General features: G+C 58.5%; 3 protein-coding genes across 6 annotated transcripts; 2 read left to right on the top strand and 1 right to left on the bottom strand.

Moving 5' to 3' along the window:
- Positions 1–3942: 3942 nt before the first annotated feature.
- On the top strand, positions 3943–20127 carry PPP1R9B (protein phosphatase 1 regulatory subunit 9B). 2 transcript variants are annotated; one of them, XM_004764810.3, is made up of 10 exons: positions 3945–5951; positions 9802–9934; positions 11165–11285; positions 13086–13190; positions 14263–14398; positions 15005–15157; positions 15245–15298; positions 17645–17874; positions 18213–18309; positions 18511–20127. In XM_004764810.3, exons 1-10 carry the CDS (start codon positions 4569–4571, stop codon positions 18562–18564), a joined length of 2466 nt encoding a protein of 821 aa, XP_004764867.2. In that variant the 5' UTR covers positions 3945–4568; the 3' UTR covers positions 18565–20127. The 2 variants fall into 2 exon arrangements, with proteins under 2 accessions (XP_044926242.1, XP_004764867.2); XM_045070307.1 differs by lacking the exons at positions 17645–17874; positions 18213–18309; positions 18511–20127 and adding an exon at positions 16598–17638 and having other exon boundaries at positions 3943–5951.
- A 3118-nt stretch (positions 20128–23245) lies between these two features.
- SAMD14 (sterile alpha motif domain containing 14) lies at positions 23246–39648 on the top strand. 2 transcript variants are annotated; one of them, XM_004764807.3, is made up of 10 exons: positions 23246–23877; positions 27183–27237; positions 33387–33553; positions 33945–34233; positions 34999–35086; positions 35186–35260; positions 35340–35499; positions 36704–36823; positions 36907–37062; positions 37930–39648. In XM_004764807.3, exons 1-10 carry the CDS (start codon positions 23869–23871, stop codon positions 38083–38085), a joined length of 1275 nt encoding a protein of 424 aa, XP_004764864.1. In that variant the 5' UTR covers positions 23246–23868; the 3' UTR covers positions 38086–39648. The 2 variants fall into 2 exon arrangements, with proteins under 2 accessions (XP_004764864.1, XP_004764865.1); XM_004764808.3 differs by lacking the exon at positions 23246–23877 and adding an exon at positions 26168–27077.
- Positions 39649–39933: 285 nt separating this feature from the next.
- On the bottom strand, positions 39934–55496 carry PDK2 (pyruvate dehydrogenase kinase 2). 2 transcript variants are annotated; one of them, XM_004764804.2, is made up of 11 exons: positions 55243–55496; positions 53216–53357; positions 46015–46086; positions 45449–45633; positions 45241–45330; positions 44953–45030; positions 42710–42789; positions 42522–42620; positions 42254–42361; positions 41587–41700; positions 39934–41023 (listed from the first exon to the last, which is right to left on the bottom strand). In XM_004764804.2, exons 1-11 carry the CDS (start codon positions 55358–55360, stop codon positions 40883–40885), a joined length of 1227 nt encoding a protein of 408 aa, XP_004764861.1. In that variant the 5' UTR covers positions 55361–55496; the 3' UTR covers positions 39934–40882. The 2 variants fall into 2 exon arrangements, with proteins under 2 accessions (XP_004764861.1, XP_004764862.1); XM_004764805.2 differs by having other exon boundaries at positions 42710–42786.
- Between the last annotated feature and the right edge of the window lie 4464 nt (positions 55497–59960).

Below are 59960 nucleotides of genomic sequence, written 5' to 3'. Positions count from 1 at the left end.
TGTTTCCATACACTTGCTATCAGTAACAGCAGACTCACTGAGCTCATGCTTTGTGCCAAGAGCTGTTCTGAATGCATAAGGCCCTCACAGAGCTCATTTAATCATCAACTCTGTTGTCTCTGTTTTACAGATGAAGAAATTTGTTGCAGTCCCTTCACTGGGGAGTGGCAGGTTGGGAACAAAAACAGTCTGGCTCCAGAGCCCCTATTCTGCTCTGTCCCACATAGAGCAGGCGAGACCTGGGGTCTCTGAGCTCAGGAGAAACACTCAAACTTTCAAATTGAGCTTTTTGAGGAAATTAGGCTTGGGGAGGGGAAATGACCAACCCCGGGTCACCTGGCAACCGGGTGAAGCTATGATTCAGTTCAGACCTTGTGAACCACAGCCTGGTCTTTCCTCTAAAACTGGATAAGTCACTTCCCTCTGCATGTCTCAGCCCTCCTCATTCCCCTTGGGAACGGGTCAACTAAGGGCCATGGAAGGCCCCTCCAGCACTTATATCCTGGACTTAAGTTTTCCTCTTGCAGTCATGTAACAACACATATGCCTTTCCAGCATGTTCTTATCTGCCCAAGTCCCAGGCAGAGGAGGACAGATGAAGGGGAGAGACTGGGGCAGGGACCACTGGCTCCCCACAAAACGGTCGAAGGGAAGGGTCCAGGCCAGCCTCTGCTCAGATGATTGTGGCCACAGAAACACAATGTTCAGAGGCCAAGTCTCAAGGCCCCAGGGCTGGGAAGAGAAGCCAGCCTGGCACCCAGCCCAGGCCGAGCCCAGGGCACTGAGAGCTTGGGACTTATCACAGATCTCCCTGCCTTCATCACCCGTTACACCTGGTGTTTAAAACTGGCAAGCCTTGAGAAACAGTGTCAGAGGGCCCTCATCAGATCCGGGGGTAGAAGGGAAAATAGGGAGGGGCTCTATCAGGAGAAGAGTCAAGGGCAGATTATCTCTCCCTGTAGAAGCCTCCAGCATTTTTAGCAGGGACTGGGGAAGGCATCTCCTTCCCCACACCCCCTACCTTCTGTGTTCCAGCCACTTTCCTCAGTTTATCCTTTCAGGGGCAGAGACACCAAATGACTTTTCCAAGGTCACACAGCTAGCACGTGGTAGAACCAGGACTTGAACTCCGGCAGCCTAGCTCCTGGGTCAGCTTTGGGAACCTTGCCCTCTCTTCCAGGCTGGGTGCGGAAGGACCACCATTTTTTTCAAAACTTTTTTTTTTTCTTTCTTAAGATTGTATTTATTTGTCAGAAAGAGAGAGCAGGAGCAAGCAGGGGAAGAGGCAGGCAGAGCAGGCAGAAGGAGAAGCAGGCTCCTGGCTGAGCAATGAGCCTGATGGATGCTGGAGTCAACCCCAGGACCCTAGGATCATGACCTGAGCCGAAGGCAGACATTTAACTGATTGAGCCACCCAGGTGCCCCAAGAACCACCATTTAAAGACCAACAGGCTACTTGGCCATCAAGGCCTTCTCCATGAAGGACAATAGAAAGGATGGTTAAGTCAGCGCGGGTTGCTGAACAGGAGAGGTGTGGATCACAGCCGGAGGAATGAAAATTAGGTTTAAACCTTTCCAGTTGGATGATGCCCCCCCCCCCAGTCTGCTCTCCTCACCCTCCTGACAGATGGGATTTCTGCTCCAGGCAGGCAGGGAGGGCATGGAGGAGATAATACTCCATTCCCCACCCTAGTCTCTTGCAGGCCAGCCAGCTTGGTGCCTGACCCCAGTAAAGCACTTATTGCTCCATAAAAGCTTCTTTGGGAATTCTGGCTGGGGGTGTCACTGAGCTAACCAGGAGCCCATGAAATAATAATCCCGCTCATTAGCTTCAGCCATCCAAGCTCAGGCAGACTCCACCCTCTGGCATCCCAAAGCACTTAAAAGGGTTTCTCCCTTGGAAGTCTCAGGACAAGGGAGATCTAAGCATCCCAGAAATTCCAGTTCACCCCAAGCTGCTGCTGGAGGTGTTTGGGATCCCAGGGTCACTGGGCCTGACTGCTGGTTCTCAGCTCCTCCCCCTGCACTTAGGAGCTGGCTTTCCCACCTGGCCAGAAGCGTGGGCCCAGACCCCTTGGGCTGGGACCAGTTAAGATGACTCACTAAAGGGTGTGGGAGATTCTGGGCAGAACACCCAGGGGCCTGCACTCTCCTCCAGTCCACACAAGAACTTCTGGGGACAAAGCCCAAACTCCCATCCCTCAACTAAGTGAGGTTTCTGTCTCCCCCAGCGTCCACAGTGAGGTTGGGGGGCCTGCGGATGAGCAGGTTTCAAGCCTCAGACTTTGAACTTGGAAACCCAAGTCCCAAAGCTTTTTCCTGAAAGGTCTTCTATAAAGGGTTAGGAGGGAGGGGAAGGTTGAGGCTGGTTTCTTCAGTCTGTCCCATCCCAAAGTATAAAATCGGGGAGGGTGAAAGGTTCTGGGAAGCTAGGCAAAGAGGCAGGTGGCACTGGAAAGCCTGAAGTCTGGGTTCATTTCCGGTCTCTGCTCAGAGCCCAGATCTTCCCTCTCCCTTAGCCTCAGGATCCAATCCTGTGGTTCCAGGCCCCTCCCCATCCCAATATTCAGGATTCCCAGGCAGCTTCCCACACCCCATCCCCCACACTCTTTTGCACGTGCTAACCGGCTTATATCCCGCAAAACCCACAGACACCCCTACAGTGGAGGGGTGGGAGGATTCCCTACAACAGCCCTTCTAGGCTGGGGAGAGAGTGGGAGATTGGGATGAAGAGGAAGAGGATGGAAGAGAAGAGGGCGGGGGAGGAGGCAGAGACCGCAGGAAGGCCCGAGTTGCAGGAAGCAGCTGGGAGTGGGGGGGGGAGGCTTTGTGCCTGAGTTGTTCTCTGGGTCCTAGGGTCCACACTGTTCGTCATTTCCTGGGATCTGTGGCGTGAAGTAGTGCATCTGGACCGACGCGGTCTAGGGGGTGGACATTAACTCCTGGCCCTGGCAGCTGGGGACAGGTTGGAGGCTGCCCCAGACTCCTTTCTGTGTATCATATGGGGGTTGGAGAGAGCATCACAGCAGCTTTCTGGGTTGCCAGGACAGGAAATGGGTAGTCACTACCATCTTTCTCCCTGCCTCCCTAACACACACTTGCACACAGTGGCCAGGAGCCTTTAGATCAGAGACCCAAGCCAGAGCTCTCACTGGTGAAACTTTGACCCCAGGTCTCCAGAACCCTCCTCCCAAACGCCATCTTCCTGTTTAAGAGGCAAGGGTGCACGGGCAGGGGCTTGAGGACAGGGGTTCCGCACCCCCAGCCCTGCAGCCTGGGCACAAAGTAGACTGGTGATAGGACATCCCTTTTCAAATTGCCAAAGGGCAAAGGCCAGCTCCGGGTTGCCACCTGGGGGATGAGGACCATTTCCTTTCTCTATTCTTCCCCCTCAACCACAAGGCCAGCAAACCTGGGCTAAACTTTCACACCTTAGAAGATTGCAAAAGGTTCTCCGGGAGAAATTGTTAAAATGCAGATTCCTGGGCCGGCCTCTGAGCTTCTGCTTTCCAAAGTTTGGAGGAGGGCCCAGAAATCTGGATTTTAAAAATTTTCAAGTGCCCAGCGATTTAGATGCTGCCAGTCTTGAACCACACTGGGGAACTCCGAGGGCCTTGAAGGCAACCATCCTTTGCCCCGCCCCACTAATCTCCCTTCCCATTTGGGTAGGAGAGGGGCCCACACTGAGACCACTGGGGCTGGCTTGCCTCCCCCAATATTTGGTGGGGCTGTGCTTTTGTGGGTTGTGATGAGCCGCAGTCAGAGGATGGGATGGAAGGGCTGAAGAGGACAGTCCAGGACCGGGGGGGTGGTGATGGTGGGGGTAAGCGTCAGGCAGTCGGAGAGGGACGGGCAGCGGAGGGGATCCATTCGGGAGGAGGGGAAGGGGAGGGCTCACAGACTCCGGCCCCGGAAATCCGATCCCTTTAGGACCCAGAGGTGCCAGTCCCCCAGCGGCGGCGGCGAGAAGGGCAGCCGCTCGGTGTCGGGCAGCCGCCGCTCCGGCAGAGCCAGAGAAAGACCGAGGCTCGGGGCGCGGGGGGGAGGGAGGGAGGGAGGGTGGCGCGGCGGCAGAGCGGCCCGGGCCGGCCGAGCAGCCATGGGCGCCGGGGTGCCGGGCCCCCCGAGAGCCGAGGCCCCCGGCCGGGGTGGGGGACGACCGGGCTGCCAGCCCCGCTGACACCGCCTCGGACGATGTGAGCCGGCGCCTCCGCCGCTGCTTCACGGGCAGGGCGCGCGGTCCCACCGGCCCCGGCCGCCGCTTCTCTAATTTGGGTGGGGGCGACCGTAGCAGGCCGCTCGGGCTCTGAAAGAGGGGCTGTCTGTGGCAGCTGGATTGGGGGAGGCGACCCACACAGGGCGCTCGGAGATTTTTTTTTTCCTTTTTTTTTTTTTTTTTTAAGCGGGGTTAACTGTTTTTGGCAGCTTGGTTTTGGTTTGGGGGAGCCTAAAAAAGGCCTTCCGGGGTTTCTTTTCGGGGGGGAGGGGGCGGTGGTCCCGACTTGGCCAGCCGCCTGTTGGAGGGGGGGAGCGGGAAGCGAGGGGATGCGCCCCCGTCTCCCCCCACCATGATGAAGACGGAGCCGCGGGGGCCCGGGGGTCCCCTCCGGAGCGCCTCCCCGCACCGCAGCGCCTACGAGGCGGGCATCCAGGCACTGAAGCCGCCCGAAGCGCCCGGGCCCGACGAGGCGCCCAAGGCGGCCCACCACAAGAAATATGGCTCCAACGTCCACCGCATCAAAAGTATGTTCCTGCAGATGGGCACGACGGCGGGGCCGCCGGGCGAGGCGGGCGGCGGCGCGGGCCCCACGGAGGCCCTGCGGGCGCCCGAGCGCGGCGTGCGCCTGTCGCTGCCGCGGGCCAGCAGCCTGAACGAGAACGTGGACCACAGCGCCCTGCTCAAGCTGGGCACCAGCGTGTCGGAGCGCGTGAGCCGCTTCGACTCCAAGCCCGCGCCCTCGGCGCAGCCCGCGCCGCCGCCGCACCCGCCGTCCCGGCTGCAGGAGACGCGGAAGCTGTTCGAACGGAGCGTCCCAGCGACCGCGGGCAGCGACAAGGAGGCCGCGGCGCGGCGGCTGCTGAGGCAGGAGCGCGCCGGCCTGCAGGACCGGAAGCTGGACGTCGTGGTGCGCTTCAACGGCAGCACCGAGGCGCTGGACAAGCTGGACGCTGACGCCGTGTCGCCGACGGTCAGCCAGCTCAGCGCAGTCTTTGAGAAGGCCGACTCGAGGACCGGCCTCCACCGTGGACCCGGGCTCCCCAGGGCCGCGGCCGCCGGGGCTCCCCAGGTCAACTCGAAGCTGGTCAGTAAGCGGTCCCGGGTGTTCCAGCCGCCGCCGCCGCCGCCGCCGCCGCCCGCGCCGTCGGGGGATGCGCCGGGCGAGAAGGAACGCGGCCCCGCAGGGCAGCAGCCTCCGCAGCACCGAGTGGCTCCTGCCCGGCCGCCCCCCAAGCCCCGGGAGGTGCGCAAGATTAAGCCCGTGGAGGTGGAGGAGAGCGGGGAGTCGGAGGCCGAGGCGGCGCCCGGGGAGGTGATTCAGGCGGAGGTGACGGTCCACGCGGCCCTGGAGAATGGCAGCGCCTTGGCAACCACTGCCAGCCCCGCGCGCGAGGAGCAGAAGGCCCAGGCGGCCCCCGAGGAGGCCACAGCGACCGTGGCGGCGCCTGAGAGAGGGGTGGGCAATGGCCGGGCCCCGGACGTGGCCCCGGAGGAGGCGGATGAGTCCAAGAAGGAGGACTTTTCGGAGGCGGACTTGGTGGACGTGAGCGCCTACAGTGGGCTGGGGGAGGACTCTGGGGGCAGTGCCCTGGAGGAGGACGACGAAGAAGACGAGGAGGATGGGGAGCCCCCCTATGAGCCCGAGTCGGGGTGCGTGGAGATCCCGGGGCTCTCGGAAGAAGAGGACCCGGCCCCGAGCCGGAAGATCCATTTCAGCACGGCGCCCATCCAAGTAAGTGAGCCCCCCTCCCCGCCCCCGCGCCGCCCCTGCCACGTGCACGTCCTCGCCCCCGCCTCACCAGCCGGGTTTGGCAGGCTGAGTCAGCCCCTGCCACCCAGCCCCCTTCCCAGAAGTTACCACCCGGAGGGGGCGTGGGGGAGTTCCAGCTGTTTGTCAGAGGGGGACGCTTTTCAGGCCCGAGATGAGGGCGGCCTGCCCTGACCTGTCCTCAGGTTCCTCCGTCTGATGCCTCGCCCTGGCTCTGCGGCACCCACATCCCCGGACACCTGCTTCCCCTTCCTCTCCCAGGCGCTCTTCCTGCGGAGGCAGGGGATTGGGTGGTGGGAAGGGGGTGTGTGTGTGTGTGTGTGTGTGTCCTCAGGAGACCCTCCCCACATTGGTCCTTACTCCAATGGTGGGGAGAGGTGGGGGGAGCTTAGGAACACTCCTTGCGTTTCCCCTATAGAGGAGGGAGGAGCCAAGAACTTCCTAAAACGAAGGTGTAGGGGACCGCAACCCTCCTCCGTCCTGTCTATAGCCCCCACCCCAAGTTTGCAGAAGTGAAAGAGGGAAGCAGATCTTTGAGGGTGAGCTGAGCTGGGGCCATGTGACTGGGGGTGGGGGAAAGGCCTGGCACTGGGGCCCTGTTCCCTGGGGTCTGTGCTGGGCCAGCTGGGGAGGTGGAGGTGTTGGGTTCAGCAGGCAGCAGGCCCCTGGCCTGGCTCATGAAGGGGCTGGGCCTCGGGCAGGGGCAGGGCACCAGAGAGAGGGGTGGGGCTGGGAAAGCCCCCAGGATGCCTGGCAGCAGCCCACATGCCTTTGCTCTTGGCTGCTGGGTAGGGCAGACCTCCCATGGCCTTGGCGAACTCCAAGTGCTCATGCCACATTCTCTGGGCGCCCTGAAAGATGAATGGGAGCTGCTCCCTTTGGGGGTCTCAGTGCCCCCAACCCCACCAGCAGTCTTAGCAGTTGGTCTGTGGCTCGTGCCAGTGCCCCGAGATCCTCACAACAGTGCCGATGGGGGGGGGATCCCCGGGAAGAATTAAGAGCCCTAGGTCACCCCTGCTTCCCACCATCCTCCAGTCTTGGCTGGCACATCTAGCCTAGATAGCCCTTTCTCAGTGCCCCAGGCTGCCCAGCACCAGCTTGGCTGCATGGGGTTGTCCAGGCCCTAGACTCTCCTAGGCCTGGACCTTGCCTTTATCCCTCCCCAGCCAAGACCTTGTCTGTTTGCTCAAAGTTTCCATAACTGCTTCTGGACACCAAGGCTGCCCACGATTCCTCCCAGCCCTCCTAGAACATCAGCGGCTGCCGGCTGCCCGGCTCCCCGCCCCCGCCCCAGCAGATGCCTGAAAAGGTGCTACTCCCTCTAGGCCAGCACTCCCCCTTCTGGGGCTGCGACCTTACAAGTCCTTTCTCTGCCCTCCCTGTCCTGACAGCTAAGGAACCCTGGATGGAATTGAGGATGAGGGTGTTTCTTCGGACCTGAGGAGGAGGTGGGGACCACTGAAGGAATCAGGACCCCCCATCCCCAATCCTAACCAGCACCACCATGACCAGTTCTCTGAGCAGCCTGATCAGAGACGGAGTTTGGTCTTTCAGTCCTGGGCCTCTGACTGTCTATATTTGACACCTTACCCTGATTTTTGGGTAAAAATAGCACATGATTCGGAGCAGTGCTCCCCAACTCCCTGGTGACTGCTACTCACAGGAGTGTGGGAGCCAGTGGTCTGTGGTGCCTCCTTGGTGTGTCTGACTTTTGACTTTGCTGGGGATTTCCTTCTCCCCACCCTGGACAGTGGGTCCCCGTTTTTCCCCCTTCCAGCCCCCACCCTGCATTGATGCTGATTCCTGGGTCTGGTGCCCTGCGGATGACCCAGTTGTTGCCTTTATGGTGTCTTCTGCGGAGGATAGAGATCCCAATTCCATGTTGTCACTTGGGGCAGGGGACTGGGCCCAAGCCACTGATAGGCTGGCACATCATGGTGGGCAACATGAGGGGCTGTCTGGGGCCTCAGAGCCAGAGTCCTGCAGGGGGCAGGGTTTGATCAGCTGAGAAGAGAGGGGCGGGCAAAGCACAGGGCAGGCTGGGAGGGCATTTTGGAGGTCACAGTGTGTCCTCTGGCGCATTGGGGAGGAGTTTGGTTGACCCAGACCACCAGATGCAAAAGCGGGCCAAAGCTGGTTTGCCAGGCCCAGGACCTGAGTGCAAGGGGAACGGAGTCACAGGTGACCCAGCTACCAGGGCTCAGCTGGGTGCAGTCTCACCCTGCCCCACCACTGGCTGAGCCAGGTGACCTTGGCAGCATACCTGGCATCTTCTACCGTGTGCAGACTGGGTGGCCCCTCCTGCCATGGGGTGTGGAGGCCAGATGCCCCGGATGTCAGGAGGGCAGTCCGACCCCTGCCCAGCAGGCGAGGAGCTCTAAGGGCCTGAGCTTGGATTTCTCTGCTGTCTTGAAATCGAGGGCAGTGAGTGAAGTGACCACACAGGCCCCTCCCAGTCGCACTTCTCATCTCGTGAAAGCCCACCGGCGAGTGAGGCTTGGTTGAGGGGGACTGGGGGTTGACACCGGCTGAGCCCAGACAAAGGCTGGAACACAAGTCTGCTGCCTGCGACGGTGCCCATGGACCTGCTCCTGGAGGATAGGGAGCCCTGGCAGGGGCCTTGGGGACACGGTGCTCCACTCCAGCTGCTCAGGCCTCAGGCCTGGCTGTTTGACAGAGCTGCCCACCCCCCTTCCTCGCCCCCGCTTGGCTCCAAGTGGTGCCAACCTGTCGCTGCAGGCAGCGAAGCATGAACATGTCATGGTACCCCAAATGGCACTCATTAACCTCCCACCGGGGGTATCCCGTCTGGACCCAGAATTAGGCACTCCCCGAGAGCCCTTGCCCTAATCTCTCTGTTCTGGAGGAGGGTTGGAATTCCTTATCTCGCTTAGAGACCCAGGAAGGAGACAGCAGAGGGGCACAGGGGACAACAAGGTAGGGCTGGCCTTGGGACACCCAGGCAGGCTGGGTTCACTGGGGACAAAGTCAGAAAGGCTGCCTGCTCCCCCAGCTCCTCCCTTTCACCTGGGTCCTGGGCCTCTGGGCACTGGGGATAGGGGGCACACCTTGGAGCTGCTTCTCTGGAGGGAAGCTGAGGTCTGGCAAGGTCATGTGGGTCTGGCGTTCTGCCCCATTCATGTCTTGCACCTCAAGGGGAGGGCTGCCCCTTTCTTGGTGGGGGGGTGGAGGTGACCATTCCTGCTTCCCTCCCCCACCCCAGCCTCAACTTTAGAGGTTCAGGTCAGGTGGGTCCTGGGTGCCCCTCCATCTTCCTCTGTTTCTCTCTCTCCTCCTCCCTCCGCTGTCCCCGCGTCTCACACCCCCTCCCTCTCCTCTCCCCATCTGGCCTCCTCCAGGATCTTCTCCCTTCTTACTCCCCTCCTCCTCTGCCCCCTGCTCCTGCTCAGCCTGTTCTTTGCACTCTCCAACCGGCTGTGTCTGCCTCTGTCTGGCTCTCTGGGTCCCCATGTTTCCTTCTGCCCCCGTCTCTTGGTCTGCCTCAGACCTGGGGATCTGGCCTCCTGAGTCGGCTCGTTTCTCGAGGATTGCCCTTGCTTTCTTTCTACAGCAGCCGCGCTCACACCAGTTGCGGCTGTGGGAGAGAATAATGGTGTGGATGTGGCTAATGTGTCCCTTTCTCCATTGCCCCATGGGCTGGAGAACCAGAAGGGCCTGCCGTCAGAGCTGGGGTCACGTCGGGGCAGGGGGAGGCCTGCAGCAGGACAGGAATGCCGAGGAGTGCCAGGCACCTGCTGTGGCGGCCCCTGGACCCCAGCTCTGCTCCTGCCTCTGATGAGCGGCCCCCCTGCAGGTGTTCAGCACCTACTCCAACGAGGACTACGACCGGCGCAACGAGGACGTGGACCCCATGGCCGCCTCGGCTGAGTATGAGCTGGAGAAGCGGGTAGAGAGGCTGGAGCTGTTCCCCGTGGAGCTGGAGAAGGGTGAGAGGCAGGGGGAGGCGCAGGGGTCTCCTCTCTGGTGCCAGCCCTGCCCTGGGCCCCTGTCAGCGCCACCAGCCACGCAGACTCCAGCAGCCAGAGCTGCCGCCACCCCCCCCTACCCCCCCCCCCCCCAACCCCCGCCTCACCCTGCACTCCTGCGAGTGCCAGGTCCCCAGGGCCAGGCAGTGAGGGAGCAGCGGTCACGGCTCAGTATGTCCTTATACACCGCAGTAGGTGCTAGGCAGGGGCAGGGGGGGCACTACGATAGTACATGGACTCGCGTCACTGGGGTCCCCAAGCAAGTTATGCTTGCATTGAGCTCTGAAGATGGGAATTGAGGAGAGTGTGCGGGAAAGAGAGGAGGGTCTTGGTGAGATGTTGATCACTGGGGCAAGAAGGACACGCAGGGTCTCACAGACCACGTGGAGGACACTGTCTGTTCTCTCACATGGACGGGAAACTGTGGCAAGGTGTCGGCAAGGGATTTGAGAAAGACCACGTCAGGTTGTGCTATGGGGAGAAAGGTCCCAAGTGGATGGAGAGAGCCCACGGTGGTGTGGACAAGTTGCTGGCTGTGTGGGGACTGGGTGTGCTCAAGAGATCCTTGGGAGGTAGAATCTGCAGGAGCTGGTGGTTTTTGGGCTCTGGCCGAGACAGTGAGGGGGAGGAGGAATCCAGGTGACTCGGAGGCCCCAGGAGGGAGTGGCCGGCAGGAAGAGCCTGTTGGTGGGGGAAGATAAGAGTTTGGATGTCAGAGCCCATGAGACAGGAGGGGACAGCTCTGGAGAAAAGAGCAGGAGGTCTTGGGTCATGGAGACTCCACGGATGAGTCTGCATAGAGAAGAACCCCATTGTTGCTACCCCCGTGCCATTCTACCTGATACTGTGTATACAGTTATCTCTGGCACCCTGCCACTGCCCCCCCACTCTGCCCGGGGGCCACTTGCCACACCCCCTGCTGCTCATGTGTTCTTGCAAGGGGCAAAGGGCAGGGGGCGAACCAGGAGCTTCCCAGTTGGTTTGGCAAAGATGGGGTGGACAGGACGGTGTCCCTCCCCAGTTGTGGACCTCCCCTAAGTGTGGGGACCGCTGCTTGAGGTCGGGCCGTGCCCTGGGGTGAGGTGCGGGATGGGGGGGGGCTCTCACTCTGTCCCCTGCAAGCCCTGGCTGGGACACCTAACCTCACCCTCACCCCCCAACACCCATCTGTCCTGCCTTTCTGCTCCACAGACTCCGAGGGCCTGGGCATCAGCATCATTGGCATGGGGGCCGGGGCGGACATGGGCCTGGAGAAGCTGGGCATCTTCGTGAAGACGGTGACCGAGGGTGGTGCGGCCCACCGGGACGGCAGGTACCCCCTCCCCCACTCCTGTCTGCTGCAGGCCGCCCATAGAGCTGGGTGGGTCCCCTATCTCTTTGGGGCTCAGGTGTGGGTGGAGCCTTCCAGAGTCCCCTGCGGGTCCAGGGGTTGAGGCAGCCAACAAACCCAGTGGGACCCCTGCCCTCGTGGAGCTTAAAATTCTTTGGAGGGTGGGGAGGGGGCTGTGCAGAGGCGTCGTATGCCCTGGTTTGGGGCTTGTGTGGGAGGGAGAGCATGGCTCCGGGTGTGGCTTCCTGGTGGATACATCTGAACTTTTTTCTTTTTAAAGTTTATTTTCACTCAGCAAATACTGAGTCGCTGGCTCTGGGGTGGGGCTGGAGGCAGGCCTGGGGGAGTCAGTGAAGACTTCCCTGGCCCTCAGGAAGTATGTGCTGTGGTGAGGCAGACACACATCCAAATGGACACACAGAAAATGTGGGAAAAGTTTGGTGGCGGGGGGGGGGGGACGTGAATGCATAAAAAGAAGGACTTGCTCTCTCTGGATAGCAGGGAAGGCTTCCTGGAGGAAGTGACGTTGGCCCTAAGGCCTGAGGATGAGCAGGACGCAGTTAGGTTGAGGGAGTAGAATGTGTGAAAGGTTCCAGGAAGGGGACTGAGAGCAGGCAGGCATGGCCGGAGCCTCGAGAGCAAAGGGGGGTCCATGTGTGGCCTGCCCACAGGGGAGGCTGCTCCTTGTGTGTGCACATATTTGAGCACGCAGGTCTGTGTTTGGCCTCTGAGGCTGGAGGGGCCAGAAGATTCCGGGAGGGCCTCCTGGAGCCCTAAATAGCCCAGTGACCCCTCCGTGGGCCACTCCACTGCGTATGTGGGAAGGGGGAAGGGCTTTGGGGCATCCCCAGGGTTGGTATAAATTGGCAGTTGGTATCAGAGGTGCCTTGTGGGGGCACTTTCAAACCCAGACCCCCTCCGTATGACAAAGACAATTGGGTGTCCCTGTGGGGCTGGGTGACTTTGGGGTCGTGTTGCTAGAGCTTCTGCCTGCTGTGGTCCAGGTGGCATGAGGGGTGGACAAAAGGATGGTGACAGCCAGTGCTCTTTCACTTACCCCCCTCCCCCCAGTTTGGACTCCCAGAGCCGTTCCTGTGGTCACCTGTTGGCTGTTGGCTGTTGGCTTCGTGGGGAGTGTGTGCACATGGGAGAGAGGGCCTGCGTGCGGGGCGCGATGGGGAGAGCCACTCACAATAGGCTGTTTCCTCCGCTTCTGCAGAGGAGCCCTGAGGGAAGGCCTGGAGTTTTCAGGGGGTGGTAGTGGAGGAAGGAGATAGCCAGGGGTCCTGCCGCCCCCCACCTCTTTCCTTCTGGGGTGGAGAACCAGGGCTTCTGCTGCTACACCAAGCACGTGGTGGGGGCTGTCTCTGGGTGTGGCGAGCACAAGAGTGTGCCATGGGGCTCTCAGGCATCTGGGAGAAAATCTGCAGACCCGTAAGAGGACTGTGTGTCACCTGTGCTTTGGACGTGTGTGGTGGCCATGAATTCTGTGGGTGTCACACTGCTCTGTTGGGTGTGATGGTGGAGGGGGCAAGGGTGTGATTATCACAGGAAGTGTGCTTAGTCCCGCCCGCCTGTGTCGGATTTGCTTGCCCAGGTCTCACTGCCCGGTGGCGGGTCTGGCTGATCCCTGACCCTCTGGCCCCATGCACTTTGCGCCAGTTAGATAAAGTACCAGGACCCAGTGGGGACTGAGCCTCGGCTTTCTGACGGAGGGAGACCACTGCTCCCTCCGCTCCCGTTCCTGTGGCAGCCCCCCCTAACCAGTGTGGCCTCTCCCAGGATCCAAGTGAATGATCTCCTGGTGGAGGTGGACGGCACGAGTCTGGTTGGAGTGACCCAGAGCTTCGCAGCCTCCGTGCTCCGGAATACCAAGGGTCGCGTGCGGTAAGGGCTGGGAGAGCCCGGCTGGGTGGGGAGTGGGAGCAGACTGGAGGCCTGGCCCTCATCCCCCCTCCCTGCCCGCCTGCCCACACCCAGACAGGGTTCTAGGTGGTCCACCTCATAGAGGAGCTTCCACGGCCTTCCTGCCTGAAGGAACGGCGGTGCCCACAGCCCCGGCCCACGCCCGCCATCCTCTCCCAAGCCCCTGAGTGCTGCTGGCCACCGGCACTTGGGCTTCAAGGCCCGTGGTCTGCTGTGCCCCTGCCTGCCCGTGACCCACTCACTGGAGAACCGAAATGTACTGGGAGAATGCCAACCAAATTGGGGTCCCCCCACCAGGCACTTCATCCTTCCCTCCTCACCAGCTGTGTAATCCTGGGAGGACTCGCCTCCCTGGGGCCTGTCAACCGAGGGAACTGGGTTTGAGGCTCCTTGGGTTGCTCTCTGGCATAACACTCAGGGACCACTCCCAGCCCTCTCCAAAAGGGGCATTGCCCCCAGGAAAGGGTGGTAGAGAGAAACAGGATGTGGGTGGCTGCGGAGAGGAGGGGCTAGTGCCTGGAAGTTCCACTATTTCCTCTCCATCCTAATCTCCACTCACCATCTTCCCGCCCCTTCCTGAAGCCTGGAGGTTTGGAGCTCCCACAGGACACCCCGCCACAGCCCCAGGGCAGGGGAATGGGGAAGCAGGCTGCTGGGATGGGTCAGCTGCCCCATCTCCCTGCCTTGTTTTCTACCCTGTGGTGGAGGGAGAGCCCTCGGCCCTAGCAGCCCCTGAGCAGCCCTGGCAGTCCCTGAGTGCCTCTCCCCTGCAGCCCAGCAGGGGGTTTGACTGACACCACCCCTCCCCCAAACGTGGCAGTGAGGGTTAGTGGGCCTCTGGCTGTCCAGGGAAGGAAACCCAAGAAGGGCCCCCAGCTCCCCATTCATTATTAATACTCTCGGGCCTCTGGACTCAGCCCTCTCATTTCCCCTCCCTTGGGAGGGTCTGGGTGTGGAGAGGAGAACACCAGCAGGGAGGATGGTGTCACCAGCGGAAGACAGAGGCAGGGGGTTGACGCTCGTGCCCCTGCAGGTTTATGATTGGCCGGGAGCGTCCAGGCGAGCAGAGCGAGGTGGCCCAGCTAATTCAACAGACCCTGGAACAGGAGCGATGGCAGCGGGAGATGATGGAGCAGAGATACGCCCAGTACGGGGAGGACGACGAGGAGGTAGGGACTCCCGTCAAGGCTGGCATTATCATCGCCCCCTGGTGGCTGGACGGAACATTACACCCATCCTGCCTCTGCCGCTTTCCCAAGCTCCTGAAGGAGGCCAGGACACCCTGCCCTGTCCTGGGGGAGTCCCCAGACTGAGGGAGGAGATGCAGACCCTTCCTTCAAAGAGTCCTTAGTCTGACGGGCGAGTCATACTCTGTCTTCAGAGAGCCTTCCTGCTCCTACAAAAAGACACGGTTCTCTCAGAGTTCCTGCTCTGAGGGGAAGGCATGGCCTCTACCCTCAGGGGAACTAATCTGAAGGAGGCAGCTCCCGACCTCAGAGGACCCACAGCATGAGGGGGGAAAAGCACAGGCTCTTTCTTCAGGGGTCCCAGTCTCATGGGGGAACTACCTGTGCCTTCAGGGGACTCCCTGGGCTGTTGGAGTAAGACAGACCACACTACCGGTGTGGCCCCAGCCTGATGGGGGAGGTGTGATCCACAGCCCTGAGTAGCTCCCAGTCTGACGCGGACGGACTGTGGCCAGTCTAAGCCCTGCTCGTCAGGACCCAGGGAGGCTGAGGTGGGCAGGGCACACAGCCTCCACGCTCCCTTCGCAGACAGGAGAATATGCTACCGATGAAGATGAGGAGCTGAGTCCCACGTTCCCGGGTGGTGAGATGGCCATTGAGGTGTTTGAGCTGGCGGAAAACGAAGATGCCTTGTCCCCTGTGGACATGGAGCCCGAGAAGCTGGTGCACAAGTTCAAGGAGGTGGGAAGAGGGGGTCCCTGGGGTGGCGGAGGGCAGAGGCAGGCCTTGACCCAGCCAGAGCCAAGTGCCTGCCTCTCTGCCCCATAGCTCCAGATCAAGCATGCCGTGACTGAGGCAGAGATCCAGCAGCTGAAAAGGAAGGTAAGAATGAGGGGGAGTGAGGGCTGGGGGGGATAGCCCCCCCCAGCCTCACCCCTGCAGACACTGGCACTGTCAGTCACCCACAGAGACACAGAACAAGCTCCTCTAAGGCAGGGGAGCCTAGTGTTAAAAGCTTGAGCTCTGGACCCCTGTGTGCCACCATCCGCTTGCTGCTCTGGGCCTGTCTCCTGCCCCATAGAATGGGATGGTAACAGTGCGTTCCATTGTGAGAATTCAATGAGATAACACATATGAAATCCTTGGCATAGCACTTGGTTTGTAAAAGGTGCTGAATAAGAAGTCAAGCTATCACCTGTTAGACCAAGGGACACCAGGTCACCATAGATGTCCTCCCACTCTGGCTGTCCTACACCCGTCCTCTACAAGCAGGCCCAGCAATCAGTGTAAACTACCCAGATACACCGACCCATGCCAGCCTGGACCCCAGGCCTGCTCGCCAAGATGTCTGGAGACACCTGCTCCGTGTCACATGGAGACAGCGGACCCAGGCCTCCCATGACACGATACCCAGGAGCAGCAGCCCGGACACGTAGAGATGTAGACCCCTTCTTCTTCCATCGGCTGTGAGACACATGGGCATAGCCATCTCTCTGGAAGAGTGTCACAGACCTTGTGCATTCTCGTGGAGGGGCCGGTGCTGACCCTCCCAGATGGGGACACTCCTGACACACAGAAACACGTGTATGTGCCACGCACTGACACTGGAAGCATGTTGGGGGCTTGCCGTCATGCTGATCTGCACACTTCCTGTTACACCCTGCACTGGGACCCTGCTGAGCCTGGACACGAGGTGTCCCAACTGCCACAGGGCTTCCGGTGTAGCAGGGACAGACAGCTCGTGGGGGCTGTGCGGCCATGGCCCACCCACCACATGGAGACAGGCAAGGTCACAGCTGAGCCTTGGTGGGAGCAGCCCAGCAGGGTTTAGCGACTGAGGCTGAGGAAGGGCACCCTGCCCCTGGTGGGGGAGAGGCTGAGTCTGGAGGAGGCCCGCTGGCTGTGGCAGCCATTCCTGTGGGGATCAGGTGGGGGCTGTGGCTGGCAGGGTCAGGACTCCCCACAAAGGACTCTGGCTTTGGTCTTCCACTCAGAGGCCCTGGCGGTGTCCTGGGGGGAATGGTGGCTGGGGTTGCCTGGAGGGCAGGCAGGGGGTATGGAGAGGAAAGGCGGGTTGGAGCTGGTTTCTGAAGTTGAGATGATAGGCCACACTCCTGGGTGGTTGCAGAGTGGGAAGGGGGTGGGGGGGTCAAAGGCCTATTCCTCCTTTTTGACTTGTAGACACTGCCTGCCAAGTGCCACTCAACACTCCTATCCCTGCAGGGCGCAGAAGCCAATTTGATCCCTGCCCTTGTGTAGCTTAGTGCACATGCGGCTGTCGGCTGTCGGGACCCTTATCATTGGACATGGGGTTCTGCAGGAGAGTGCAGAGCTGCTGAGCTCCTGCAGCAGGGGAGGAGGGGCTGATCCAGCCAAGGGGCTATGTGCGGAAGGGGATGGTGCTGGAGCGCATCACAGGAGACTTCTGTGGGGATGTGATGCACTGAACAGGGAGAGCGGAGGGCTGAGCTGGTGAAAACTAATGAGCATGGGGTGGGAAGGAAGGACAGTGGGGACATTACAGGTAGAGGGAATGGTATGGGCAAAGGCCCTGTGGCCAGAGGGAACCGGGCAGTTCTGAGATCTGTGGGAAGGCCCATGTGTCTGGGGTACAGACAGCAAGTGGCATTTGCAGCATGTGAGGTTGGAGGGACAAGCTGAGTGCCAGTGTGGCAGTGAGATCATGGAAGGGAGGACTAGGTTTGTGCAGGTAGGATCGGGTTTGGGGCATGGTGCCTGTGAGGAGCTGGGAGACGAGGTGGGAGAGGAGCCAGGATTGTGGAGGAAGCCACAGAGACAGGGACTGGTCAGCAGAGCCAGAGAGGCAGAGGGGACAGAGGGCAATGGTGACCTTCCTCTGGCCTGCTCTTTCACATGTACTGTCTTCCTGGAGCCCTGTGAGCTTGGCAAGGCAGGGACAGGTCCCATTTCACAGATGGGAAGATTGAGGCTTAAGACAGAAGTTGCCTTGCCCCAGGTCACAGAGTCAGTGACTAATCTGGGCCTCTTGCCTGACAGGAGCGTGCTACAGTGTGGGGGTCCTGGCTAGGGGCTCTGCGGCTGAGGCCCCACTTCTTTCCTCTCCAGCTTTTAGTTCTCAGGCTCAGCCAAGGAGAGTTAGCTGTTGGAGGGGGAGTGGGCTCCCCATCAGTGGGAGTCATCCAGATGGGGGCGCTCCTCAGCTCCCTGTGGCCGCCACCAGTCCATAGCCCCTCCTTCCTCCCTCAGCTGCAGAGCCTAGAGCAGGAGAAGGGGCGGTGGCGGGTGGAAAAGGCCCAGCTGGAGCAGAGCGTGGAGGAGAACAAGGAGCGCATGGAAAAGCTGGAGGGCTACTGGGGCGAGGCCCAGAGCCTGTGCCAAGCTGTGGACGAGCACCTGCGGGAGACCCAGGCCCAGTACCAGGCCCTGGAGCGCAAGTACAGCAAGGCCAAGCGCCTCATCAAGGACTACCAGCAGAAGTACGTGGTCAGGGGGCTGGGAGTGGGGAGTCCTGGCCCAGGGAGGACTGAGAGGCCATTAGTGGCAGCCCGTCCCCACCTCCAGCTGAGTTAGGGAGGCAAGGAGCACAGAAGTTAGAGAGCCCCGTGGTGGGGGTTCCTGGGCCCGGAACGACAGCAGGGAAGCCAGCACAGTCAGGCCCCAGAGGCTTTGGGAAGAGCTGGGGCCTCCCGACCTAAATAAGAGGGACAGAGCTGCCCAGGTGGGGCTGAGGACAGGGCTGAGGATCCTGAGACTCCTTGGATGGAAGTCAGAACTCTACACTGTTACCCATGGTCTGTCCCCTCCTAATCTCTAGGGAGATCGAGTTCCTGAAAAAGGAGACCGCACAGCGGCGGGTTTTGGAAGAGTCAGAGCTGGCTAGGAAGGAGGAGATGGACAAGCTCCTGGATAAGGTAGGCTCAGGGTGCCCCGAGGGCAGAGGCCTATGGAGGGTGCAGCAGAGAAGCCCCCTCTTTAGTCCCCTCTCTGTGCATCCTGGGGGGAGAGAGGGAGTCATACTGTTGGCTCAGGGTCATGTCCCCATTAGGGGGTCAGAAGGGGCAGGGCCCCTGCCTGGTATCCAGGCCTGACCCCCTCTCCCTTTTGTTTGCCAGATCTCAGAACTGGAAGGAAACCTGCAAACACTGAGGAATTCCAATTCTACTTAACAGGAATCATTCCTTGACCGGACAATAATTAATCCCCTCCTGTTGTCCTCCCTCCCCTGTCCTCAATACTTCACCCCGCCCCCTACCAGCCTGGGGACAGGTGCCCCGACTTCCCCACCCTCCACCCCACCTCCCCCAGCTTCAGGGACCAGAGGGCCTGGGCAGACAGAGGTGGCTGGAAGGACGGCCTCCTTCTTGCCCTATGGGGCTGAGGCACAGAGGCCAAGGGATGTGAGGGTTGGCCTGGGTGGTGGACGGACACAAGGACCTGCAGACCATACTGCCAGACTTTACAACCTCCAGCCTTTGTCTCTGGACTGGAATGGGGCTGGGGGCTCTCCCAGCATCTCACCACCTGGAGGCTGCTCCCTGCCCATGGGGCTCCTAGGTGGCCCCTGGGCCTCTTGACTTGAGAGTCTACCTTCTTGGCCCTTTCCCTGTCCCCCATCATTGTGCTGTCTCTGTTGCATTCTGACCCTCCCGCTGGGAGGGGCTGCCTCCACACCTCCCCTAATCCTGGTCCCCCCACCCAGGAGGGATAGAGCCCACCCTTGAGCCTGGAGGCTGGGCCTGGCCCTGCACTGATTTCTCATGCACCCTTCAGGAAAAGGGGAGAGTCCAGGACACCTGGTTCCCAGCTCCCCCTTTCTTGGGGCAGCAGCCCTCAGTTTTTCCTGTGCCTCCCCACCCCCAGGTGCCAAATAGCCATAACCTTCTCCTCCTCCTCCTGGAACTGTTTTGTGGCCTCCCTGGGCTCGAGGTTTCCTGGCCAAGCCTGGGAAGGCTAGGGAGGAGAGGTCAGCTTAGGGGGCCTGGCTACAGAGCCCCTGGTCATAAGCAAGGGGAACATTTCCCACTGGAGAGCTAGGCCCTGCCCTGCCCGGGGCCACACCTGGAGGCCTTGTACTAACATCGCAAATTCAGCCTCACTGCACCCACACCCACAATTTTCCAAGGTTTTGACTGGAGGGCAAAATTTTACTACTACTCATATTTTTGGAGACCAGGGCTGCCCCACTGGCAGCCTGCTTTCTAAGTGAAATCCGCTCCGTTTCCCCACTTTAACCCCAAATTGGGGCTCGGACCAAGGGAGGTGAGACCCCCCCCCAGGTCCCCTCCCCATTCAGGATCCATCTCATATTGCCTCTTCCTCCTGCCCTTGCCCCAGACTGGATTTTTGTTCATTTTTTAAAAACAGACAGCCCCCATCATATCCGTTTGGGCTTCTCGTCCCCTGTAAATAGACCAAGCCATCAATCAGTATTTCTCGGCCCCCCCCCCCCGCCCCCCGCACCCAGACGTGCCCCTTCCCCCTGAAAGAGCTGGCTGTCTCAGTACCCGGGCCCCTGCGCTTCACCTCCCCTGCCAAGGCAGAGGGAGGGGGCGGGGCCAGGTGGGCGGGGCCCCGGGGCGCTTCCGGTCTCTCGGGCCGGCACCGCCCCTGCCCCCGCCCCCCCCGCAGGATTGCGTCTCTGTATATAATATATATATGTATGTATTGTTCCCGGTTTTGTACGGACCATGCCCTCTGTCAGGTCGTCCCCATAAAAGCAGCCCCCAGAACCTTGCTGCCTGGTTTCTTGATTCGTGGGTGGGGGCGGCAGGGGAAGGGATAGGGTCGTCTGTCGGTGCCCCAGGTCCCCTGCCACTGGTGACTTCTTCACTGTGAAGATCCTTCTCATGGAGATCCTGTATTTCCCGCTTTCAGCAAACTCCCTCTTTGCCACCATCTCCCCCATCAGCACCCATGCTTTGTATCTATTCCTCTTGGTTAGGGCTGGGGTTTCTAGAGCCTCCCTTAGCCCCATTGCATTGCCTCTTTTTAGGAGGCCTCTGACAAAATTCGAAGGCTGTGTTAGATATGAGACAGTAAGGTGAACCGCAGATTCCTTTCCTGAGAAGTCTAACTTCATGGGGATATGCAGCATCTACTCTGAAAAGGTACCCTGCCTAAGGTTCCTGAAGGATTCAAGGTCACCTGGGGGTGGGTGGGAGGTGAAACATCAGAGCAGTTTTGTGCCCAGGGTCCTAGAGGATCTTTCTGTCCTAGAGAATGTAAATAGCCCCAGGCCCCTGCTCTATGTCAGCACAACTCACCAGCTCTAATAGAATAGGTGTGGCAGTCCAGATAGATGCCAAGGTCCTAAGGACAAGATTTGGTGAAGTTCCAGAGAGCAGAGAGAGCAGGTAGGAGGTAGGGCCAAGGCTCAGGCAGTCTCCGACACCAGCCTTGCCTTGCTTGCTCTGGGTGCTGGAGTGTGTATGTGTGAGAAAACAGAAGCATAAGGCACTTGTGCTCGGTGGCCTGGCTCCCAAAGGGATTCTAACATTCCATTTTGCCTGAAGGAATGAAGTCCCAACATCAAGGCTCATCAAGGTCACTCCAATGGGTCCTGAGAGCACCTGAGGTGACTGATCACTACCAGAACTCCACTGGCAGTCAGTACCTGAGGCAGCCACTCCCTTGAGGACAGTTTTCTCACCCAATTCTCATTTCAAGCCAAATTCAGACTTCCCACTCCTTCCTCTCAAAAATCCTAGTTCTACCCCACAGGGCCAGAGAGTGACCATCCAGCCTGCCACCCCCTTTGGGGGGCATCTGGAAACCTGGGGATGGTGACCATGCCTCTCAAGGCATCTTCTCTGGGTAGCTCATCTTTGGGACACTTCTGGGAAGAAAGATCCAGATCATGGCTCCAGCCAAGAAATTCCAAGATGTGAAGTGGCTTGACCAACCTGGGTGGGAAGGTCTACGTGGGGTGGTGATGGCTCCTGCTGATCTGACTGGAGCTCTTTCTAGGTTGAGGTCTTGCTGCCCGCACCGCCCCCCTCCTCGCCCATCTCTCCTGTGTATCACATGAGGGGCCCACACATTGTATGTTCCAAAGGGTTGGCCACGTGGTCCCCTGTTTCTAAGCTCGAGTGTGTTGTATGGCTGGGGCGAGGCGGGGGGCGGTTTGCTTTGAGTTTCTCAGGCTTAGGATGTGACATGACCATGAGCTATGTCCACATTTGGGGCTATGTCAAGTGGCCAAGGGCAGGCCCATGGGAGGCTTGTGGCTTCATCCCTGCCCTGTCATCTGCTCCATTCTCAGGAGTTTGAGCAGCTTTGCCACAACCCCAACACTTGCCATGGGCGGGGAGAATCAAATGAGGAACATTTTCTGAATTTCCTGAAGCTTGAGCATCACTAGGAACAGGGGTTCCTCTCAGATCCTATGGCCTAGAAGACATCCTCCCACAGAACCCGCCCCCCACCTCCCAGCACTGATGTTACACACCCATGATCTCCCTATTACCTACAGGCCTATATAACACTCCCTCACACACTCAGATCTTACCAGAGGCCTGAAAACCATGTCCTCTTTCAAAACCCCAGACTTAACCCTGTAAGATGTCACCCAGAGTCCCCACCACCTCCCCAGATCTCCACAGCACTCCACGGCTGCCAGCAAATTCTGAAGACATACAGAGACCCCCAAACTCCCACAGGTATCCTAGGCTACCTTCAGCCCTCAAAGCTTAATAATTCCGTCTTCACCCACAGTCCCAAGACCATCCTGGCTCAAAACATCACCTTCCACAGCCCCTCGGAGATCTGTGACTACAGAGTCCAGCGGGTCCTTAGGGGACTGTCCCTACAGGCTGTACCACCCCGCTGAGCTCTGGACCCCTCTGTCCAACCTCACCATTTGCTCTTGGACAGATCACCTTCATTCTTCAAAGTTTAACCCCCTCTTCGAACGGGGGTGATAGAAACAACTAGGTTTATTGTGAGAGTGACATTGACAATCAGGGAAAGGTGCTTAGGGCGATTCCAGCGCTGTAGGGCAGCTTGTTGATTATTACACTATCTCCCAGGGGTTGGCCTGCCACCACCTCCAGCTCACCACTCCAAGTGTGATCTCATCCCTGCCCGCCCTCCCTCCAGGACTCCAGCCTCAAGCCAAGCCCTCCTCCCTCGGTGGCCGGTGGTCCCCAAATCTGATCAATTTCTTCCACTCTCTATCCTGAAGAGTGCTCAGCTTGATCTGCAATCTTCACGCCTACTGCCCTCATCTCTCATCGGCCTCACCAAGGCTCTTGCCTGGGGCTGCCCTCTCCAATCCACTCTCCACAGAGGAACCAAAGAGTTCTCCCTAAAAGGCAAATAAATCTGAGCCCCCTCACTCCTCTGTTACTTTACCCTATGGCTCCCAGGATAAATGGCAAGCATTCCCCTCCACCCCCGCACCTTTGCCGCCTCACTCCTCTTCCTACCTTGCCCTCCACCGCCCAGCCCCACTAACACTTCTACCCAGTCCTGGCCTGCCTGGTAGCCAACAGCACCTCCACTTCCACCCTCACCCACCCCCAGGACGCGCCGGCGTCCTCCGGTGCGCTGTGTCGCCGAAGTGTCCTCTGTGAACTGGGGCTCAGGGCACCCAGGCCTGTGACGGTCTCCCCACTGGTCTGTGCCTCCCCTCCCGAGGAGCCCCACTCCTGGGCCCGGGTGGTCCTGTTTCCCGCGATGGCCTCAGGCCTTGGCGCACACGACTGCTCGATGGGCGTCCAAAGATTGGATGAATCGGGAGCCCGCACAGACCTCGCAGAAGAGGCGGAAGCCCCGTGGGTCCGGAGGCGGGGCTGCTACCCCTCCCCCCCCCCGCCCCCCCGGACTTCCGCGGTCGGAGTAGTAGCGGCAACTCGGAATCCCCTCGCCCCGCCGCCGCTCGGGGCCGCCTCCTCCCTCCCCTGCTGCCGCCTCCGCCCCCTCTCCCTCCCTCCCTCCCGCTCTTTGTCTCCCCGCGCCTGCCTCCCTGCCACGCGCCCCCCGCACCGCCCCTTCCCGGGAGACCCCAGCGGACCCCAGCGGACGCGACGCGACGCGACGCGTGTGGGCCTGCCCGGCGGGGGGCCTGCGTCCGGCGGGTGGCGGGTCGGGGAGGTGGTTCCCTCCCTCTCTCCCTCCCCCCTCCCTCGCTCACACGCACACACACAAACACGCGCACACACACGCGCGCACACACGCGTACACGCGCGCGCGCACGGAGCATCCTCCCGTCAGGGCTCTGGTCCAGCCCCGCCCGCGCCTCCCGCTCCCCGCAAACCCTCTCCTCCTCTCTCGCTCCCCCCATCCGTTCCGGCTCCCGGACCCTCGGCGCCCGCTCCCGCGCCCGCCCCTCTCCCGGGATGGAGCGGCTCGAGCCAGCCCGCAGCCCCCCGCGGCCGGGGTGACGGCCCCCCGCCCCTCCCCGCCTGGCCCGCGCCCCGAGCACCATGGGCCTGAGGGGCTCCCGCGGCGCAGGACGCTGAAGATGATTGATGCTGGAGGTGAGGACCCCGACGTGGACGGGAAAGCAGAGCGGGGGTCACCGGGGCTCGCGGCGGGACCCTGAGTGGGATCGGATAGGGCCTTTCTTCCCCATCCCTGGGGGGCTGCGCGGAGCTGGGGTGCTGGGCAGTCGGGGGAGGGGGCGGAGATAGGATTTGTGTCCCTAATCCTCTCCCTCCCGGAGAAATTAATTTTAAAAAACTGGTGTGGGGGGAGGGGGAGAGGGCTTAACTCCTTCTTGCCCGGCGCGGAGTTGGACGGCTGGACCGGAGAGAAACTAGCCGCCCGGCCCCAACTGGGAGTGCGGTAGGTGCCCTGGCCTCCGCGGTGCGGGGAGCGCTGTCCCACTCGCCCGTCGCCGCATCTCAGGCCTAAGGGAGGGGGCTCCGCTTTCTTCAGCTCCTACTCCCCCCCTACCCCCAGCCTCCCCTCCCGGCCTTTCCTTCCCGGTCTTTCCCAGTTGCACTTCTGTCTCGGTCTCTTTCTCCTCTTCCAAGGCCCCCTTCCTCTTTCCTGCCCCGCTGGGGCCCGCGCCTCTCCCTACAACCGCCCCTTGGCTCTCTCCTCAAAGCCCTCCCTGGAGCCTCAGTCCGAACCGGGCCAAGGGACCCCGGCCTCCAGCACTGCTTCCTCCGCCCAACACATCTCTTTCCTCCCCTTTCTTGGCTCTCTCTGCAGCTCGGTGGACAGTCTCCACCAACCTGTCTGTCTCTGTTCCTAGTTCCCACTCCCCTCTGGGGCTTGTGCATCCTTTTCTCTTTCTCCTTCCCTGGCTCTCAGGAAGCCTCCTGTGCTCCCAGAGAAGAGTCAAAGGTCACAGGTACTATTCCTCTGGGAACTGGAAGCTTTTGGAAAAGAGAGTGGCCTGGTAGCCCTGGTGCCCAGACTGTGTCCTGAGGGACAGGTTCATTTCCACCTCACGGCAGTTCCTGGTTAAATGTGTACGTGTGTGTGTGTGTGTGTGTGTGTGTGTGTGTGTAGGATGAAGGTGGAGGGGGGCTTCTCTAAAGCTCCATTTGGTGAGAGGGGCCTGGTGACCTCTTGGATGGCCTGCTTCCCAGGGTTCCCCATGGAACAGTGTAGGATGGATCCCCCAAACACACCCCAGGGAGCTGACGGAGGGAAAGAAAGCCATTTGTGCTGAATCAGGATGGATTAGACACAGGTGTGGGCTGGAAGGCCCAGCCTACCCCCAGAGGATACCTGACAGACTCTGTCCACAAGGGAGTCTTCACCCTGGATTGGGACTTTGAATAAAGAACTCATGGGATCTCCATTCTCTGCTAATGTAAGAGAGGAGGCACCACTACTGGCCTCAGAGAACCTCCTTCTGATGGGAGAGGCAGTTCTTATCTCGAGAGGGTCCCTAATCTGATGGGAATACCCTCCCTTCTCCCCAGGGAGCTCTCATCTGATGCAGAGGAGATCTGACCCATATTAGGGAATCCGTGAAGTATGAAAAACCCCTATTTTCCAGTTGCTGGGAAAGGGTGAATTTAGAAATTGTGTGGACAAATGGGAAGAGGGTGGGCTGTCTAGCTTTCTGGAGGAGGGGGCAGCCGGGTCCTGGTCAGCTGAGGCTTTGTGATTGAACGAGGCAATTTTGCTCATTCTTAGGGGCAACCTCTTTCCAAGATGGCCCTTCAGGCAGGAAGAAAGGTTCTAGAATTTCTTTGCTACTAGCACCCAGAGTTCAAGAATGGCAAGAGAGTTCTTGGAGGACCCCTTTCCCCTGGCCCTTTCTCACACCTCATTTCCTGCTTTCAGCCCCAAGCATCATCCACAGAGCTTGGGGTGGAAATAGTTTGGAAGCTTTCCCCAGTCCTAGACAGGATGGCCAGCTCCCCTTCCTCTCCCTTTCTCCCTTCTCCCTGCAGGATCCTCTTCTCATGTGTACCCCTCCAAAATTGCAGACCATCCCCCAGGATAAGACTGGAGGGCAGGAGACAGGTGGAGTTTGAATTCCGCCTCTTCTCTCTTGCACCTCAGTTTTCCCATCTGTAAAGCGGGCACACTAAGAATCTCAAGCCCACACGGCTTCCCGTGAGATGGTTTGTATGTAATATCAGGAGAGAAATGTTGGAAAAGACCCCAGCAAGCACGAGGCCTAGCCTTCCCATGCCTGTCAATTGCATGTCTAGCCCAGCGCCCTGCCCTGCTCACGGGCGCCTGCGTGTCAGCAGTGACTGGAAATCATGTCCCGGCCCTGCAGCGTGCCCCTGCCCCTGAGCTTCCCCCACCCCCAGCCCCCGTCCCCTTGTCCCCCCTTGCTTGGTATTCCCCTTCCCCTCTCACACCCAGGCCTTGGTTTAGGGCTGCTGCCATCCTGCCTCTGCTGGGAAGCCTGCCCAGATTGTTTCAGCTACATCCGTCCCGCTTCCCCACCTGCCTCCCTTCTTGCTTCCCCCCCAAAAAGCAAAACCCAACCAAGTCCCAAGTCATCTCACTTCCTGCCAGAACATACTTGCAGCACAAAGATTTGTCCACTGTGGTGCTGTGAGTACTCCTCATACCCTTCTGCATCTGTGAGTCTGTCTGGAACGGGGAGAACTGCGAGTCTGTCAAGCACAGGGGCCCTGCTGATGGTGCCAGGTTCCCAAACAGCTCGTGTGCAAAGGCAGGTGGTGAGCACACCAGTGATGGGGGTGGGGAGCAGGCAGGACTGGGTGATGGACGGCATGATGGATGGGGGGGCTGCTGGTATGAGCTGATGGATGCAGAGATGGGAGGGTGGATGGATGGATGGACGGACAAATGGATGGCTGAGTAGGTGGGTGGGCAGATGGATGCAAGGACCTGGATTCTGCTTCTGAGCTTGCCATCGCCTTGTTATGTGACCTTAAGCCAGTCATTCTTCCTTCTGTTTCTTTATTTGGAAAATGAGAGGATTGCATTTAATCATCTCCCAAGATCTTTCCCAGGTTTGCTGTTGGACAGTTTATGATGATCAAACGATTTGAAGGAATGCTGATGATGGAAAGACCCAAGACATTGTGGGGGAGGAAAGGTTCAGTGAGCCATGTGAATGCACACAGTAAATCAGCCTGGACCAAAACCACAGGACTCAGCTCGGGTCTAGACTCTGAATTTGCTTCTGCCCCTACTCTGCCATGTCTCCCTCTGCCCCAACTCCCATCCTCCTGGCTGTGGTTCCGATGACTTCTTCTCCAAGGGGCTGGAGCAGGAGTTCTAGGGGAAGGTGAGGGGCCAGAAGGCCAGGAATAGGCAGCCAGGGGCAGCCCCCTTGTCGCCCTCCACCAACCTGGACCTCTTATCCATCATCTCTCTTTCTCTCTTCCCTCAGCTCTCTCGAGTCATGGCTTCTTCAAAGCTACGAGAACCTGCGGATGAGGTTTTTGGTAAGTTCTGTTTGCTCTAACTCTAGCCAAGGCCACTGCCACTGGGGGGATTCCCTCTGGGATGTCAGTGTGTGTCTTTGAGCCTTTGTGTGTGTGTATTGTGGCCTGGCCGCCTGAGTCTCTGCCATGACACTCTATGCTAAGGACAACCGTGACGATTAAGGGTCTCCATTTATGAAGTGCTGCCTCATGCCAGGTGCTAAGCCAAACCCCCAACTCACAATATTGCTTATGCCCCGCAATAAGGCCAAGAGGCGTGCCCATTGTACAGACGAGGAGCCTAGAGCACAGAGTACCCAAGTGGCTTGCGTTAAAGATCATGTGGCAGGTTAGTGGCAGAGCTGGGACTAGAAGTCCACACTGGGTGGCTGTACACCTCTATCCCAGCCCAAGTAACAGTCATTACGACCATATCGCATGGTAACGGCCCTTGGCCTACAGGATATGTATGGAAATCAAATGCTCAGAACAGAGTCGCAGTGCCCCCAGGCCAGCCCGCTCTGGACACATGGGGGGGCTGGTGTGCACACAACACACCTGCCTGCTCCATAGTTTACCCCCTGCCATCTTTCCGTTGGGGGGTGGCAAAGCCTGGGCAGGGCAGAGTTCCCAGCATGCACTGGGGCAGAAAGGCTGGTTCCCAGCATGCACAGGGGTGGAAAGGCTGGTTCCCAGCTGGATTTGGCGGAGGAGTCAGGGAATAAGGAACTTGGAGGACCACGAGGAACGTGGAGGGAGAGGTTGAGACAGAAGCCCTTGCCCGATGCCTATAGCATGTGTATACCCCTTGGGACTCATGTTGGTGTGCACAGCCTCAAGGGGCTCCCCAGCTTCTCATCTCTCCCTTCCCTCCCCTCTCCTCCTCCCCCTCTCCAGTTCACCACCTTCTCCCCTGTGTGGCCACATGCCTCCCAGCTCCCAGGAACACTGTTTTCCCTGGCCTTCCTGGGGCCCTGGACTCCTCCAGCCTCCAGCCAGCTCTGGGCCTCAGACTCTAGTGTCTCACCATCTGCACCAGGCCTGGCCCAACAGAAGCGAGCTCCCCCTCACCTAGGCTTCTGGGCCTTCATTCCCACCCCCAGCCCCAACTCTTCCTGTTTTCCTTCTCCGAGACCTGCTGAGGTAGCTGGCTGCCTGGCCTGCTTCCTGACGGGCAAGGCAATTAAATATTCATGACTCCCCACTGCCCAGGGCTGGGAAGAGAAAGACCAAGAGAGACAGACCCACCCTGAGTGGGAGGAAGGCCAGGCAGGCAGGTAGAGTAGGGGAGCAGAGGTGAGGCAGGCCCCCACCTTGCCTCAGAAATGCCTCAGCCCCCTAGGGGTCCCTTTGCTCCCTAGACCCTCCAAGATGAGCCGCCTGCAGTCCAGATGTGGCCCAGAGTCAGGAGAAGGGCCCCTTTCCCCAGTCCTGGGAGTCTGGGCTCCGTGGAGAGGATGGTGGGCAGCTCCCTGCCCCACCTCCCAGAGTAGGAAGAACAGGGAGCCAGGAGGCCTGGATGCTTTCTTAACTCCCTCTGTACCTCTGGCCAAACCTTGCCTCTCTGAGCCTCAGTTTCCCCACCTGTAAAATGAGGGGTTGGACTCATGAGCTGCTCCCATCTCTGCCTCAAAAGAGGTGTAGCAGGCTTGGTCCTTACACACTGAACCTCTGGAGTCAGCCTGCCTGGAACCCTGGCTCCTCCTTTCCCTGGGGCAGATTAAGGCTGCCCTGGGGATTCCTGGAGTCTCTTCCTCCTAGGGTTATGGGGAGTTTAAATGAGCTAGTAATTGTGAAGCTCTTAGAACCAGTGCCTAGCACAGCAAGAGCTCAGTCAGTATTAGCCTTTATTATTCTGTTCTGTCCTCAGTCCTTGCTGCTTGCAGACAGTGCTTGGAGATGCCGTGTCACTAGGGAACAGGGGACAGAAGGCTCCCTCCCTCAGCTCAGCCCCAGGGCCTGGAAAGGCCAGGAGCAAACCAGGGGCCTGGAAGGAGCCGGAGGAGTTGTGTCAAGGCTGGGGTCCCAAGCAGCAGTCCTTTGACAGGACCTCTCCTCTCGCCAAGCCCCCACTGCCGCCCCTGGACACCTGCAGCAGGCCCTGCGGGGGCCCACCCTCCCTTGCGGCCAGGCCAGTCCCCTCTCCTTGCAGGCTCCACTGGCCCACACCATCCCTTCTCCTTAGAAAGCTCCTTGTTCTTCCTAGAGCCTTGGCTCTTTCCCGTCTCCCAGACCTCAGCCAGGCTGCCTCTTCTAAGACAGAGCCCCCAGCCCCTGCCTGTCTCTTTCCTCCCCGCCACAAATACTCCGGGGACCCCACCGTGTACCAGGCTCTGTGTGTGGGAGACCCCAGGGAGATAGTCACTGCCCTCACAGGGCCTGAGTTCCTGGATGAAGGGTGTGTCCCGGGGAGGAGTGCCCTGCAGAGGAGCACTGGATAGGGATGTGACATCAGTGCGCTTCCCTGTGCCTTGAGGCCATCTCTGCAGTGCTGTGCACTGGCCCCGGAAGTGTAACTTGGCTTCCTCAACACTGACTGAGCCCCTGCTCTCCCCCAGGCCTGACCCCAGGCTCTCTGGGTCCCCAGCTCGCCCCTCTGCATTGTGCAGATGGGCGAACGGGATGGTCGCCTCTGATCAGATCCTCTTGCCAGGCCTGCAGAGGTGAAGCTGTCCCTCGGAACTGGGGGTCTTTGAGGGGACAGACAAGGAAGGGGTGAGGGGACCTGGCACCTAGCGCGCTGCAGGAGCACAAGGTCAGAGGCAGGAAAGGAAGGTGGCGACAAGGAGCCCAGGTGGGGTCAGCAGGTTAGCACCGCTCTCAGCTCGTTCTGGCTGGGCGCACAGCAACAGGCATTCTGTCGAAGCACTTTACCTGGGTCATCTTATTTGACACTCACACAACCCTGGAACGGAGATACTCCTCTTATGGCCCCATTTTACTGATGAGGAAGCCAATCCCTAAATGAAAGGACTTGCCCAGAGTCCTCCAGGTAGCAAATGGCAGAACAGGATTCAGCCCCTGCCAGCCGGCTCCTCCTCTGGAAACGTGGGGAACACGGAAGGGGTGAGCTGGAACCCCCCTCCCCACCAGGGCCCGACTGGGGGCTGAGGGGCATGGACTTTATGTTATTGACTTTAGGACCCCCTCACCACTCTTCAGTCTTACCCTGGGTTTCAAAAGCAAGCAGTTATAGGACCAGTCAGAAAAGTGCTTTAGAAAGTTTCCTCTAGCCTGTGGGAAGTGGGGAGGGAGGCCGACTGGAGGCCCGAAAGAGCAGGATGCCTGGCGGCTGAGGCCAGGCTTGGGGAAGGGGCCGGTGAAGACCTGAGTAAGGCAGTTTAGTCTTCAGGGAGAGGAGAGGCCAGGTTCCAGGGCTGTGAGGAAGGCAAATCAACAGAACTATGTGGTTTTGTTTTGTTTTGTTTTTTAAGATTTTATTTATTCACTTGACAGACAGGGATCACAAGTAGGCAGAGAGGCAGGCAGAGAGAGAGGAGGAAGGAGGCTCCCCACTGAGCAGAGAGCCCGACGCGAGGCTCGATCCCAGGACCCCGGGACCACGACCCGAGCCAAATGCAGAGGCTCCAACCCACTGAGCCACCCAGGCGCACCCCCCCTTTTTTTCTTCATTAAAATCCCATTTTCTAAGCGCCTACTACATGCCAGACACCAATTCTGGATGAGAGCCATGAACAAAATACAGGAATGTCTGCCTTCACAGAGCTGACATTCTAACAAGCAGAGAGACAATGAACTAAGTCAGTAAAATAGACAGCACACCAGAGGATGACACATGATGCAGGGAAAAACCAGGTTGGGGATCTGGGGGGAATTGTACAATGAGTGGTCAGTAAAGTCGTCAGTGAGAGAAAGCATTTAAGCAAAGGCCTGAAGGAGGCAAAGGACAGAACCCTGTAGAAATCTGTGGCAAGAGCCTTGCAGGAAAAGGGAAGAGGAAGTGCAAAGGCCCTGAGGTACAGTGAGGCTTATGTGAAGAAGACCCAGGAGGCTAGGATGGCCAGAGTAGAGGGAGCAAGAGGGAGAGAACTAGAAGCTCAGAGCGGTAAGAGGAGCACAGACTGAATCCGGAAGGCCCCTGGGAGAACTTGGCAGTTACTCTGCAAGATGGAAGTCCCCGGGGGGTTCTGAGCACAGTAGTGACAAGGGCTGACATGTTTTATCAGGATCACTCTGCTTGCTGTGGTGTTGAAAATAGACTGTACGTGGGAAAGGGAGCCAAAGGGGAGACCAGCCGGGAGGCTTCTGTAATAACTGAGGCAGGGGGTGAGAGTGATCTAGACCAGGGAGGCTGTGTGTCCCCCTCTCCTCTCTCTTCCCCTGATTTCTCCTCCTACCCCCCTTCTCTCCCTTCCCTTCCTCTCCTCTTCTCCCTTCTTTCCCTGCTCTCTCTCCTCTTCCTCTCCGTGCGCACACGCACGTGTGCATGTGTGCGCACACAGACACAGGGAAACGGCAGTTTGATTGCGGGAAGTGAGAAGTACAGAGACGAGCCAAATGCATCCCGTCGTGCGTTCTGGGACTGTCACTCAAGGCTCATCGGGTCGTGGCCGGCCTTCCACCTCTACCCGCTGCCACTGCCCTGGATTAATTTGAATCTAATCCAAAACATCATACCATTTCGCCATAAATATTTCAGTATGTCTAGATGTATTTCGAAAGGAGAGCTAACAGGAATTGTGGCTAGATTGAGTTTGGAGAGTGGGAGGGAAAGAGAGTCCAGGGCGACTCCAGCACTTGGCCTGAGCCATCGGGGAGATGGAGCTGCCAGTCATAGCCGGACACAGACACTGAAGCTGCCCGTGGCACATCCAAGGGGAGGGGGCTGGGAGGCAGCCGGCCTGGGGAACTCCTGGCTGGAGCTGGGGCTGAGGGCAAAACGTAGCTCGGGGCTGTTTGCATCGGGTGGATGGGCCTTTCATGGAGCCGAGGAGCAAAGGGGAAGCCAGTCTGAAGCAAGGTGGTGGGTTCATGCTGATGGATTATTTGAGGACTCGGGTGTGTTTGACCCGGCAAGTTCCCTGGTGGGTGCTGAGGTGCCCAAGCTTGGAATTCAGGGGGGCTCAGGACTGAACCAGTAGGTGATAGTGAAACCAGGCCAGCAACTGAGGTGGCTTAGGGGGTATCTGCAGACAAAAGAAAGAGGAGGAGGCAAAGCTGGGTCAGTATGAGTGATGGGATGGCAGAACCCTGAGACTGTGGGGCAGGGGAATGGGGAAGAAAGGTCTTAACCTGTGCTGGATTTGGAAAGAAACTCTTCTGCCTGGAGACCCCAAGCTTGGGGACACTGCAGAGCGAAGGCTTCATTCCCCAGGGGGAGCAAGTAGAAAGAGAAACTAGGAGCAGTCGGGTTTACGCACGGTCTGTTGGCTTTGCCTACTCTTCCTTGTCTTCGTCCGGGACCCAGCCCCGCACCACTGACCCCAGGATGGGAGAGGCAGGCCAGCCGTGTGGGGCCTGGGTTTTCCCCGATGCCACTACTGTGCTCCCGTTCATCAGGGCTGGGTCTGAGTGCAGATCTGGGTATGGTACAGCGGGCCAGGGGTCCAGCACGGCCAGTCAGGCTCAGAGCCCAGACCACTGCTAGCTGCTGGCTGCAGGCGAGAGACTGAACCTCTCTGAGCCTTAGTTGGCTCAGCTGTAAATTGTACGTAACCGCGGTCCCTAGCTCCCTGAGCAGATGAGGTGATGTATGAACATTCTGGCACACAGTAGGCTCTTCTTAAGTGGTAGCTGTTATTACCATCATTGATCTGATCTCATCCCCAGCCCTTCTCTCCACAAACCTACCCTCCAGGGGCCCTGGAAGGAGCGCCCCCCCCCAACCCCTGCACTACCCTACTGCCCAGCATTGCACACTCGCTCACCAGCCTCCTCTCTTGCAAACTGCCACCCAACCTTAGACTGGCTTTGGTGCTCCCTCCCCTGACCCATCCAAAAAGGAATATCCTGTCCTCCTCTGTGCCTGTGAGAGGTCCCACCACACTGCTATATTTCTGTGCTGACATGTCTGGCTTTCTCTGAGACTGTGAGGGACCCCACTCTGCCTCTCGTTGGTAATCCCTGTGCTGGGCGCACAAACCTTTGTGGAATGTCTGGGCTTGCTGTCCTCACATGTCTGGTCTCTGTCCCCTTCACCTGGTTCACAGACCTGGACTTGGCTGTGCCAGAGACCGTCAGACTGGACAGCAGTTTACACAAGGCCCGAGCCCAACTACTGGCCAAGGGCCGGAGACACCGGCCCTCCCGCTCCAGGCTTCGGGACAGCGCCAGTTCTGCAGAGGATGGTGAAGGCTCTGATGGGCCAGGAGGCAAGGTGGGGACAACCCACCCAATCATTGCCCCCCCACCCCGAAAATCCCTCCAAACCCTTTTCCAGGGAAACCACAGCCCCAGACTTCTGACATAGTAAGGCGAACAGGGATTACCCGCATTCATTCTGGCTCGCCTGAAACTTTTAAGGAAGGTATTATCATTCCCATCTTACATGTGGGGAAATTGAGGCTCCGAGGTTCAGTAACAAACTCACACAGTTAGGGAGTGAGGGAAATGAGATTCGACCCCAGCCTACGTGACTGAAGCCCCCCCCCCCCCAGCCAAATTACCCCCCCCCCCGCGCCCCCAAAATTACCCCCCCCCCCCCCCCCCCCACCGCGTGCTCCTACTCCTCACTGCCCAGCCACCCCCATGGCCGCTCCTTCCCCCAGGTGACGGACGGATGCGGGAGCCCCCTGCACCGGCTGCGCTCACCTCTGCACTCGGGCCCAGGGTCCCCGGCCGGGGGCTCTTTCTGCCTGGAGCCTCCGGGGTTGCGGCGCAGCCTGGACGAAGACGAGCCTCCGCCCTCGCCGCTCACACGCTACCGGCCCCTGCACAACGCCGCCTCGCACGAGGGCCTGGCCGCCGCCTCCTGCTCGCCGCCCCGCTCCGCGCCCTCCTCCGACAGCTCGCCCAGCTTCGTGCGCCGCCACCCGCGCGCAGAGCCCCACAGCGAAGGTGAGTGGCAGCCGGTGCGGCGCCCTCTGCTGGCGAGCGCTGGGACTGCAGCGGCCCCGCCGGTCGTCACCTAACCCCCGCCAAGCAGAGGGTTGGACCAAGTTGGGCAGGGCAGTGAGGGATGAGGAAGGGGTGGGGGTAGGGGGACAACACACTGTGGCTTCCTCCATCACTTACCCAGCGCCTACTATGTCACTGTTGGGCACTGGGACACACAGGGAAGCAGAGGCACTCTTTGCCCTCAAGAGGCTTGCAGTTTGGGGGAGATACAATCTAATAATTCCTTATAGTTTAAGGGAGAAGTGATCAAACCATCCCTTAATTAAATATGTAGTTTTAAGTTGTAATAAGTGCACGGTTGCAGCGGGGGAGGGGGCAGCACATAGCGGGGTAAAATGACCTCGCGGGGAGCCTCCTGTAAGGCTTCTCTGAGGAAGTGACATGTGAGCCAAGATTGGAAGGCGGGTTAGAAGTCAGTCAGGATAAATGAACAGTGAATAGTAGCGGTCCCTCCTTTTTCATGGTTTCCTTATGGCTTTCATAGCTATTCCATGAAATAGGCATGGAATAGCCTATTCCATGGGTCAGGTGTTAGACTCATATTTGGGACGAAGGAAGCTCAGAGAGGTAGAGTGATTCCTCCAAAGTCACACAGCTAGTGAAGGGCACCCGAGCCAACTTGCCTGCTTCTAAGTCAAAAGAGGCAGCTGAAGAAGGCAGGCAAGCCACTCCACAGGCTATTTTCTTCCCTCTCTTCCCCAAAAGATGACAGCCGGGATGCCAGCCCACCTGAGCCTGCCAGCCCCACCATCGGTCTGGATAAGAAGACTCGCCGAAAGTTCCTGGACCTGGGGTGAGTGGAGGAGGGGCCAGAAGCAAAGGCTTGGAGCCTTGGGGTGCAGGGTAGCACAGCGGGCAGCACTGCCCCATTCCCCCCCACCCTCCCTCACAGGGTCACCTTACGCCGAGCATCCACTAGCAAGAGCCGGAAGGACAAGGGCAGCAACCGTTTGTCCATGGGCAGCAGGTAAGCTTCCGCTCATAGTTCCGGAGGGGGGGGCACCCACCCCACGGTGCCCACACCCATGCTGGTGCTCTCTCCACAGGGAATCAGTGGAGGGGTCCAGCAGGTCAGGGGGCTCCCCGTTCCTGCCCTTTTCCTGGTTCACAGACAGTGGCAAGGGCTCGGCATCCTCTGGTAGCACCACCTCGCCCGCCTGCTCCCCTAAACATGAGGGCTTCAGCCCTAAGAAGTCAGCTTCTCAGGTGAGTCCATGGCTTCCCTGCCCCCCGTATGGGCCCCAGACTCAGGTGATGTGAGGGGGTGGGGCTGGGATCCAGGCATTCCTGGGGTCCGTTTGTCTATCTGTTTGTCCATCCAGTTTGTCTACCCATGGAGCCATTCTGTGATTCACTAGTTCATCCATTCTCTGAGTTCATTCATTGGTTTCTTCACTCATTCACATTCTGAGTAGTTCCTCCCCTGAGTCATTCACCACATTCAACCCACTGAGCACCAGGCTTCCCTCCTTAGCCACCCAGCCTGAGGCCGCCCCCGTTCGCGCTCTTCTGCCTGGCTCCCCACGTCCCATCCCAGTTCCCAGTCGTCCCAGTCATCCCAGTCGTCCCAGGTCCCAGTCACCGGGCAACCTGTGTGGTGGGGTGAGGCTTGCAGGAAATCAGGATGAAGGGGACCCAAACTAGCTAGAGCTCAGGAAGCAGGGAGAAGTCAGGGACAGAAGCAGCCACAGGTGTCTGCTTCTGCTCATGCCGCGCTCTACACTAGACAAGGCTCCAAGGGCTGCTTTGGCTTTCCTTTCACAAAGCGCAGGCGTGCTTATCCCAGTTGCCCGGATGAACGACTGAAGGCCCAGAGAGAAGGGACTTGCCATGTGGGTTCGATGCGGGCTCCATGCCTGTTCTGTGGTTGTTCCTTAGGTGCTACTGGGGCTGAGGAGACCAGAAAGCTGGGAATTGAGGGGAGAAGGAGTTCCATCTAACTTGGGACTTCCTGATTTCCTATCTGCACAGCCTCCCTCTGCCTCTTCCTTCCCTCGTGCTGGGCCCTGGGATAGCGGGGTAAACAGACAGCCCAGGGCCTCACAGAGCTTCTGATCTCTACCCAGGCACCTAGAAGCCAGGGTGCTAAGGGCTATGATGGGGAGGCACAAAGGGAGGACCCCCGACCTAGCCTGGGGGAATCCTGGTCAGCTGCCTGCAGGAAGCAACACCTGGTCCGAGACTTCTGCCATTCCTGCTAACTATTCTGCCTCATTTCTGACCCCACGACCTCCTAGAAGTCTTACATCCTGATGCTTCCCATGAGTACTTCATAGACTAGGAGGCACTGCGCAACTCCTGGTGCCCAGCCCCCAACTTAGCTCCTTCCAAATGCAAGCAGTGGATTGGGGGACTCCCTTGGGCTTGAGGGTGAGCTGTTTCCTCAGCAGCTCATACCTTTCCTCTCTAGGAATCCACCCTGAGTGATGACTCCACGCCCCCTAGCAGCAGCCCCAAGATCCCCAGTGGTCCCCGGCAGGAGACCAAGTGCTCCTACCCCTACCACACACTGTCCCAGTCTTCGGATGAGGTAAGCAAGCCCTGGACTCTGAGTGTTGAGGCGCAGGCCACAGGCCAGGTCTTCCCCCTCACCATCCTTGGTCTCTACCCCAGTTCCTGGACGAACCTCTCCCCACGGTCCACCACTGGACCAGCCAGCAGGTGGGCCAATGGCTGCACAGCCTCAACCTGGAGCAGTATGTCGCTGAGTTCGCTGCGCGACAGGTGGACGGGCCCCAGCTCCTGCAGCTGGATGGAAGCAAACTGAAGGTGTGTCAGGGGAGGAGAGCGGTGACCCAGTTGGAGCCCAAGGCAACCTTCCAGGATTGGGATCCCTGATCTTTCATTGCCTCTAAGGCCACTGCCCTGACCTCTGACCTGGGCAAGGTCCTTGGCCTGATCTTTGCACTCTAGCACAGGTCCACTGTCGGACATGAAACTCGAGCCCCGTCCTTCAGTTTGACCTTCAAGCCTCAGCTCAAGGCTCCAGGATAACATTGACCTCTAGGACCGTCAAGAGTCAGATCACCTGACTCTTGCCTCTGGGAGTCCCTTGCTTTCATAAGAAACCAGGCCTCTGCCTGATTACCTTGCCTGATTCTCAGTCTTGGAGGCTGCTGGTAGTCAGGGGAGGTCCGGGAGGGGGAGGTGGGCTCAGATCTCTGCGCTGAGAGGTTTCTAGTGTGTTGCCCACCCTCTGCTACATTGCTTAGGCAAGAGGTGGTGAGGAGAGGCCCCCAGGGAGTCTCTGCAGTAGGGAGGGGCCTCGGCCACTGACTAGCAGTGTGACACTGGGCAAGTCATTCCCCATCTGTGGGCCTCTGGGGGCTGGGCAGGATGGTACCAAGACTGAACTCTCAAGTGGAGGAATGGGAGCCGAGGATTGCCAGGGGTGGGGGCAGGGGGTAAAAGGTCTGGCACCCTCCATCATCCTCTTTCCAAAACGCCCCCCTTTGGAATTCCTGCCCTGCTTCTGATCCACGGGCCCGTCTGGGAGGCAGAGGCCACACTTCTGGGAGGACCTGCTGAGCTCCAGGCAGAGTACACCCACCTGGGGCACCGCAAACTGGGGGTCAGAGTTGGCTAGGGCCTGAGGGATTCTGGGGCTCTTTCCCTCACCCTTGAATTCCTCCGCAGAGCCTGGGGCTCAGCAACTCACATGACCGGACGCTAGTGAAGCGGAAGGTAAAGGAGCTGGCAGCCGCCGCTGAGAAGGAGCGCAAGGCCCGGGAGAAGGCCGCACGGCAGCGGGAGAAGCTCCGGCGCCGGGAGCAGGAGGCCAAGAAGAGCTAGGGGAGGGCGGGGGGCAGGCACTGGCACCCAGGCGCTGGTGGCCGCCGGGCTCGGTGGGCACAGGCCTCAGCGGGGAGGCGGGGCCTGGGCGCCAAGCTTGGGCTGGCCGGGCCCCACACTCTCAGGGGGTACATGCCCTCTCTTACCCTGTCACTGTCTGGACCCAGATCCCCCAGAAAGGGAGACCCCAGGAGAGGGCCCAGTAATAGATCCAGTTTTAAGGACTTGTTTGGCACAGAGTTCCTAGGGAGCTGGCAGGTTTTGGGCAGAGGACCAAGAGGCCAGGGCTGACAGTCGGGGAACCCTGAGGCACATGGGTCAGTCTGATCATCTACCCTCGGGCCATGGCCATGCTGGCCGGCCGTAAGCTAGGACACTTGCCTGCCAGCTGGCCTGTCTGCCTTCTAGAGGCTCTGAGATAAGGCCTAGGTCCCAGGGATCAGAGGCAGGAAACCTCTCAGCAGGAGCGAGTGGACAGTCACTCCTCTCCAGCACTCCAAGCTGGCTGCGTGCTGGGAGAGCTCTCTTCTGCTCCCAGGGGAGGCTGGTAGGCGCTGTGGCAGCCCGCACTCAGGGTAGACTCCTAGCCTCCACGCGGCGGGAGAGCACAGAGAGCAGCATGGGTAGCCCACACAACCTTGGCCAGGACTTTGGGAGCAGGAAGGGACAATGAAAATGTCCTTCTTTTTCCCCTTCCTGGTCCCATGGGTCCCAGTGGTGAGATGACATCCATGCAGGTCTGCCCCTCCTGGGGCCCACTCGAGGCCTGGTTTTTTACCTACTCCCTGACACAGGGCCCACTTCTATTGCTCCCTCAAAAGAACGGCTGAGCCCTCTCTGGGGACAGAGCCAACTTGGGAGCTGGGGGTGTGTGTGACAGAGGACACCCCTAACCAATGCTTAGGTCACGTTGAACAGGTGAGCCCTCACCCCAGCCAGGTAGAGAGGCAAACTCTAGGAGTTCCCCTGGAATCTACTGGAAGGTTTCATCAGCCTTCCCCCATCTGCTCTGGTCCCTGTCAGGGTCTCAATGGGTTCCAGAACTGGCACGCTGTGCAGGCTCTGGTTCTCTGGGCCATGATGAGGGGTTGGGCCAGGCCCCTGGGTGGGGCTGGGATCTATCCTGTGAGGAGGAAGCGTTCAGGTACAGCACTGGCCAGCAGCTCCTGCAGGACTGGCCGGTGACCAGCGGGGCTGGAGGCCCTCTGGTTAGAAGTCCACCTCCCCCTTCACCTGCCCGGAGTGGCGGACAGGACCCAGTGCATGCCAGCTCTCCTCGTTCCTGCTCTGGGGCCGTGGCTCCAAGGCCATCCCTGCCCTGGCCACGGTCTGGTCCCTGGGACTCAGCCCTTTACTTCTCTCTGCCATCTGTATGGGGAGAGGAGCCACACAGGAAACTGAGCTATGGGGGCACTGGCATCAGGGTCTGCTGGAGGGGCTGGTGGGGAGGGCGGAAGGCACCCAGGCCTTTGAAATGATCAGGAGCTCTATGGGCACCCACCTGCATGTGAAGGGAGGGTGGTACTCCATTTATTTCAATAAACACTTACCATGTGCCAGTGACCTTTGTTTGCCCCCGCTGGGAGGCTGGGCTGGGGCGGGAGGCAGCGCCGGGCCCTGAGCGTGGAGGGGTGACACATCTGCTCCCCGGGGGCTGCCATGTCAGGTGTCCTGAAGGGATGGCTCTGCCTGGCGGTGTGCTTGTGGGACGCACTGAGTCATGCCCTGGGCTGGGTATCCCGAGTGCGTCATACGGCAGTCACAGGGTGTGCGGTCTGGTCTGCGTGCCTCTGTGCCTGTGGATCTCTCCCCTCCCCCTCCCACCCCAGAAAAGCAGCCAGGCCATGGTCTCATTCAATCTCCTCTTTACTGCGGATGTCACGGGTCATCGTCACAGCCACTGGGAGGAGCACACCACTTTAACCCCCGTGTGCTAAGGGGAAGGGTGGGGACTTTTCGGGGCTACAAAACTAACTATGTACATAGAGCATTCTAGGGAGAAAGCCACCCCAAGCACGTGCATGTCCAGGCACGGGGGGAGCGGGGGTCTGGAGCTCAGGCGGGACCGTGTGGGTGTGGGGTGGGCAAGGGGCCATGTACGTGTGAGGACATGCCGGGGAGGGCCTCGGGAGGCGCCTGAGGGGCTCTGACCAGTGTGGCTAAACAGCTGATCCCTGGGTCCTCCCCAGGTCCTCCACTTTAAGGGTGTGCTCTGAGTGAGAACTGTTCCCTCCTAACCTTCACCTTCAAGCCTAGGGTAGAGGGAGAGGCTGCAGGACCATGTCCCCAAACAGGGGCCCGAGGGGGCAACCCCTTTCTCTACCCAGGGACACTGGCCCCTGGCTAGCGCTGACCCTGGGCCAGGACTGGAGTCCCTGCATGGGCCGGGGTGGGGGATAAGGCAAGCAGGGTGTCCGCTTGGAAGGCCAGGGCTATGGACGGCAGTGAGGGGGACCCAGGACCCCTGGAAGAAAAGTGGCAGCTCTGGTCTCAGAAGGAGCACTGCCATGGAAACATGACTCTGGGACAGCCCCCCACATCATGATGGAGACGTCCCCCCATCCTTAGGCACCGCCCACAGAGACCAAACACCAGGGAGACCACCAAGGGGTCTCCAGGAAGATGGAGATTGGCACTTAGACCACAGACTGGTCACCGCAGTGACTTCCAAAGAGACAGAAGCTGGTCATTAGAGAGAGCCCTCCCCCCACGAGGCAGGGGAAGAGGAGGGTCACCATGGTGGCCAATCCCAGAGACAACAGTCCGTCCTCTCAGGTGCAGGGGAGCAGGGCAGCCCTTAGCTGACCCGGTATGTGGACGTGTTCTTCGGCTCTGTGCTGGGCACACACCAGTCGCCAGCCTCCTGGATGGTCTGGTAGTGGCGCCAGGCTGACTTGTTGTAGACGGGCAGGCGTTCCACTGAGTCCGTGGACAGGGCCTGGAGAGCACCAGGGTCAGCCCATCCTCCTTCCCAGTGCTTCACCCACGTCTTGGTCAATCACCCTTTTCCCGGGGTGGGTTGTGGGGGTGTCAGACCATGACCTGCGCCGTGTCTGAGTCAGCCCAGCTAGGTGCCACACACTGGCTGAGACAACGAACCCTGGCCCAGAAAGACCCAGGAAAGGACCTGTCCCTTCTGTGCCTTGTTCCTGCCCGTTCCAGAAGGCTACTCACTCAAAGGGTCAGGGAGGCAGAGGTAAGGTGGACTGTGACCTTGAACAAGATCACGAACTCTGGGTCTCAGTCTGGTCCTGAGCTGAATGACAAGTTCTCTATGGCAGCCCCCCTTCCTTCTGCATATAAGAAGTCAAAGGTCCCCAAAACAGGGGTCCTAGTCACAGACCAAGGACTGCCTGCCGAGGTGGGGATGTCTGCAGGCTGGGAATGGTAGCTTTGCTCTGATTCTCAGTCTGGAAGGAGTGGAGGGGTGGAGACGGAACCTAGCAGCAGGCTGACCTGCCAGCACAGCCCGCGAGCTGGTCCCTGCACCAGGACCCTCACCTTGAGATAGATGACTGCGTCGGTCCCAAAGCCCTCCATGGAGAAGAGCTGCAGGTCTCCCTGGAAGTACTTGGCATAGAGGCGGGAGATGGGGAGCCCGTACCCGAAGCCAGCCTACAAGGGGGCGGGAAGGGAGAGTGACCAGGAGGCGGGTCTGGGCCTCCCGGAGCAAAGGGACCAATATGCTGAGTTGGGGTCGTGCCAAAGGATTCCCAGGGCAGTCAGTCTGGTGGAGCCAGAAAGGCTGAGCAGTCCCAGCCGTGGGTGGTAGTCAACAGGGGTGACAGAGGAGCTCAGCCCTGGGAGCCAGCGGGTGTGGACAGGTCTCGGGGCTCCTGGGTCTCAAGTTCCCAAACCCAGCCCCACCTGCTCTCCTGGGAATGACAGAGCTGCTGATGAGTGAACTCTGTGGGGTGCCACTGGGAGAAATGAGGAGAGACAGATAGACACCCGCAGCTCAGGTTGGGGGGTTGCTGCAGTCTGGGGGGTGTGGGAGGAGCAGGGGGACCCAGACTGGGAGAGGTGACTGATGCTCCTACAGCTACACAAGAACAAAGCCCACAGGAGGTGAGGAGGTGAGAGACGGGGAGAGTGACAGTTTGATGAGAAGAGGAGAAAAGGCAGGAGGCCTTAGGAGGCAGGGGGCACTGGAGGGAAACCATCTCACCAGTGGGGTCCCTCCGGTGCCAGGCTGGGGGGTGGGCGCCGTGGAGTACATGTAGCTAAAGAGTCGCTCGATCTTCCGCAGGGGGACTCCCCCACCTCGGTCACTCATCTGGGGGAGACGGACATGGCTTCAGTGCTCACGCCCCCGCCCTGACACCCCTGACCTCTTGGTCGTCCCCATCCCCAGGGTCTCCTCTGAGCCCATCTCCTGGCAGGGACGCAAGTCCCCATCCCACTGCTCTCCGGCCCCCAAATCAAGGGCCACATACTTTGATGGACAGATCTTCCTCACCCAAGGCCACCATGACCTTGATAGGTGGGAGGACTAGGCTGGACTCGTGGCTTTCCACAGTGGCACGCATGGCATTCTGTGGAGGGAGAGGCAGAAGAGATGAGTGAGAGTGGCCTAGCCCTAACCATCCCCCAAGGCTGCAGAGGACCATCCCTGCCCCCTTACCTTGAAGAGTTCGAAAAGCATGTGGTAGAGGTGAGAGGGGACATAGACCATGTGAATTGGCTGTTCAGAGTTGGACGCTGCTGGGGAAGTCAAGACCGAGGATCAGGAAATTGTCAAGAGGTCACCATTCAGCGTTCACTGACGCAACACCTAGCACCCAGCACTCAACCAATCACCCATTTATCCTCTAGCATTTGTTCACCCACCTGTCTATCCATACAGTATCCATCCATCACACGGTGTCTGTCCATTCACCTGTTCGTCCATCCATCCAACCATTGTATCCGTGCAACATCCCCTAATTCCTCTAGCTACCCTTCCAACGTCCATTCAACCATCCAACTGTCCCTCAACTACGCATCTGTCCCAACATCCATCCATCCCGTCTACCCATGAATTCGGAGTCCAGATTCAGCCTTCCACTCACCCACTGTTCCTGTAGCCCCTTCATTCATTCAAAAAATATCTATCCAGCCTACATCCAGTCTACTAGCATTCACCTGGACCCCAGAGGCCCTGGAGAGCTTTAAAATCCAGTGGGGAGAGGGGAGGGCTGCCGCACACGGTTCTGACCCCAGCACTCTGCCTCTCGAGGATCGCTCTAGCCTCAAGAGCTTCTTGGTGTGAGGGGCTGTGTGTCTTCTCCTGGTGCCTGGCACAGAGCTCTGTTTGCAGCAGGGGCTCAATGACTGGGCATGGATTAGCGAATGAAGGAATCTCGGGCCCTGTGCTGGGCAGCAGGGCATAAAGATGAATAAAATTCAGCCCTACGGTCTCGGAAATTTAAGTCTAGACAAAGGCCTGAGTGACTTTAACCTTGGGCATGGTACCCAGAGCTACGTGCCAGGCCCTGTGCTTGACCCTAGGGATACTGAAGGAATGTGGCCTGTCTCTGTCCTTCCATCTCTGCCCCCAAGTTATTTATTCATTTATTTGAAGAGATTTTATTTATTTAACAGAGAGAGAGAGACAGCAAAAGCAGGGGGAAAGGGAGTAGCGGATCCCCCCCACCACCACCGCTGCCCACACTGAGCAGGGAGCCCAATGCGGAGCTCCATCCCAGGATCCCGGGATCATGGCCCAAGCCAAAGGCAGACGCCCAACCAAGCCACGTGGGTGCCCCATGCTTCCAAGTCATTCAGCCAGTGACAGTGCGTGACAGAGGTACACCCCAGGGGGCTGGGTGCCTAATCATGCTTTCTGGAAAGTCCAGGAAGGCTTTTCGGAGGATCTGGACTTGAACTGGGCCTTAAAGATGTGGGCAGCGTGACTTCCAGGCACAAAAGCCCTCAGGTTTGTGGCACACAGGCAGGGGGGGCTGAGGAACAGGTAGGGGAGGGAAACTTCCAGATCGCTGATCCTCCTTTCCCCTAAAACCCTGGTTCCTCAGCAAGTCCTAACCTCTCCACCTCCAAAATATTTATCCAATCTACCCCCTTCTTTCCAACTCTGCTGCCTTTCCGTCCCCTGGATTCCTGCAGTGACCTCCTAACTGGTCTTCCTGAGGTCTTGCCCACCCCCTCCAACCTCTAAGTATCTTTAAACAAACATCAGACCCTGGCATCACCGTGCTTCGAACCCTTCAACGGGCTTCCCTGCTGCACACAACATCCCAGCTCCTGTGTGTGGCCCATGGGCCCTGCATGCCTTCGCCTCTGTCTCCAACCCCTTCCCCTTCTCCAGCTGGAGCCAAGACATAAGGGTGGGGAGCCGACTGTCCCACCCCAGGGGCTTCAAAGAGGGAAACCTCTCTCTTAATTATGCCACTGTCGCCTGGATTCTGAAAAGGCACCCAAACCGACACCTTAGTAAATACACTGCTCCTCCTCATCGCTGTCACATGATCTCATCTTGTCTCCTCCCTGTCACTTGTCACCATCTGAAATTAGCTTGTGGGTTATCTGCTCACTGGCTAATGGCCCCCTTCCTCAGTCTCCCTGGCATCAAGAACGTGACCTCCATGAGAAGAGCGACCTTCTGTGGCATGTTTACTGTTTAACAATGTTTACTTAGCAAATGTATTAGTAATAATACTGCTAATAATATGTCAATAATAGCTCTGCTTCTGTCCCAACCAGTTCTTTTCCTTTTTTTCCCCCCCTCCCCCCGTTCTTTTCCTGACTCCCCATCTCATCTTTCTCTCTAGAGCCCTTAGACAGACAGACAGACAGACACACACACACAGACAGACAGACACACACACACACACACACACACACATACACAGAGCCTCCCTCACTCACTGTTGATCTCCTGGATCTCCAAGTCAGGCGAGGCCATGTAATACTTGTCACACAGGAGCTTGGCCATATCGTAGGCATCTGAGAGAAGACAGTAGCTATTCAGGGAATGGGATGGTCCAACCCAACAGGCAGTCCTCCTGTACCAGTCCTCCTGGTACAAGGCATCCCCAACATTAAACCCAAGCAGACGAGGCCCCTACCCACGGGGGAACGGCACATCCTCTGGCAAGGCAGTCAGAGGGGGTCTCTGGGGCTCCTCTGTGGGCCAGCATGGTGGGGACATCTTACCCTTTACCACCTCGGAGACATTGCAGTTTGGGTCGATGCTGCCAATGTGTTTGGGGTGGGCTGGGTTGGTGCTGCCGTCAAAAATCAGGGCTGCAGGCGAGAAGGCAGGGAGCTGTTGGTGGGGCTTCCCTCCTACCCACCACCCCCACTCAGGCCACCATGAAGCCAGGGAGGTGCACTCGGTCCCAAGCACCCCGGCCCTGCTCACTGTGCTGGTTGATGAGCATGCGGATGGAGATGCGGCTGAGGTAGAAGCGGTCCAGAAAGTACTGGATATTCTGGTTGGAGACCGGGTCATCGCCGTACGTGTCCTTGTACTCCAGCACGCCCTGCGCCATGGTGGGCACCACGTCGTTGTGGCGGTTCCGGATGGTGACCAGGGCGTCCGTGAACCTGCAGGGCATGGCGGCTTAGTCCCAAACTGGGGGCGCCCCCAGACTCTCTCCCACTTCTGACCTCCTCTCCACCAGTCTTTGTTCATAGGACCCCTCCCAACCTGAGAGACATAGTGTCCTCCCTGCTGCTTCCCAAGTCTGCCCTGAGTGTCCCACCACCTGCCCGACGGCCAGGGGAGCCCCTCAGGGGCAGGAGCTTGGATCTCCCTAATCAGACCCAGGGCCATGGAGGCCAGGGGCTAATTCACCCGCAGACTAGATATCCGTGAGGACAGGGATCATTTCTCCCATCCTCCTGCACATTTCTGCCTTGGGGCTGTGACCCAGAGCCCTTCGCCTGCCCCTGCCCTCCTGACCCCCCACTGGGGCCTTCACTCACTGGCTCAGCGTACGATGGTCCTCCGGGTCCTTATCTAGGAACACCATGATGTCCAGGAGGCTTTGGACATACCTGTGTGCATTGGAGGGGGTGCCATTCAGCTCCAGGCCAAGCCGGGCTCCCTTCCCAACGAACTCAGCTGCCCCCGCGCCTGCCTCACCCCTACCCACACAGAGCCACCCTGCCCGACAGGCTACACCACACTTTTTCTCAATTCATTTCATCTGCATGCGAGTCTCCCTGACAACACAGTAAGTTATGCAAGAACATCTCTCATTTGCCGGTCCCCCTCCTAGCACCTTTGCTGTGCAATCTAAGAATAGCAGTCTTCGGAGGGCACCAGGGATCATCCCGTCCCCGGGGTCTCGTGGATTACTGGCCAGGAGGGAAGGCTGGGGCAAGTCGCTTAACCTCCTGGAGCCCCTTCACGGAAACTGATCCTAGTATTTGTCCCCCAGGGTTCCCGCTGCATCCCCTGGGGCACGCCTGGCAGAGTGACTGGCCCAGGGCACTTCACAGAGCGGGGGCTCAGTGAAGATTAGTGCCTACCGTTCTGGGCACCTGCTCAGGGGCCGTGTGGTCTGCCTAAGGAAGTAGATTTCAAACAGGGGGGTGGGAAGGACACAGAAGTGGGGAAAGGCATGCCCAGCTCTGACCGTGGCAGGGGTCGGGGGGCAGAGCCCACAGAGAGCCAAGACAGTCCACTCTACTCCAAAGGCCCAGCAGGAGTGTGCGGACCCCCAAAGCCCCCCATCTGCAGGCCTGGTGGGAGGCCGAATTGCCCCAGGACCTAGAAGAGCTGGGGAACCAGGGGAGTGCTGGGAAGCAGGGGGCCAGCCTGTGGCAGCAGACAGCACCAACCTAGAGCTACTGTCCCCCTGCTCCTGTAAGCCAGAACCCCCACTGTTCCTCCGCTACCATGCCCAGTCCACGGGTTGTTTTGGAGATGGCCACACTCTGGCAGAAACATCTGCAGCCAGCAGGAGGCGGGGGCTGCCAAGAGCCCTGGGACAGAGAGCTCTGTGGCCTAAGGGTCTCTCTAGAAAAGGGCCTTATATGGTACATGCATTCCTGTGTACAACAGTGCTTTGACCTTGGCAGGTCAGAAAGGCAGAAATTAGCCCCATTTCACAGGCCCCTAAACTGAGGCCCAAAGTAGTCATCAGGCTGGGAGGCGGTGTGGTGAGACTCAGTCCCCCACACTCTTGTCACTGCCCTGCACCATGTCTGCTCAGAATGCTCACCTCGGCGTCCCTGAGGGCCCCTCTGCCCAGAGCACCCATCCCCCTTCACCTCTCCCCCGCTGCTCTCACTTTGGACACTAGAGGAGAAGGTGGGGGGCGCTGGCTGTGGCGCTGGCTCTGCTGAGTCCCAGTCCTGGCTTGTCCCTCGGGGCTGTGTGACCTGGGTAAGTCATGAAGCCTCTCTGGGCCTGAGTTTCCACCTCAGGGAAGTGGAGGTTTCGTAGCTCCTTCCATCACTGCCTTGCGGTGAGGGCCAAAGGTGATACTCAGCCCTGTGCCTGCCACGCAGTGAGCACTCTCGGGATGCGTGCACCCGTTACGAATGGTGGTTTACACACTGGCCACTGCTGAGCATGTCCTCTGAGCCCCCACAGGGTACCCAACACCCTCCTCCTGGTCGTACTGGCTGCAGGTTCCAAGTCCTGCTCTGGACAGCCTTCATGCTGTGGATGGCATGAACGAGGCGGTCCCAGCCCTGGTGCTCTCTGCCTGCCCTCCCCACCCGGCAGGAGAGACCAGTCTCCCCCATCCCTTCAGCCACAGCAGACAATCAGAGAGGCGCCCCAAAGGCAGGGCCTCAAGCTTCCTGGAGGGTAGGTGCCTGCTAGTGCCTGCCTGTGCCCAGAGTATACCCAGGGTCTCCCCTCCCCCAGCAGCTTTGCGGAGCATGGGGTAGTCCCATTTTTGTAGCCGGAAACCAGCTCAGAGAAAGCAGGTGATATGGCCCAGGCCCCACAGTGACGGGCAGCACTGGGATTCAAACTGATGTCTGTCTGACTCTCCACCGACACCTCATGGCCAAGCGTTCACCATCCACACCGGCCCTGACAGTGTGGCTGCCGATGCAATGGTTGCCCCGGTTGCCCCCGGCCTCGGACAGCGCTCAGCTCTGCGCCTGCCGGCTGCCCTAGTCTGGCCTCCGTGACACCCTGTGCGGTGGGTGCTCGTGCTGCCCTCATTCTACAGAGAAGGCGGTCTCCGTGCAGAGCCGGACTTCTCTCTCGCAGGCAATGTGCCTCCAAATCCCTGCCCTGCCCCTGCCCCCAAGCCCAGAATCAAGCTTCAGGCTCCTGAGTCTGGGATGGTGAGGGGATTTGGGGAGAGAACCTGCAAGTGTGTAAGGCTGGGGTAGGTAGAGGGAGGGGAGGAAACCAGCTGGAGAGCAGGGCTCAGAACCCCTTCCTAAGATGGGGGGTGGGGAAGAGCTGGGGGGGCAGGCAGGGACAGAGGGGTGGGAGCTAGGAGGCCCTGCCTGCTGGGCCAGGAGGTGCAGGGCTGGGGACAGCGGGCTAGCTGCCGGCACCACCCCTGAGGCTGCCTAACGGGCCCCAGGGAACAGAAGCGGGGCCTGGTCACACGGCCAGGAAGTAGAGCAAAGGGCAGCAGGATGGATGGACAATGAGCAGTGCCCGCCGGCACGGCAGGGGGAGGGCTGCCAGCCTCGGGCCTCCGTCTCCTGGACGATGAACCACAGTGAGGACCCCTGCCTGCCTCCCTCGAAGGGCTGTTCCTTCCAGGGAGTAGTTCCACATGGGCTCTCAGCAGGGAGGCAACAAGATGGGAAGGATCTTCCCAGATGATGCTGGCCCTGGCGTGGAGCCCGCCAAGGCCTGGCACCCCAGATGTCACTCTCAGGAAAGATCTGGTCCTAAAGGGAGAGACACTGAGGAGGAACACTGGCTGCTGGGCTGCCCACCTCGCTGACCTGAAGGGAAAGAACAGGGCTTGGACCTAGGAGGCCTGAAGCCTGGTGTAATGACAGATGTGGTGCTTACCTCCACTGTCAACTGGACAGAGCAGGCCCAGCAGGCAGTGGTGACCCAATGTAGCTGCCCCAGGAAAGGCCTGCGCCTGCTCACCTCAGCCCCAAATCAGGCCGCCCAGGCCTCCTGCCTTCTGGGGCTTTCAAGCCTGCCCAGAGCCGATTCGGGAGGCAGGGGGTGGACTGTGTGGGGAGGTGGAGGGGGCGTGTAACCGGTAGCATGTGTAAGCATGTGTGTGTTTGTGTGTGCACACCATGCACTAGCGCCCACAGCCGTGGCAGATAAGGAGCATGAACAAGGCAGTGGCTATGTGAGGAGGAGGCGGTGGCAGACCTGTCCCTCGTCTGGAAGCTGCTTTCTGCGGGGGAGCTGAGTGTAGGCCCTGAGCCAGGCACACTTGGGTCCCGTGGCCGGCCGTGCCCCACAGAGGCCACTGAGCCACTCTGGTCCCTGGCTCGAAAATGGGGTTCACAGCAGTACCACTCTGACATCCTCAGTCTCGACTCCGGTTATGGAAAGAGAGGCCAAGGGGTTCAGCGAGGGTGAGATTCCAACCCCAACTCCATGCCTGGCGCGGCACCGGCCCCTGGGGCCACCACCATGGCACTGGTTCTTCTCAAGGGCTGTGGTTCCCACAGGGTGGGGGTGCAGGTCTCCCGCAGGCTGGGTTTGCCCATTGGAGGGAGAGATCATGAGAGGCTGCTGGCCACACTGCCTCTAGCCCTTTTCCCTACAGCCCCGGCAAGACCTCTGTGACAGGAGACTCACTGTCCTCTGATTCTACCCTGCGACTCTCACTTAACTCCCACTTTCTGGAAGCATGCTTGTACCAGCTCCACGCCCTCCTGACACTGCCTTTCTCGCCTGCTCGTGCTCTCACATCCCAAGCCAGCAAGCGCATTCCACTAAGGTGAACCCTACCCTCCCAAGGCCTCACTCGGGGAGTTTGGCAATCTCTGATCCGGGTCACCGCCCCAGAACCCAGCACTCAGACCTCTCTGCTCACAAGTGCGGCCACCAGGTCACACAGCCTTAGGCAGGAGTCTCAGCTCTCCCACCTGCTGCCTGAGTGATCTCACACACATGTCCTAACCTCTCTGAACCTCAGTCTGCTCATCTATGAAATGGGAGAAATGACAAGGCCTCCCACAGAAGGCTGTCAGCAAGGCTAATTGAGGGAACATGTGGACATGCCTAGAACAGTACCTGACGCATGACAGGCCCTCCAGGTCTGTTTGCTTTCACCATCACCATCGCTGTGAGGACCACATTGTCCCAGAGAACCTTGGCCACACTCACATCTATGGCGAAGCTCGGGGACATGGCTTGTGTTGACACAGTTCTGCACACTTTTGCATCAAATGGTAGCATCTGCCCTTAGAAACAGAGCAGATCCCCATTTTACAGGTGAGAAAGCTGAGGCTCAGAGAGGCCGGGGGTCTGCCAAGGATTAAGGGTCCAGCAAGCAGCAAAGCCACACCTCCAAGGCAAGCATGCTGACAGTGAAGTCAACAGCCACGGCTTCCTACTGCCTTCTAGGCACCTCCAAAACGGGCTCCCTCCACACCAGGTCTGTCTGGTTGAAACAATTCACCAGGTTTATTTAAAACCAGGAATGCTTGGGGCGCATGGCTGGCTCAGTGGGTTAAAGCCTCTGCCTTCGGCTCAGGTCATGATCTCAGGGTCCTGGGATCGAGCCCCGCATCGGGCTCTCTGCTCAGTGGGGAGACTGCTTCCTCCTCTCTCTCTGCCTGCCTCTCTGCCTACTTGTGATCTCTGTCTGTCAAATAAAGAAAATCTTAAACAAAACAAAACCAAACCAAAAACCCCCCCCAGGAATGCTCACCTCATCCTCAGTGACTCTTGCCTAGAACCTCACTGCAGCTGAGTAATAACTCCACCAGCCTCCCCACTTCGTATCACTTCCACTACGAACAGCATTTATACTGGACTTTTCTATTTTCCAAAGGGGAGCATTCGCTCCTTACTCGTCAGCCTTTGAGGGTAGAGGCCCTCTTGCCAGGCTCCTTGGTATGCTGCCCCCCTCCTCTCATGCCAACCTGCCCACCGCCACCACTTCTGCATTCAAGCCGGCAGCAGGTTCTCCTAGAGGGGGTCTGCCCTCTCTCACAGGCGGCCACCTCATCCCCAGCACAAAGTCCCTCCTCCCTTCGGACCTCAGGCTTTCTTGCTGCAGCCAATGACGCCCATTCCCCGGAAACAACCTCAGCAGGCTCTGGTCAGTGTGTCAGGACATTCTAGCAATCCTAGGGCCTGTTCTCAGCTGAATCAACCACCAGGAAGTGCTCTCTCTTGTCTAACTTTGCTCTGTCCTGCTGTTCCTGGGCATGATTTAGAAGCTTCAAGGAAAGAAAGGCCAGGCCCAGCCCATACATGCGTATCTGGTTTTCAGAAATGGCCTCTCCTGGGGGAGTCACGGGCAGTTCAGCAGCTCCCTGCTCCCCCACATCCCGACACGCATCCCCCAGCTCTCCTAGGAACACAGCGTCCAGGGAGGGGCACGAAAGGGCCTGTCCTGGCATCAGGGGCTCGCCAGAGAGGCAGCCAGGCCAGTCAACCGGGCAGAGCTGGAGGATAAGCGGGCAAACAGATGGCACCTTCTGTCTCCACACCATGACTTCCCCACCACCCCGCGCTGGGAAATGCTGTTTGGCTCAGATGTCCCACACCTCCGAGGGCCAGGGCCCAGCGAGGGGTGACCTGGTTGGGCTATAGGAATGCCAGCCCCTGCCCTCTGTCCCTGTCCCCCTTCACAGCTTGCACCAAACAGTGCTGCTGGCACAGAGTCAGGTCCCAGAGGCCCTCGCTGGGCCCCTGCCTGCCTCCACGCCCGGGCACAGGCAGCTCCGAGGCCTGGAATGCCCTTCCCGTCTTTCTAGGTCTAGGCTCTCTCCGGCCCCCTGGAAGGCCTGGAGACGTGTCACCTCCTCTATGCATCCACTTCAACTTCCCCACAACTCTCTGCTTCACCTGACACCCAGTGTGCGCCTGCTAGGAGCCTGGCCTTGTGCACCGCCACTGTCCTTCCCGAATCTCATTAAACCAGAGTTAAGTCCTGCCTCTGCATACATCCATGCATAGAAAAAATGCTAGAAGCACACCACTACGACCTTCTGAAACCCGACTAGCGTTTGGTTATGGCGTGGAGGGTAGTGGCTGGCACTCTCTTCGGTCTGTTTTCCCGTGTCTTCCAAATGTCCAGGCGGACATGTTATACTTCCACCATGAGGAGGAAAAAAGCCCCAACCCATGTGACTTTTTAAATAACATTTTCGTTCTTCAGTAAAAGTAACTCTTTGTAAGCTCCCTGCTCCCACCACCATCTACCATCTCTGTAGCTCCCGGAGGGTACCTGCTGCTGCTTTCCTGCCTCCGACACGGCACTGGGCTTGCAGCAGGTGCGGACCCCTGCTCCTAAATCCAACAGGGGACCACAGCCACGATGCACCACAGCCAGGAGAACCGGCGAAGCGTTTTGGCACAAGGGCCACCAAAGACCAACCAGGATTCGCCATCGGCGTGCCAGTCACACAGCAAACTCTTGTTTGTTCCTCATGTGACCAGCCGTTGGTGTCTGTCATTCAATTACTTAACCTGGGAAGACTTCTAGAGGAAGCTTTACTGAGGATTTCCTTCTGCTACCAGAGCAACTTTTGGTCTTTGCCCCTCCAAAGTTCTTGGGGCTGGGTACGATGCCATCCCTGTGTCTGAGTGTTTCTCAACATCCAAAACAGTCTGACTTGTAGCTTGGATTATATCATGTGAAAATTCGTTTCTTCCTGTTTCTGTTTCCCTATAATGTGGCCTGTCCCCAGGTAAATAGGATTTAATAGGTGCTGGGTGTTCAGAACCAGAGCTGGTGGTAAACGCTGATACTGGCATGGTTTGGGTTTTGGCTGTGAAAACAATTCCCCGGGTGGACCCTGGGTTTCTGGAGAAAGGAAGAGTGGTAAGCATAGGGCTGGTAAACACGGAGGCTAGGAGCTTTAGCTCACTACCTGCTCTTGCCTAGTATTCCACTTGACCTTGGGGCAACTCTCCAGCCTCTTGGAGCCCCTGTGCTTCCCCTCTGTCCCCACCCCCCTCAAGGCTGCTGAGAGCACAGAGACTCTGGGAGCCCAGGGGCATCTGGCAGCAGAGTGGGAGGTACAGGGACCTGGCTGGGGGTCTCACCAGCTCTGGACCAGCTGCACCGAGGGTGTGCTCAGCACTCGGTCAGGAAGCAGGTTGATCTCTTTCATGATGTTGGCCAGACGCACAGGCAGCTCCTGCCTAAGGAAGGTGAATGAGGTTTTCTCACAGGCATTGCTGGACCCTGAGGGAGGGAGAGAGAGAGGTGAGCCCACAGACCTGCAAACCACGGGAGCCAGAGGTCAGGTCGATTAAATCCTTCATTTCCTGAGGGTTCAGAGAAGTGACCAAGGGCACAGAGCAGAGCAGCTCTCTTGATCTCCTGCAGTGCGCCCACCGCCACGCCACCCTGCCCAACCCTCTCCAAGCTTGTGTCCCCCACCCCAAGCCTGCTTGCCTTCAACCACAGGGGACAGTGCCACTCCCAGGCCCATTTGGAGCCAGCTCTGGCCTCAGTTACCTCCCTCCTTCACTTTCTGCCTCTCCTAGCAGACACTCGCCTTGAGAGGTGGAAGGAGTAGAGAGGGGTGGATCCAGTGGGCAGAGGAACCCGGGAAGACCATGCCTTCCCAGGTCTGGGCCTGGCTGAGGGGCACTGTGCCTGGCCCATGGCATCTGTGGGGCCCCAGCGTTCTTTCTGGCCCAGTCTGTCTTCACCCAGGCTGGTCTCGTTGACTAATGTAGAGCTGTCCCTGCATTAATGCCCACATGGGAGCCCAAGAGCCCACAGAGCCCAAGGATGGGAGCCCAAATGTCTTGGTCCTTGATCTGGCTTCAAGATGAAGACGGGAGTGGTAGACCAAGGCCATGGCCTAGAGTCAGAAGAGCTAGATGCTAGTCTAAGTTCTGCTTTCCTGCCACCAAGTCTGCTACCTAGAGCATGTGACTACCCTTCTGAAGATCTGTTTCCCCCACTGCACTACAAGTGGACCAAACTCTACTGTAAGCCTCACCCAGCCCATTTCTATAATTGGGGTCCAGTTTGGACTGGACAGCTACTGGTGGCTGACAACAGGCCCAGGGGGCTTTTCTACATGGGGGGAGCTCAAACAGGGCAGGGGGACAGGCAGACAAGTCCTGAAGAACAGGGGCCCTGTGTCCTGGTTGCCTCCTCCCCACCCTCTCCCCTCAGTGACGCAGCTGTAACTTGAGCCAGGCACTGTCTCTTCAACTCCGGAGAGACCTGGGCACCCCGTCCTAATCCCCAGCTGGCACCAGGGAAATGCCGCGTAGACAGACAGGGGACAGGGCCCACACAATGCTTGTTTCAGTGGCCACAGTGGCACAGCCTTGCTTCTGCTCCAGAGGCAACCCCAGGGCATTGCTGGTGGGTGAACTGGCCCAGGAATCTAGGGGCTGCCAAGGCTGCAAGCCTTCTGACTCCACTTCATGGTGCTCCAGGCCTCCACCGGGTTAGGGACAGGAAGCCAGGCCCAAACAGATTTGCTCTTCAAGTGTCCTTGCCTACTGGGCCAGTTAGGGTTTCTTCAGTGGGTCGGGGTGTGCTCATCAGCCACCTCCCTCCTGTTGACATTTTTCTTAAAGAGCTGGGTCCCCACCTGACCCCAGGGTGCCCACCCCAGCCCAGGTCTCCTTCCAGCTGTCTGCACCTCCTAATCCCGCCTTGTCTGTTACTCCCACCAGCATCCCTGCCCCATTTCTTCTCCAACACTCTGAGTCACTACGACAACCACCATTAACCCTTTCTGTCTGGATATATCCCACTCCCTTCCTGCCCTAACATCACCTCCCTGCTGTGCCTTACTGGACAAGACCTTTAACAAAGCCCAGAAAGATACTTAGACCCCTCCTTCTCAGTGCCCCCACTTCCCACTGACAGCCCAGTATAGAGCTTTTCCCCAGGATACCTTAACCCTTTCAGGGACAGTTCCTGCCCCTCCTCCCCCCACCGCCTTAACTCTTCCCTGCCTGTACTCCAGCAACCTTTCCCTGTCACGCAGGGCCTCTCTTCTCCGCGTTAATTTTCAAGGCCAGGGCCCCCTCCCTCACCGCCCCCCGAGCTCCGCGGGCCCCCACGGCCAGCCGCCCCCACCCCACCCACTCCGTACCAAAGTCCAGAAACTGCTTTATGGACAGCGGGGACGGGGAGAACTTGCTGAAGTGTTCGATGTACTTGGGCGCTCCTGCCAGCGACGCATTCTTCAGCAGAGCGCGGACCCAGCGCATGGTGGCGGCGGCGGCGGCAGCGGCGGCCGCAGCTTGGGCTCGGCCTCCGGTCCTCCAGCGGGCAGCGCCGGCGCTCAGCTCGGCCCAGCTCGGCCCAGCCCGGCCCAGCCCGGCCCAGCGACCGGGACCTGCAGCCTCCTCCCCGCCCCCCCGGCGGGCAGTCCTCCAAGCCCCGGCCAATCGGCTCGTCGCGGCGCTCCGACGTCGCCAATGGCCGCTCACAAACAACGCCGGCAGAGCCAATCGCCTCTCGCTTCGACACGTGGCTTCCCCCCTGGACCCGCCCCCTTAACCCCGTCCTTGCCCCGGGCGGTCTGTTGTTTTCGCGAGGCCGCGGCGAGAGCCCGCCTCCCGAGCATTGGCTCCGCCCTTTCCTCCTCCCGGCCAAGTCCGGCTTAACCCCTGCCTCCCCAGAGTTTCGTCATTCCTCCTCCCTTTTACTTCTTCCTCTCCCGCGCCCTCCCAGATCTCCTTCACTCGCCTTCCCTGAAATTGGCCCGATAGCTTCCCTCTCAAAGGGACCTGTTTCACTTGTCCTGACACCCACTTGCGCTCCTTGAGGGGGGCGATCTGGTGGGTTCCCAGTCCGGATGACAGTGACTCGGACTGGGAAAGTTTGCAAACTTCGGGATCAGGATGCAAGACCATGCTAATCCCTCATACAGACGTGCCCCACCCCACCCCCCACCAAGCGGCTCGGGAAAGGACGGCCGGAGTCAAAACCCTAAGGACTGACGGTGATAGAGGCAGGCCTTAACATCGGCGCTGCGAGTGCAGTTTTCAAAACACTTCGATTATTCGCTATTCATTTGACCTGAGAAAGCGACGATCTTCGCATTGCCTTAGAGAAAGGTCCTGGCAGGTGATCTGGGCGCCAGGATGCCCGCCCTTCCCCAGCAGCCCTGAGCTCTCGGCGGAACAGAGCGCGCGCTCTTGTGGTGGAACGCGGTACGCCCTGACCCCCCTTCGAAACCCCTTCCGCCGCCCCCCCCCCGCCCCCGTCTTGTCCCTTTGATGTTTTCGCTCTTTCACTGTTCAGTCCCTGGGCACCACTGACCGAGTGCTCAATATGTGCTGGGCGTTGTCATGGGGACAGGAAACACAGAAAGGATAAGGAGGTAGTCTTCTCCCCGGATCATTTCATTTCTTAGTTTGGGAGGTAACTGCATAAGTAAATAAGTAGTTACTGTGTAACAGAATGTGATTACAGTCAACACGGAGCAATGCGCGAGGCTTCCCAACAGAAGGGACTCTTAGCTGAATGAATAATGACCTATGTGCCCAGGTACTGTCTGCATCATTATCTCCTTTAATTCTCCAGACGGCTCTCTGGTGCTATTATTATCCCCATCATATAGATGAGGAAACAGGCTCGGGGATCATTCTCAAAAGCAAATCTGAACTTGTTACTTCCCTTGCTCACAGACTTTCAGTGGCTCTCTACTTCTTACTGGTGCCTTTCCAGCTCTTGCACGATCTGCTTTGGCTTAACTTTCCAGCCTCCTCCCCTCCACATTCCCCTGCTCAACTCCCAGTCATAGTTATCTACTGCCTTGAACCCGCCTCCAGTCTCCAAGCCCTTGCAAATACTGTCTCTTCTATTGGGATCATTTGTTCTTCTTGCCACCTATCCATTCTTCAAGTCTCCAGCCCTACGAGGCTGGGTTCTGGGCTACCTCTAAGGACTCTTTAGACCTGCCCAACCTTAGCACCATTTGGCTCCTATCAGACTGAGTGGAAATCATCTGCTGACTCATCTGTTCTCTCCACTAGACTTTTGAGTTCCAGGAGGGCAGGGCTGTCTGTATAATTAACTGCTCTATTTCCAGCACCGGGCACAGCACAAAGCACATTTAAAAAAGGAAAAAAAGAGCGGGGACCACCAGGCAGACATGCCACAGAGTCATCAGGGAGGACCACCAAACATCCTTCCAGCTAGCAATTAAATCACTCATGATGTTGGAGGGTGCCCTGTTCAGGTTGCAAATAGGTACTTAGATTAAAACAACAACAACAACAACCCGGCCCTGTGCCTCGCCTATAAACGTAATAAATAATTAATCATTAACAGCTATTACTATTGTCAAAATTTAAGTAAGGAGGAGCACCTGGGTGGCTCAGTCAGTTGAGTATCAGACTCTTGGTTTTGGGCTCAGGTCATGATCTCAAGATCGTGAGACTGAACCCCGTGCCGGGCTTAGTAGGAGATCTGTTTGAGGAGTCTCTCCTTATCCCTCTGCCCCTCTCCCTGCTCTCTCTCAAATAAGTAAATAAATAAATAAAATTTACATTTTAAAATACATTTTTAAAAATGTAAGTAATGAGGAAAAGGCTGTGAACTCTGACACTAGGTATAGGAGAGAATATTACCCACGATCCTCTCCTTAGTGCTGGACTTCTATATTGTGGCCTCCGTGCTTGGAGCAAAATTCCTTCTGCAGAGATTGTCTCAGGGTGATAATGGGAGTGGATGGCTCGGTCAAGCTAAGTTAGATGATGCTGAGGTTAAGCTCCTCCCCATCCCATCATGCCCAAATTTCCTATTACATGTACAAGGCAGGTTGGTCGTGGGAGGGAGATTCTCAGGAACTCAGACTGATAGACATTTTATCTCAAGGCAGGCTTCTACAGCAGCTGAATCAGGAAAGCAGAACTGTGAGGACTCTCATCCAACATTCAACGGTCTCAGCTCAGAATTGAGCCATGTTCCTCCTGCTCACAACTGATTAGCCAGAATTAGTCACATGATCTCATCCAACCAGGAGGGGAATGAGGAAGTGCAACCCAGACCTGTGTCCAGAGGGGGAGGATCACCTTATGGGTCCTTTCAGTGACACAAAAGCCAAGACCCTCTTTGGGAAGAGTTTGGAGGTGCTACAGCTCCAAGGAGCTCCAGAAGCTTGACATTATCGAAGCTTGACATTATCTTTTATATAAAGTGGGCATTGCTGCTTCTCTACCTTTTTTTTTTTTTTTAAATAAAATCTTGCAAGATTTTTAAAAAAGTTTGTTTATTTGACAGAGAGCACAAGAGAACACAAGCAGGGGGAACAGCAGAGGGAGAAAGAGAAACAGACTCCCTGCTTAGCAAAGAGCCCGTCAAGGGGTTTGAACCCAGGACACTGGGATCATAACCTGTGCCAGAGGCAGACACTTAGCTGACTGAGCCACCAGGTGCCCCTGCCATTATGTTTCTTTTATAAAAGTATAGCACCAGTCCTGAAAATGACTACTTATACTGCAGGGTGTGTGTGTGTGTGAGAGAGAGAGAGAGGACTGTGTTCTCATCCAAGCATAAACAGTGTCACACACACACACACACACACACACACACGTTGGGGCTGAGCCTGTGGAACTGGTCAGAGGGATGTGTAGATCCCTAGATGCTACCTTTTTCTTAAGCAGTTAGTGTCCGCAAAGGACAGGACTGAGTGGGCCTGAGCTCTGCTCAGCCTGAGCTGGGCTTTGCCAACACCACGTGTAGTATTACTCCTGACGGAGTGAATAACCCAGGTTTTGGAAAAGGACCTGGGGGTTCTGATTTCTAGATCAGAGACCTCTGGGTAGGGGCTGGGGCTTTTCTGGGGGAATTGGACCTTCTGCTGTTAATTCACCCTGGAACGGGCAGGCCCAGCACGGAAAGTGAGGGGTGGGAGGTGTGGGCTCTGGTGGGGGCAGCAGAGGGCAGGGAAGCAAGTTGGGGGACACCAAAGCAGACATCGAGTGGGGCTCCTGGGAGGATAGCCTGGGTCTGTGGGCTCTCGGAGCAGCTAAAATTGAGGATCTGCCGCTAGGCTTCTCTGAGTAGTGATTTTCAGCCTTCAGTGAAGTCTTCCAAACGTCATAGCTTTGAGGACAACTGACAGAAGGACCTATGCCACAATTTAGGATAAAGAAGTCACGGGGAACGCAGAACTGCTCTGTTCTCCCCGGCCTGTGGGGAAGAGTGACCTTGAGAAGCAGAAGACTTGATCCAATGCTGTGGGCTCTGGGGTTTCGGGACTGAAGCACCCTTGGAGGAATGGCCGTAAGACTAGAACGCCAGGTACTTCTGCCCAGACACTGGCGGACACCATGACCTTCCAGTCTTTCTAGTCTTGAGTCACTGGTTCACCCTCTGATCTACTCATCATGGTGTCTAGGGGTGGGCTTGAGGCAGAAAAGCAGGCTCTTATCTGAATCCAGCCACTGGATGAGGGCCCTGGGCTCTCCACCCTGGCACCCAACCTCCATCCACCATTATCCAGGACCACCTGCTTCTACAGCCAAGTAGCTTTCTGCTTCTTCTGGACCTGGCACACCACCACCTCCACCTCCCACCTCCCTCCCCAGGGCCAGCACACTGTCCACCAAGAAGCCATTTTGGATTCTATCCAGTCTACTCAGGTGTTTTCCCAGACTTTATGTTCTGGATCTCAGCTAGATGTCCATGACCATCCTTTAGATCAGGATGTCCCTGAGAGCAGGGACTGGTGCGTCCGCATCCATCTTCACCTCGCCAGCCTCTCAGATCCCGGCCCCTGCCTTTTTCCACCTACGGGTCAGCTGTTTGACATCACCGGACTGGATAGGGGGTTGGGACGGGGTGGGGGGGGGTGAA

This window comes from Mustela putorius, unplaced genomic scaffold, assembly GCF_011764305.1.
Source record: "Mustela putorius furo isolate JIRA1106 unplaced genomic scaffold, ASM1176430v1.1 tig00003962_pilon_pilon_pilon, whole genome shotgun sequence".
NCBI classification, from domain to species: Eukaryota; Metazoa; Chordata; class Mammalia; order Carnivora; family Mustelidae; genus Mustela; species Mustela putorius.
This window is presented reverse-complemented; position numbering and strand designations above follow the sequence as displayed.

What these genes read in the sequence shown, in the direction of transcription:
- PPP1R9B (XM_004764810.3), top strand. Translation starts at nt 4,569, where the DNA reads ATGATGAAGACGGAGCCGCGGGGGCCCGGGGGTCCCCTCCGGAGCGCC. An exon ending in TCCAGCAGCTGAAAAGGAAG is followed by an intron (nt 15,299 to 17,644) that starts GTAAGAATGAGG and finishes TTCCTCCCTCAG; the next exon opens with CTGCAGAGCCTAGAGCAGGA. An exon ending in ATCAAGGACTACCAGCAGAA is followed by an intron (nt 17,875 to 18,212) that starts GTACGTGGTCAG and finishes CCTAATCTCTAG; the next exon opens with GGAGATCGAGTTCCTGAAAA.
- SAMD14 (XM_004764807.3), top strand. An exon ending in ACCTGCGGATGAGGTTTTTG is followed by an intron (nt 27,238 to 33,386) that starts GTAAGTTCTGTT and finishes CCTGGTTCACAG; the next exon opens with ACCTGGACTTGGCTGTGCCA. An exon ending in CGTTTGTCCATGGGCAGCAG is followed by an intron (nt 35,261 to 35,339) that starts GTAAGCTTCCGC and finishes CTCTCTCCACAG; the next exon opens with GGAATCAGTGGAGGGGTCCA.
- PDK2 (XM_004764804.2), bottom strand. Translation starts at nt 55,360, where the DNA reads ATGCGCTGGGTCCGCGCTCTGCTGAAGAATGCGTCGCTGGCAGGAGCG. An exon ending in GGAGATCCAGGAGATCAACA is followed by an intron (nt 42,790 to 44,952) that starts GTGAGTGAGGGA and finishes TGACTTCCCCAG; the next exon opens with CAGCGTCCAACTCTGAACAG. An exon ending in AGGAAGATCTGTCCATCAAA is followed by an intron (nt 42,362 to 42,521) that starts GTATGTGGCCCT and finishes CGTCTCCCCCAG; the next exon opens with ATGAGTGACCGAGGTGGGGG.